The following is a 72089-nucleotide window of genomic DNA, read 5'->3' on the forward strand; positions in this document are numbered from 1 at the left end:
GAGGGGGGATTTAATAATCCAATCAACAAACTGTGCAGCAAAGGAGTTCGTCAGAAGTGGGACAAACACAGACGGGTAGCGTTCATGATAATGTTCCTGGGCCTTCTGGTATTTCCAAGGAAAGACGGAAACATTGATTTGAAGATATCCGGGGTCGTCAGTACTTTACTCACGCAAAGTGACAGTACTCTCGCGCCTATGGTGGTATCTGACATCTTTCGAGCTCTTACAATTTGTAAAGCTGGGGGAAATTTCTTCGAAGGTTGTAACTTGCTCCTACAGATATGGATGACCGAGCACCTCTGCCATCATTCCGAGATTTTGAGCCATGGTTCCCCGGCAAAGACCTGCATAGAAGAATCTTACACGAGAACCAAAGAGATCAGTTTGCCCAAAGGAGTCCTGGCATGGACCTCGTTCTTTCAAGCTCTTACTGCCAGCCAAATACAATGGACGTTAGGATGGTTGCCTGTTGATGAGATCCTATATATGTCTGCAGCTAAAACTCATTTCTTACTGATGGGGCTTAAGAACATTCAACCTTACGCACCCTTCCGAGTTTTGAGACAGTTCGGAAGATGCCAGACAATACCTCATGAGGAAGATCTTAGCACTCAAGCAGTTGAGATAAGTCCTAGCGGACAATTCCCAGAAGCGAAAATTCGCCAAATCTGGAGTGAGTGTCAATATTTGAAATCAGATACTTGCGTGCGGGATCAAGCCAAAGGAGAGACAGCGCCAGGTTACCTTGCATGGTATAGAAGGGAATTTGAGCATGAAAGGCCGGCTAAGAGACCCCACATCCGGAATTTCATCGAATCATCGCAAAGGCAGTGGGATTGGTTAGCAAAGGAAAGAGGCTATTGCGCCGAAATCAGCAAGTTAAAGCAACAAGTAGAAGGCTTGAAATATGAGCACAACGTGCAAGCTGCTACTAATCTGGGAGAGCGGAACAGGTTAATTCAGGAAAACGAAATGCTCAGAGCCCAGATCAAACAGATAAGGGTGGATGCAGATAAACAGCCAAGGCGTCGATCAGACGAGCAGCTGATAAAAAGGTTAAAAAGTGAAATTAGGGAATGGCAAGATGGTTTGGAGAAATCTGAAAACGTCATAGCCGAGCTTAGGGCACAGTGGGATACAAGAGTAGATAAGCATCGCCGATACCTGAATCAATTGGAAGGCGACCACGAGAAAACTGTTGCTAAAATAAAGAGAGAAATGGCTGCACTTGAGATCAAAGCAGTTAATTAGGCCAAGGATTTCCAAATTGAGGGCAGATACTGGTACGACTCAATAGCCCAGATGAAGTTGGAAGTACGGCGACTGAAGCATCAGCATGTACAGGATGCTCAAGTCTTCAAGATATGCAGCGATCAGATAAAACGCCTACTCGTAGAGAAGAAGCAAACCAGAGATAGGATCAAGGCCATTGCCCATGCCATCACCAGACGATGTCTACAATGTGAGAACATGTCCAGCGTTACCGTCCTCTCGGCAGTGATGGGTTATGTCAAGCAGACTATGCACGAGCTGGAGCAACTTGAGAGGGATCTCACGCCTAGGACCGCGGCGAGGCCGAACGATGCCCCGCAGACACCAATTTTCAAAACCATAATGCACTCATAAGTCAAGCCCGTATCTTAGCATCTTCTGCCTGTTTTTCCATCAGGGTGATTTTTAGTCTATTTTGAGTCTAGGTTTATTTTCAAAGTTTGCTCTTTCTTTTGCAAAATGTATTTTGTAATAGAACATTTCAACAACAAAGAGGTTGTTTCTTTTACGCTCATTTGTGTTTTTCGAACTACGTAATGATCTGATTCACGTAGGCATCGTGATACGTAGGCAATCCTCATCGGATCCGGTCGCATTTCTTTTACTGCAAAATAAAAAAATAAAAAAAAAAGGAAAAAATAATAAGAGGAAAAATGCCGGAATGACGCATGCTCTCGTAGCAAACATGTAGGAATAAATAATAATAAAAAAAAAGGGGAAAAACTAATAAGAAGAAAATGCCGGAATGACGCATGCTCTCGTAGCAAACATGTAGTAATCCACTTAACTGTATAGGTGCATCATGCCCAACGTGAGATTGACTATATGTTATTTGCTGCAAATTAACAGTGCGTTTGTCGTTGAGTATTCCCAGGGTTTTGAAAAGACGGTTGGTTTGGTGAAAGTCTGGCCTCGCACTCATACTTCATGAGGTCAAGGAGAAGTGTTCAACTACCTGTTGTTAGGACCAGAAGCAGTACTCACACTTACTTCACCAGGTCAAAAGGAAGTGTGGAAATGTCTTCAGAAATTCCATTGCAAACAATCCCTGTTTCTGAGGAGAGCTCAATCTCAGCCGTCCTCACACCTGAATCCGCAACTGCGGAGGAAAATAGAATCCTACGGCTCCGCATGTTGGAAATGTTGGACGACTGGAATAATGGGAAAGAACCGCCAAGTGTCGTCCCCGGATTCCCTGAATTATTCTCCAGGTCGAGTGGGATTTCTAATGTCCCCATAAATTATCCTGCTACCCCATTCGGGTACCCAGCCACCTCAGCCTTCTCTGCTGGATCGCCTTCTGAGCCTCATCCCCGAATGTCATCCACTGATGCAAGCATGAACATCTTTACTGCATCGCCTTGCCCGATTACGGCACAGCCTACCACGTACAAGCCAAGCTTTGACTCATCCTCTTTTACATTCCAAGCACCATCGTTCTCAATGGAACCAACTAGGTTCGCTACCAGCACTAATCCTCTACCGCCTCAGTGCGAGCTTGCACCCGGGCAGGATCAGAACCCCAGAATTGCAGAACAAAATGAGATTGCCAAGAGAATGAGAAGCCTTGAACAAAGTTTGAAGAATATGCAAGGATTGAGCGGACAGAAGAGCGTCTCTTACGCCGACCTGTGCATGTTCCCTCACGTGCACCTGCCAACGGGTTTCAAGACCCCAAAGTTCGAGAAATACGATGGGCACAGTGACCCCATTGCACATCTTAAGAAATACTGCAACCAATTGCGGGGAGCTGGTGGAAAAGAAGAACTGCTAATGGCATATTTTGGGGAAAGTCTAGTAGGGATAGCCTCGGAATGGTATATGGACCAGGAAATGCCCCGATGGCATATATGGGATGATCTCGCCAGAGATTTTGTGAAACAATTCCAGTATAACATCGACATTGCGCCAGACCGAAATTCTCTGTCGAATTTGAAGAAGAAACCTTCAGAAAGCTTCAGAGAATATGCTATTAAGTGGCGCGAACAGGCGTCAAGAGTAAAGTCTCCCATGGATGAAGTGGAAATGGTGACTACCTTTCTCCAGGCTCAAGAGTCTGACTATTTCCAAAACATGATGTCAGCCATGGGTAAGCCATTCGCGGAAGCGATTAAGATTGAAGAGATGGTAGAAAATGGTCTGAAAACAGGTAGGATTCTCAGTCAAGCAGCCATAAGGGCAACCTCCCAGGCCGTCCAAAGCGGGTTCGGAGGAATGACAAGAGGGAAAAAGAAAGAAGAGACGACTATGGCAGCCTCGGAAGCAAGGGAGTATCGTCATCCCAGGCCCCGTTTTCCGGAAAGAACCCCACAACACTACTACCCCCACTCCAATTTGGCATATGCTCATCAACCTTATATGGTCATGAATGCCCAACCTTATGCCCATCCACCACAACAAGCCAACCGAGGCCCAGCTCCATCTCCCAGAAATCAGCCTCCTTACCGCAACCACTATAACCCACAACCCCCGCAGAATAACTTCCGCCCTCAAGAGCCACCTCGACGGCGTACTTTCACGCCCATCGGTGAACAATACTCTACTTTGTTCCCGAAGCTAGTCCAATTGGGTTTCTTGCAACCAATCCCTCAAACAAGGCAAAACCCGACGTCACCTTCTTACAAAGCTGGAGTCAGATGCGCCTATCATTCAGGGGCCGAGGGACATGATACAAATGACTGCTGGTCGTTGAAAAGAGTGGTCGAGAATTTGATAGAGCAAGGGAAAATAGTGCTAAGGGATAAAGAGATCCCAAATGTGACTAACAATCCATTGCCTGGTCACAATAATGGGTCGCTGATCGGAATGATTTGCGAAGACAAAGAATTCGACCCTGCTTTGAAAGCCATAATTGCCATTGTTGACACGGGGAAGAGGCCCGAAACAGACCAGAAACCAGGAAAGGGGGAGGAGGCCAAGGCTATAAAGAAAGAGCTTGAAAAGAAGGTGGAGAAGAAAGTGGTACCGGTAGAGGATGGAGTTCTTTACATACCACGAGGTCGAACTGAGAAGACGTAGAACTTCGCAATCAAAAAGACAAAACCTATGTACGTGACGAAAGGGGCCTATGTGGTCCGGGGGACGATTCAACCACCTCGGCTGAATGAGCCAGTGGTTATCGGACGCGTGCCACAAAAGCCAATGACCAACCCATCCACAGTGCCGTGGAATTATCAAAAGACTTTGGTAATGTACAAAGGTAAAGAGGTCATGGGAGAACTTCCAGAAAATACTTTCATTGGAAGGTATTCAAATACCCAAGAACTGAACAACGCCACACAAAGGCGCTTCCCGCCAAAGAAGCCCGTAAGTGTTGAAGAAGCGGAAGTGTTCTTCCAACAAATGAAAATGCCGGATTACGAAGTGATAGATCAACTGCGCAAGTACCCCGAGCAAGTGTCCATGCTGTCATTGTTAATGAGGTCGACCGAGCATCAAAAGATCTTACTGAAGACTCTGAATGAAGCATATGTGCCAGTTGAAACCTCGGTAGAACAATTAGAGCGGATGACAGAAAGATTCTTCGCCGTCAACCAAATATCTTTCAGCAAGAACGATCTACCCCCGGAAGGAGTGGCACACAACAAGGCTTTGCATCTAATAGTTAAATGCGAAGACTATTATGTCAAGCGGGTAATGTTGGATGGGGGCTCAGGTGTTGACATTTGCCCGTTCTCCACACTACAAAGAATGGAAATTGGGACCGGAAGAATCCGACCCAACAATGTCTGCGTAAGGGCTTTCGATGGCATCAAGAGAGATACCATGGGAGAAATAGACCTGTTGTTGGTCATAGGACCAGTCGAATTTCAAGTAACCTTCCAGGTGCTCGACATGGATACATTCTACAATTTTCTCCTTGGCAGACCTTGGATCCATGCGGCAGGAGCCGTGCCTTCCACTCTTTACCAGATGGTGAAGTTCGAGTACGAAGACAGAGAGATCGTGGTCCATGGGGAAGATGAGCATGCTATTTATCGGGACCTATCCACCCCATATCTGGAACCGAGAGAAGGGAGCGAACATACGGTCTATCAAGCTTTTGAGATTGTACTGGCAGAGCAGCACGAAGAGGGAATACCCTGCCCCTAGCCTTTCTTGTCTAACGCCTCGGTTATGGTGGCCAAAGAGATGATCCGGCACGGATTTAGGCCAGGGAGGGGGCTTGGACGAACCCTTCAGGGAATAACAGAACCCATTACCTTGCCGGTCACCAAGAAACCTTTTGGACTAGGTTTCAAACCAACTCCAGCAGACGAAGAGTGGGCAAAGAAAAGGAAAAATGAGGGTTGGAAGTTACCTCGACCACTGCCGGATTTATATGCAACTTTCATCAGGCCAAGGTACGCTGAAGAAGAAGATGATGAGGTCTTCACAGCTGAGGAAATCGAGGAGATATGTGGGGCGATGAGAAAGATGCTCTACGAGGTCCACATGGTTCAACCAGGTGAAGGCACAAGCATTGCTGAGATGATGTACATGGGGCCGAACGCCAAACTTCAAAACTGGGAGGCTAAGCCATTCCCGACTAGACGGAAGTCCGGGTAGACCTGTCCTGCCACCTTTCCTGTGTCACAAGTTATCTCCAGGACATAACTTGAACGTTTTCTTCTTTTCAATTGTTGTTTTGAATTCCTAAGTTGTAAACATTGTTGTCTTCCAACTTTCCAAAGAAAAATAAAAAAAATCATCATTGCTTTCCCATTCTTTCTTTTGTTCTGATTTTTGTCATTTTTCCTTTTATCTTTCTTTTTAGTCATAATAATGCGGCTTTAAATATGACATGCTTGCGGACTTCACGCCCAGATCACAATGAGCTATTTAACTGCGAATTAATGAACCTAGAACCAGAATATGATGCGGAAGAAGCTTTTAGGGAGATAAACCGAGAGTTGGAATATTTCGAGAATAAATCTAAGCCAAATCTGAATGACACTGAACCGGTAAATTTAGGAACCCCGGAAGAAATTCGGGAGACCAAGATAAGCATTCACACGGACAAGAGAACGCGAGAGGTGATAATTCAACTTCTTTTTGAATTTAAAGACGTGTTTGCTTGGTCATATGATGACATGCCGGGACTAGGTGTTGATCTAGTGGTTCATAAATTGCCGATTCATCTTGATTGTCCTCCAGTTCAACAAAAGCAACGAAAGTTCAAAACTGAGGTCAGTGACAAGATTAAAGAGGAGATCACCAAACAACTGAAAACGGGAGTGATTCGGGTAGTCCAATATACAACATGGTTGGCGAATGTGGTTCCAGTACCAAAAAAGGACGGGAAAACTCGGGTATGTGTAGATTACCGAGATCTGAACAGAGCAAGTCCTAAAGATAATTTCCCGCTGCCCAACATCCACATCCTCGTTGATAATTGCGCCAAACACGAGATACAGTCTTTCGTAGATTGTTACGCTGGATATCATCAGTTATTGATGGATGAAGAGGACGCCGAGAAAACTGCCTTCACCACGCCTTGGGGCACCTACTGTTACCGGGTCATGCCATTTGGTTTGAAGAATGCTGGGGCTACTTACATGAGGGCCATGACTGCCATTTTCCATGACATGATGCATCAGGAAATAGAGGTGTACGTGGACGACATGATAGTCAAGTCCAAGACGCAGGATAATCACATCCAAAACTTGAGGAAATTCTTCGAGAGATTAAGGAAGTATGACTTGAAGCTGAACCCAGCCAAATGCGCTTTCGGAGTTCCGTCGGGCAAACTTTTGGGCTTTATCGTAAGCAGGAGAGGTATCGAGCTAGATCCAACTAAGATAAAATCCATCAGAGATCTGCCTCCCCCGAGAACAAAGAAAGACGTGATGAGTCTGTTGGGCAGGTTGAACTACATCAGTCGGTTTATTGCCCAGCTGACAAGCACGTATGAGCCCATATTCAAGCTGTTAAGGAAAGATGCGGCGATTAAATGGACAACTGAGTGTCAAGAAGCCTTTGATAAAGTCAAAGAATACCTTTCGAATCCCCCAGTCTTGGTCCCTCCAGAACTGGGGAGGCCACTTTTCTTGTATCTGACAGTCTTGGAGAACTCTTTCGCTTGCGTCCTCGGGCAACACGACGTAACCGGAAAGAAGGAGCAAGCAATCTACTACTTGAGAAAGAAATTCACCGGCTACGAGGCCAAATACACTCTGCTGGAAAGGACATGTTGCGCTCTCACGTGGGTTGCTCAAAAGCTGAGACATTATCTCCAAGACCACACTACGTTCCTCATAAGCAGGTTGGATCCTTTGAAGTATATATTTCAGAAACCAATGCCTACTGGGAGACTGGCTAAATGGCAAATCTTGCTTACGGAATTCGACATAGTCTATGTCACTCGCACGGCAATGAAAGCCCAGAGGCTAGCAGATCATTTGGCCGAAAATCCGGTCGATGAGGAATACCAACCATTGGATACCTACTTTCCAGATGAAGAAGTAAACACCGTAGAAGTGGTCTCGGAGGAAGCTCATGTTTGGAAGATGTTCTTTGATGGAGCCGTGAACGCCAAGGGTGTAGGGATTGGGGCAATTTTGATCTCGCCTTCTGGTCAGCATTATCCCGCCACAGCTAGACTTCGTTTCTTTTGCACAAATAATACAGCTGAGTATGAAGCCTGCATCATGGGCATGCATATGGCAATCGATCAGGATGTCAAAGACTTACTGATTATGGGAGATTCTGACCTGATTATCCGGCAAGCCCAAGGCGAATGGGAAACTCGGGATGTCAAACTTATCCCTTACCGACAGCATGTGGAGGACCTCGGCAAGCGCTTTACATCAATAGAGTTCAGGTATATCCCGAGGTGTCACAATGAACTGGCAGACGCACTCGCTACTCTGGCTTCAATGCTACCCTACCCGGGCAACGCCCACGTCGATCCTTTGGAAATCCAAATCAGGGAACGACACGGTTACTGCAATATAATCGAGGCGGGATCAAATACGCAGCCTTGGTACCATGACATCAAGAGGTTCTTGAAAACGCAAGAATACCCCGAGCATGCTACTGGAGATCAAAAGAGGACCATTAGGCGACATGCAAGTGGTTTCTTTCTGAGCGGTGAATTATTGTATAAGAGGACCCCGGACCTCAATCTTCTAAGATGTGTCGATATCGAGGAGGCAAGAAAGATCATGCACGAAGTACACGCAGGTGTGTGCGGACCTCACATGAACGGGTATGTTTTAACAAAGAAAATCCTTCGAGCAGGTTATTACTGGATGACCATGGAAAATGATTGCTTTAGCTTCGTTCGGAAGTGTCATCAGTGTCAGGTGCACGGTGATTTGATTCATGAACCTCCCACGGAGCTGCATCCCATGTCTGCACCTTGGCCATTTGTCTCCTGGGGCATGGACGTCATTGGACCAATCGAACCAAAAGCCTCAAATGGACACAGGTTTATATTGGTTGCCATCGATTACTTCACGAAATGGGTAGAGGCTGTCACTCTCAAGTCGGTCACTAAAAAAGCTGTAGTGGATTTTGTACACTCAAATCTTATCTGTCGTTTCGGTATTCCTGCGACTATCATTACAGATAACGCAGCAAACTTGAACAGTCACTTGATGGGAGATGTATGCGAGCAATTCAAGATAACGCATAGGAATTCTACTCCTTATCGGCCGAAAGCCAATGGTGCTGTGGAAGCGGCGAACAAAAACATCAAGAAGATTTTGAGGAAAACGATCCAAAGTTCCCGACAGTGGCATGAGCAGTTACCATTTGCATTGTTGGGGTATCGCACTACGGTACGCACATCAGTAGGAGCGACTCCTTATCTTTTGGTTTATGGGACCGAGGCTGTAATACCGGCAGAGGTAGAAATTCCTTCGCTTCGAATCATTGTCGAAGCAGAAATCGAAGACAGCGAGTGGGTCAAGACTCGGTTAGAGCAATTGACGTTGATTGATGAAAAGCGAATGGCCGCGGTTTGTCACGGACAGCTGTACCAACGAAGAATGGCCCGTGCTTACAACAAGAAAGTCCGACCCAGGAATTTCGAAGTAGGTCAGCTGGTACTGAGGCGTATTCTGCCGCATCATGAGGAAGCAAAAGGGAAGTTTGCTCCAAATTGGAAAGGCCCATACATCATAAGGAAGATATTGCCGAGATGAGCATTGTATTTAGGTGATATCGAAGGAAATGACCCCGACACAACAGTAAATGCGGATGCAGTCAAGAGATACTACATCTGAATTATACTCCAGTAGTCTTGACACATTTGAAATGATGAAGGTTTTATTCCCACTACTCCCCAAACACTGCCCAATTCTCTCTACAAACCTTTGAGCCGCTTATAAAAAAACAAAAAAAAACAAAACAAAGAAAACAAAAAAAAAATTGATTGAGGCCTGAACTACGTTTGACTTGATTTCGAAAGGATACGTAGGCAGCCTCTCCCTGAGGTTCAGTCACACCAACAATAAAATCCCATTCGCCCTGAAATGGAAACCGGGGCACGTCGAGCAGTTGAGAAGTTAGTATTATCTACCTCTCTTTACCAAGCACAAGCCTTCAAATCAATTACCAAAGATGGTGGGGAACCAATAAGCGTCACAAATGGAGACCGGCACACTCTGAATTGAGAGAGATAAAATGAGAGAGTCTCGTCGGTGAAAACCTTCGGGCACCACGAGGCGACGGGAGTAGAGAAACCAAAATGAGAGAGCTTGTTTAGTAAAAACTCACAAAGAGTGCTATCAAGCGATGACAGGAAGAGAAATGAGAGAGGTCAGCCGGCGAAAACCCGCAAAGGGCGCTGTTGGCCGAAAAGAATGACTCCACCCCAAAGAGGTCTCGGCAAAGTTCCACCGGTTTGGAATCATAGATCCGTTCTGGTTCAGGGAAACGCAAGTTCATGGAAGGTCAGGCGTCCAGTCCAAAGAGCATGTCATGTCATTTAAAGCCAGCGTTATCTTCCTCAGATAAGTCTTTCTCGTCCCAAAAGGGACACTCCCTTCCTGAAATTTGTTTTCTGCTTTCTTTGTTTCTTTTCGAATCCCTTTTATATTTTAACCCCAAGTTCAGGGTACACCAGAGAGGGCATGTGGCAGGTTTGTTTTCACGGAGTTCCGTTTCATGAAGGAAAACACCCCATTTCGTTGGTACGTCTGTCCAAACTTGATGAATCATGACGTTTGATGGCATTCGAAGTAAAGAGGAAAAAGAGAAATTCCCCCCAGCAAGTCCGCCTTCGGACGAATCCCCACAGAGTCTCTCCTTGTACAATCCTCCCACAGAGTCTCCCCAATATAAAATTAAAAAAAGAGAAAAAAAAAATCCTGTTGGAATTTCCCCAGCACATCCCCAGCGAGTCCCTTTGTAAAAATTCCCCAACAAACTTACCCCAACAAATCCTAGAAAGCCCGCTTTGAAACAAATACCCAGCATGCCCCATTGTACAAAATCCGCACAAAGAATCCACTTTGTAAATATTCCCCCTCAAAGCTTCCTTTTGTACAAATCCCCACCGAATACCTCCAATAAAACCCCCGTTGAGAACCTCCAAGCAAAACGGGACAAAAAAAAAAGAGAAAGAGAGAAAAGAAAAAGAGCCTTGTGAGGCGAATCATCACGAAATCTGGAAATACAAGCCTGAGCAGTCTAAAAGGTTCCGACATATGAATCAAATCAATGACGGGACTTCGCAACAGAAATGAAGACGCAACAAAGCAACCGGGAACGATCGAGGTCACCAAACCGACCGTCATTTCCGAACTAACAATTGTTCTTTGTCTGAAAAGTTCAAACAGGTTTAACCCAAGACAACCGTGCAAGAAGCAGGTGTCGCCCAAAGAAGAAGGGACACAGGTGAAAGAAACATTTTGGGCAATAAGGAATTCACTCGAAAGGTAAGTTTCCACGAAACTCCCTTTTATCTTTTACTAAAACAAGAAAATTCAAAAAAAAAAAAAAAGAAGTCAATTGTTGTCCTCGAATTTTGTTCCCAGCCATCAGCATTAGGGTTTTAAACCCTAAACTGAACTTTTTTCCTTTAGTCAGCATTAGGGTTTTAAACCTTAAACTGAACTTTTTCCATTCAGCCAGCATTAGGGTTTTAAAACCCTAAACTGAGCTTTTCCATGCAATCAGCATTAGGGTCTTAAACCCTAAACTGAATTTTTCCTTTAGTCAGCATTAGGGTTTTAAACCCTAAACTGAACTTTTTCCATTCAGCCAGCATTAGGGTTTTAAAACCCTAAACTGAGCTTTTCCATGCAATCAGCATTAGGATTTTAAACCCTAAACTGAATTTTTCCTTTAGTCAGCATTAGGGTTTTAAACCCTAAACTGAACTTTTTCCATTCAGCCAGCATTAGGGTTTTAAAACCCTAAACTGAGCTTTTCCATGCAATCAGCATTAGGGTTTTAAACCCTAAACTGAATTTTTCCATTAGTCAGCATTAGGTTTTTAAAACCCTAAACTGAGCTTTTCCATTCAGCCAGCATTAGGGTTTTAAACCCTAAACTGAGCTTTTCCATGCAATCAGCATTAGGGTTTTAAACCCTAAACTGAATTTTTCCTTTTAGTCAGCATTAGGGTTTTAAACCCTAAACTGAACTCTTTTCCCTTCAGCCAGCATTAGGGTTTTAAACCCTAAACTGAGCTTTTCCATGCAATCAGCATTAGGGTTTTAAACCCTAAACTGAACTTTTTTCCTTTAGCCAGCATTAGGGTTTTAAATCCTAAACTGAGCTTTTCCATGCAATCAGCATTAGGGTTTTAAACCCTAAACTGAACTTTTTTCCTTTAGTCAGCATTAGAGTTTTAAACCCTAAACTGAACTTTTTCCATTCAGCCAGCATTAGGGTTTTAAACCCTAAACTGAGCTTTTTCATGCAATCAACATTAGGGTTTTAAACCCTAAACTGAATTTTTCCTTTTAGTCAGCATTAGGGTTTTAAACCCTAAACTGAACTCTTTTCCCTTCAGCTAACATTAGGGTTTTAAACCCTAAACTGAGCTTTTCCATGCAATCAGCATTAGGGTTTTAAACCCTAAACTGAACTTTTTTCCTTCAGCCAGTATTAGGGTTTTAAACCCTAAACCAAACTCTTTCCTTTAGTCAGCATTAGGGTTTTAAACCCTAAACTGAACTTTTTCCATGTAGCCAGCATTAGGGTTTTAAACCCTAAACTGAACTTTTTCCATGTAGTCAGCATTAGGGTCTTAAACCCTAAACTGAACTTTTTCCTTTAGTCAGCATTAGGGTTTTAAACCCTAAACTGAACTTTTTCCATTCAGCCAGCATTAGGGTTTTAAACCCTAAACTGAGCTTTTCCATGCAATCAGCATTAGGGTTTTAAACCCTAAACTGAATTTTTCCTTTTAGTCAGCATTAGGGTTTTAAACCCTAAACTGAACTCTTTTCCCTTCAGCCAGCATTAGGGTTTTAAACCCTAAACTGAGCTTTTCCATGCAATCAGCATTAGGGTTTTAAACCCTAAACTGAACTTTTTTCCTTTAGCCAGCATTAGGGTTTTAAACCCTAAACTGAGCTTTTCCATGTAATTAGCATTAGGGTTTTAAACCCTAAACTGAATTTTTCCTTTTAATCAGCATTAGGGTTTTAAACCCTAAACTGAACTTTTTCATTTCAGCCAGCATTAGGGTTTTAAACCCTAAACTGAGTTTTTCCATGCAATCAGCATTAGGGTTTTAAACCCTAAAACTGAATTTTTCCTTTAGGCAGCATTAGGGTTTTAAACCCTAAACTGAACTTATCCCCAGCTAGTCGGTATTAGGGCTCCAACCCTGAACTGAGCATTTTTTATCTTCCTTCATCAATTTTATGAACTTCCTGGCGAATAATTCACGAAATTCTCCTAGTGAAACCGGGGCAGAAAATTTCGTTCGTTTGTTTTGTTTTCTCCCGCAGGTCTAACCTCGAGCCACACGGATCGAAATGACCCACGAGATGAGTCTCAACTCAGAATCAAAGAAGAAAAAGACAAAAAGAAGATGTCCCGAGATATCAGAGTAAATGGAAGGCGGATCGACTCCAACATTTGATTAAGGTCCTGAACTCTGCCAGTCGCGTTTCACTCAGTATCCCAAAGATTGAACAAGCCGCCGCAACTCGCAAGCATCAAGATTCGGATCAAAGTCTCCAAGCACAATCAGCTAAGACCCAAGATCAAGTCGCAAAAGAATCATAGATAGGAATCTTGTAACTCGCAGTTGACATGCATATAAGTAGTCAGTTCAGTCCAATTTTCCTTTGGTTGTAATAAGGCGGTCAGTGACGCAGCAATGACAACAGCAACGGCAGTAACAGCAAGCATTGCAATCCCATGGTAGTCCCAGCTACCAAAGCTTCCCGAACTACATTGACTTGATTCCTGTTTAGCCTAGGATATGTAGGAAATCTTTGAAGCAAGATTCGGTTAGATCTTTCAAAAACATGCTTCACACGGAGTAGTCCATAGGTAAAAATCGCTCATACACGCTCACTTTATCTTTGCACGAAAACTCTTCGTGTTTCCGAACAAAGAGGGGCAGCTGTGAGCACGTGATTTTTGTTTCGCGCGACAATCGCTCCAAAAGAAATAAAAAAATAACAATTGGTCCTGCTGTACAATTTTTGGATTTTTACATGGAACTTTGTTAATTATTTATGATTTTTGCCCATTTTTATTTTTATTAAAACAAAATACAAAAAATGTATGTGTCATGCATAATTTGAACCGTAACCCGGTTGCTAAATAGAAAATCATAAATAGGCATCTTTGTCCGTGATTTTGTTTTGTTTGATTTTACCTGTTTTAAAATATTTTTATGCGTGTGCAAATAATTGTATTAAGTGTTTATGAAATTTTATTTTTATTTACTTAGGTTTTGTTTTAAAAATAAAAAAAATAATAATAAAAAAAGGAGATGCAGAATTGGGTTTAAAAATCGGCTGGGTTTACTTTTATTGTTAATTCAAAGCCCAAAACAACCCAACCCAAAACCCCATGTAAACCCGGTCCAGACCAGCTGGCCTCAAGGGGGGTTCCAAACGACACCGTTCTGATCTGGTCTGATCCGGGCCGTTGATCTCAGATTGATCAACGGCCAAGATCTCTCACCCCGAACCCACTAACAGACCCGGCCCATCTCACCCGGACCGACCCCAACCCTTTAGCCTTGAAACGACGCCGTTCCCTATTAGTCGAAGGATCCTGGCCCTTCATCACATCTCATCCAATGGCCAGGATCCACCTACCCACTAACTATATAAACTCATAACCTTACCCTGCCCCCCCTATCCGAACCCCAGCCTTTATCGTCTTCACAAGAACCCCAAACCCTAGAGCCGCCTCTGTACACCTTCACCATGAAAGCTGGCGGCATGAACGCCGGTGGCCTTCACCTTAACACCATAGAACCCCCTCACCGCCCTGAACATTGATCTGTTGGCCGTTTAGTTCGAATCCCTTCCCACCTTCTCGAATCTTCATTTGAAGATTTGAGTTGGAACCCGATTTACACCAATCGACCTCAACTTCACACCAGACAGTCCCCAGACCCCCTCGTGACCAAACCATGCTTGGTTTGGTCCGAATCTAACCAGGGAAACACGAATCCCAGATCTAATTTTTTGAACCCTAGTTTTCTCCGTGCATGTTCCGTATCTGTTCAAGCCGAAGAGATTAAGGTCTAATGGACCTTAATCGAAGTGTTTCTCATTTGAGAAACACTTCGATTAAAGTCCGTTCAGCCTTAAGAAAGGTCTGTCCGAATCCAAATTAAGGCTTTTGATTTTTCGAGTTTTAAGGTGAGTTTTGCTTTTCTTTTCTTATTTCTGTTAGTCCATGTTCGTTTTCAAGATCTGTTCATATTTTGTGTAATTCATTTCGAATTTTATCAACTGTGTCCTATCCACTTTGCCGGAACCTCGGTGTTTTGAGTCCTTCTTCTGTTTTGTTCTGATAATGTGTATGTATGTATTTGTTGTGCAATTAACTGAATCTCAAATTTGAACCGATTAACTGACTCCTCAAGTACAATTCTGTTTGGTCAGTACAATTCAAATCATGTGTCGATACTATTAAATGTCTGATTTTTGGCTACGATTGTATGTGTTATAACTAATATAGTCGAGTCGACATGTGTCGTCAATTAGTTTCAGATGTTGAACAATAACAAATTGATCTGCTTCTGTTAAGCATTGTATGAATCAGTTAGGAATTGAATTTAGCTACTTATAGTTGTTAATCTGAATCAGAAATATAAAAAAGGATTGGTTTTGTTTAGTTGCAGTCAGAATTGGAGGGCATGTGCACTTGTGCACAACATGGGCATAAAGGCCTTTGTTACATTTAAAATAGTTTGACAGCATATGCTGTCAGATTATACCATGCTGCCCAATACCCTGCTTTAGTTTAAGAAGTATTAAACCTCTTTCAAAAGAGTAAGTCTGCCAGGGAATGTGATGGGGTTCTAATACTTAAAAGTTTGAGTGGAAACTGAAAAGGAGGGAGCACATGGGAGGGTGTTTTGAGATTGATGAACAGGCTGTTAAAGGGCTAAGTTTTAGGTTTATAAAAGGGGGGAAGAGGGAGACATACACAGACAGAAGAGAGAACTGGGAGGGAATTAAGAAGAGGGAGATAGAGATACAAACACAGAGGGAAATTGTTAACACATAGAGAGAGGGGATTGGGATTGAACATTTGAGAGCTGAAGTTCTGGGAAAGAGATACACACATACAGAAAGAGAGATACACATAAAACACTGAGATTGAATATTGAGAGTTTTGAGTTCTGAAAAACAGAAAACTGGAAAAGATTTCTTTTGATAACTCAAGTATAGTTTCAAAACTGAAGATTGACATTTGGATTTTGGAAAGAAAGGAGATAGGGAGAGGGATATACAGAAAGCAGAAACTGTTTTCTTCTTCCTGCTGTTTGTTCGATTCCCAGCTTGTTCAACCTGTTCAGTCAGTTCTGTTTTTCTTTCAAGTGTCAGCTGAGTTTATGGTTTGGTTTGCATTGGGTGATTCTCTTGGAATTGGTTTGTCTGAATTCTGATTCTACTCCCCTGGCTTTGTTGCTGTCATTTTGCTGCCTCTTTCTTCGTCTATAATTGCATCTTGCATTGGAATTTGTCCTGCTGTTGTTCATCTGTTACTGCTGGTGTTTCGTTTACATTGCTGCTCAACTGACTCCCCTGCTTATTTCATTGTGAGCATCTCCTCAGGTACACATTTCGAATTTGTCTGATGTAACTGATGTCGCAGTGAAAGATTGAATCGAAAGATCTGAAGGGATTATAATCATCTGTTGCTTCGCTTACAAATTTTATAACTACTGTCAAGCTGTGTAAATTTTAGTGTGTTAGTCTAGTAGAGAACACATTAGTAAGTTTGTACTTAATTAAAGTTTATGTTGATCTGAAACTGCGGTATTTGATTCGTTTAGTAGCATACAGGACGTAAATACAACTCATGGAATGTGAAACTATTTAGTACGATTGTTAAAATTAAACCCACCCTTTCAGCATGCTTTGAATAGATAGGGGCAAATGGCTGTTAAATCTAGCCAAATATAATACAGTTTTGAATCACCCAGTTTCTATTTCTTGAGGCAGTTTATAGGACTAGTTTTGAACATCATCGGTAACATCCTTTAATAAGGAATTCTATCAGTCCTGTTTAAATAAGTTAATTTAGATCCAACTTAAGGATGTTTGTTCGGATTAAGTGTTATATTTCGTTAGCTCATATGTGATTTTTGTCAAATTAAAGCATTCTTTCATGAAATATAATATTTACTCCACTTTGTAAGTAATTAATCAGAAATTGATAAGAGTCCAGTTTAGGCCAAAGCATATACTTTAATTAGCATACATTTTCTTTCTTCTATTTCTGGGAACAAACACATTAGAAATGTAGTCGCTTTAGGATATCCTGTAAAAAATAATGAGACGAGCCTCGCCAAATAAAAATGTAAATTGCGGGGCCCTCAACAACTAATCATAATATTTAGAATTCAGGCTAGGCCGTTTAGTGAATCTCATGGCCTTCTCAAAAAATAATAACGCGTTAGACTCTTTAGGCGCGGCTTAATTAAATCATATTCTTAAATTCGGGTGCACATTGATGTGACCCAAATCCAAATCTCAACAAAGTCAAAATGTGTTGACGATCACGGACGCATTGATTGTGACGTGGTTCGAGATGCATTTTCACGACGTTGCAATTCTACAAAAATAAGTGATAATGATAAAAGCGGTTTAAACTTAATAAAAGCACGTAAGTCATAACATGTATTTAAATCAGATATTTAGCCATTATAACAATTTAAGCGACCGTGCTAGAACCACGGGATTCGAGGGTGCCTAACACCTTCCCTCGGGTCAACAGAATTCCTTACTTAGAATTTCTGGTTCGCAGACTTCATTTGGATAGTCGAATATTTTTCCTCGATTTGGGATTCAAGATAAACCGGTGACTTGGGACACCAAAAGCCAAACCTTTCCCAAGTGGCGACTCTGAATTAAATAAATAATCCCATTTCGAATATTGTCACTTAAATTGGAAAAACTCCACCCGCGCATTTAACCCTTCGAGGCCGGGCGCGCAAAAAGGAGGTGTGACAATTAGTAGGAAGGTAATTTTTGTGATTAATATCCATTCCATATAAGGCTACTTAGAATACTATATATTCAGATTCTAATCCTGTAATATTATACGAACCTTCAGGTTAGTCTCTCAATTTTTCTTCTTTTTTTCTTCTCTACTCTGAATTATTTATGTAATTAAAATTATAATCTTTTCAAACTAATTCAATATTCGAAAAGCTTTTTTGGTTAGAATAACAAATTCTATATTTTTATAGTTTTGTGCTAGCAAATAGCACATGTAATATTTGTTTGTCAAGCCAGGTAATTTGTGATGACCTTACGTGCTCTGCCATTGCTAAGGGATGATATGAGACAACTTCGTTCTTTTGTTTTTCGTTTTGGTGTATCGTGTGTTCAATCTATTAGAATAGTTGTTGGTCTCCTACAAATTTCCCTACAAAGAGAAATAAAGTTGATTTCACTTTTCAGTTCTTCAGGAAAAAATATTTTCCTCTTGAATTGTGATCAGTCTAATGTTTGAGATCATGAAACAAGAAGGTATACTTAACACACACACACACACACACAATATATATATATATATATATATATATATATATATATGCATGCTCAGGATTTTTTCTTAATCTAGCATATGCTACTTACTCATAAGTTACATTAATAAATTTAAAAGAACTCCTTTCATCTTATCTACTTATATTAATTTTAATTTAAAGTCGTCACTTATTTTCCTCAAATTTTAACCTTATATCTACAAATTTGAAAATTCCATAGATATTATGTATAGAAATATTTCACAAATAAAAAATGAATTTATCAAAAATGAACAAGTATGGAGAATTTGAAAAACATAAAGAAGTTTTAATAGGTTATCAAGGTATATATTCATAATTGATTTAACTCATTATTATTATTATTACTTTATTACTATTATTTACAATTAATATTACATTTACTTTTTGTTACAACTGTAATTGAGGAATCTGAGGTTTTCACAAATACAATGTATATAAATATCTCAGAAATGCGAAATGAATATCTGAAGCATTAACAATTACGATGGAGAACCGAATATATAAAGGAGTTTTACCAAATCACCCGTTCAAGGAATGACCAAATATATTATGAATGTACAAGAGTTCTTTTTTTGGCATTATTCACAATCTCAATAGCACTATGCAAATTAAAGATATTTAGTGTTATATTTTGTTTGCATTTATTTTCTTTTTCTTTGGTGTTTTAATTATTTGAACTAATAGTTATAATATAAACTAATGATGAATAGCCACACAAAGAAAATAATAAAATAATATATCAAAACCACAAAAACATGTGAAATGTTTTGATTGCATGAAAAAGTTGTCATTATGAATGATAACGTATATCAAAATGATGATATTAGCAAATAGAAAGGTCATAAATTCATTTCCATTTTTGGCGCACTTCTTTAGACTATTATTTGTTGCAAGTAGAATTTAGTGTGAAAATAATAAATATTCTTCGCGCATCGTGCGGTATACTAGTAAGGAGTAAGGAGTAAATATTAATCCAAGATTCCAGGTACAAGTTTTTACAAAAATTATGCACGATTTTTCAAAATTAAAATTTATCAAGAATCTAATTCAAAACCACAATTACCTCTTTATGTTTATTACTATTAGATCAAATGATTTTTCAGAGTATTTTCGATCTATAGTCGACGGTCACCAATTGATAATGACTAATGACTACAGCCTATTTCACTTTTCTTTTTCTTTTACCTAGAATGTATTACTTTTCTATTAATTCCACCTTCAATATCTTTTTATGTCCAATATTTTTCAGATGAGGAAAAAGGAAAAGTTAGAAATGTTAAAAAAACTAGAGATATGATTATGTTGAAATTTGTAGAGAGGAATTTCTGAAGTGTTTATCTCGCTGTCCTCCCACTAAATTACCTTCCCTATGTAGTTCTTTTATTCTTGGTGACTACTAACACGGGCGAAGCTATCCCTTCACCTAAAAATTACAATATATACAAGATCAAAATTAATTTTTATGTATTTATAATAAATGTTGAATCCCTTTAATTTATTTGATTACTAATGCACAATAGACATACAACAACAACAACAACAACAACAACCCAGTATAATCCCACAAATGGGGTCTGGGGATGGTAATATGTACGCAGACCTTACCTCTACCCCGAGGGGCAGAGAGGTTGTTTCCAGGAGACCCTCGGCTCAAAGGGGCAACAAGAAACACTATATTAGTACTATCAATAGACTCATAATAAAACAACATAAAATACCATAAAATCCATAACATAACATAAATACCATAAAATAACAAAGTAACAGCAATATAAGAGATATAGGAAATACGAGAAAGATGTAAGGTATTAATACACAACAGATAAAGCTCATCATCAGTAGTTGATCAATAACATCCTAAGACTAATTCCTAACTGGCTAGTCTCATTCTAGTGCGCTGTAGAAAAGACATCACAATTTCCCTAACCTGCAACCTTAATGCTCGATCTCCACAATTCCCTGTTTAGGGCCATGTCCTCAGTAACCCTAAGTCGCGCCATATCCTGCCTGATCACCTCTCCCCAATACTTCTTAGGTCTCCCTCTACCTCTTCTCGTACCCACCACCGCCAGTCGTTCACACCTTCTCACCGGTGCATCAGTGTTCCTCCTCTGAATGTGCCCGAACCATCTGAGTCTTGCTTCCCGCATCTTGTCCTCCATGGGGGCCACGCCCACCTTCTCTCGAATATCTTCATTTCTAATCTTATCCTTCCTTGTATGCCCGCACATCCACCTCAACATCCTCATCTCTGCAACTTTCATCCTCTAGATGTGTGAGATCTTCACCGGCCAACACTCGGTCCCATACAACATAGCAGGCCTAACCACTGCCCTATAAAATTTACCTTTCAGTAACAATGACACTTTCTTGTCACACAGGACTCCCGTCGCTAACCTCCATTTCATCCACCCCACCCCTATACGGTGTGTGACATCCTCGTCGATCTCCCCGGACCCCTGAATAAACGACCCCAGGTACTTGAAACTACCCCTCTTAGGGATGACTTGAGAATCAAGCCTCACTTCCACTCCCGCTTCCGTCGGCTCTGCCCCAAATTTGCACTCAAGGTATTCCGTCTTCGTCCTGCTCAACCTGAAACCTTTGGACTCAAGGGTATGTCTCCAAACCTCTAACCTCTCGCTGACGCCGCGTCGTGTCTCGTCGATTAGGACTATGTCATCAGCAAATAGCATGCACCATGGCACCTCCCCTTGAATATGATGCGTTATAGCATCCATCACCAGGGCAAATAGGAAAGGGCTGAACGCAGACCCTTGGTGCAACCCCGTAATAACCGGAAAATAATCGGAATCGCCTCCTGCTGTCCTAACCCGAGTCTTAGCTCCATCATACATGTCCTTAATCGCCCTAATGTAGGCAACCGGGACCCCTTTAGCCTCTAAGCATCTCCATAAGACCTCCCTAGGAACTCTGTCGTACACTTTCTCTAGGTCGATAAACACCATGTGGAGATCCTTCTTCTTATCCCTGTATTGTTCCACCATCCTCCTAATAAGGTGGATAGCTTCTGTGGTAGATCGCCCCGGCATGAACCCGAACTGGTTGTCTGAAATAGACACCGTCCTTCACACTCTCATTTCTACCACTCTCTCCCAGACTTTCATGGTATGACTTAGTAATTTAATACCCCTATAGTTGTTACAGATCTGGATATTGCCTTTGTTCTTATACAACGGGACCATTGTACTCCACCTCCACTCTTCGGGCATCCTATTAGTCTTGGATATAACATTAAGCAACTTAGTAAGCCATTCCAAGCCTGCTCTCCCCACACACCTCCAAAGCTCAACCGGAATTTCATCTGGACCGGTAGCTCTGCCCCTTCTCATCTTACGCATTGCCTCCATGACCTCATCGACCTCAAAGTCCTGACAATCACTTAGTTCATGGGGGCTGTCGGCATTCCTCAATTCACCTAGTACAATATCCTGATCCCCTTTCTTATTTAGAAGTTTATGAAAGTAGGTCTGCCATTTCCTCTTAACCTGGTCATCCCCCAACAAAACTTTGCCGTCCTCATCTTTTATGCACCTCACTTGGTCCAAATCCCGAGTCGTCCTCTCTCTCACCTTAGCGAGTCAGAGTAACTTCTTCTCCCCGCCTTTGTTCCCTAGTTCCTCATACAAACGAGCAAAAGTTGTCGTCTTTGCCTCCAAGTTAAAAAAATAGATGGAATAAAGAAGAATAAGATGTATAACAATATACAAGAGATATCAAATTCTAATGTTTAGGCAATTCATATTTAGTTAGAGACAATGAAAATCATGACGTACTGTGATGTTCATCAATATGAATAAGTGGGAGATGACCTGATTGAATTGTATTGAAAGGAGGCTTCCTATTTTGTTTCCCAAGGGGAATGCTACATTGCATCTATAGGAAGGATTTAAATTATACACTGACAATATAAAGAATTTTTACAGTATCAGTGTAATTAGTGTAATTTGATGACCTGTATATGAGAAAATCTATGGACATTCATATCGACAACACTACATAAAATCAAAGAAACACTTAGACTAGAAGTGTTTGGTGACAGGAAAACGGTTTTAGAATCTTTCTCTAATACAATGAGCTTTATTACTTTGAATACGTTCAACATGACTTGTAATAGTTTGCAATGCAGGTGGGGATTTGAAAGTGTCTTCTGCTACAGCCTCCTCCTTCTCATGTTTCTTGATACTAGATATATACTCTAAAGCAGTCACTACATCGCTGATTAAAGGTCGCGTACTCGCGTCCTCTTGCAGGCACATTGATGCAACTGTTAGAGCTTGATACAGTGCCTTCGTCGGGTAGTTCTTTCCCAGCAATGGATCTGCCATTAAGTGAAACTTCTTCTTGTCATTGATCAACGGTCGTGCCTGTCCATCAATTTGTCAAATAAAGACAGGCTCCTAATTGCTAAATTATAGTATTCCCTCATTTCAATTTATATGACTGTGTTTGACTAGGTACAATAAAATGAACCAGATTGCTGTTTATTTAGCGACATTGCTTAAAACGTACCCACTTGACGAGGTTCTGTTCTTCGCTTGGTCTGGAGCTGTCAATGACTCGTCTTCCTGTGATTATTTCTAAGAAGACTACGCCAAAGCTATAAACATCAGACTTAACGGTCAATTTACCTGTGCAAGCATAGTCAGGTGCACAGTAACCATAGGTTCCCATGACCCTAGTGGAGACATGAGTCCTGCCACCAGTTGGACCTAGCTTGGCAAGTCCAAAATCAGAAAGTTTTGGATTAAAGTTGTCATCTAAAAGTATGTTGGAGGATTTAAAGTCTCGATAAATCACCGGAGGATTAGCTGTTTCATGCAAGTATGCAAGTCCTTTTGCTGCTCCTACTGCAATTTTCATCCTCATATCCCAATCAAGAGGCTTATTATCTGGACCAAGTTCTGCCAAACAATATAAAGGCAACTGTCAAACTCGACATCATATTGTCAATCACATTAACAAAGTGTTGCAATTAATGAAGGTTGCATACCAAGAAGGTGACCCTCTAACGAACCATTTGGCATGAATTCGTAGACTAATATTCGCTGATCACCATCTGAACAATATCCTATTAAATTGACGAGGTTGGAATGACGGAGAAGACTCAACAGCAGAACCTCCACAAGGAACTCTTTAGTTCCTTGGAAACCATTCCTGTCAAGTTGTTTCACAGCAACATCCTAAGCAACACGAAAACAACACAACAATAGTTAATCGGTTTTCTTATTTTTCTTTTAGAGTTGAAGAAATCTGAATCAATTTTTGAACAAATTAAAGAAATGTGGGGAGAGTACCATATTCTTGCTTTTAATATGGCCCTTGTACACTTTACCAAAACCACCAGAACCAAGCAAACACTCACAGTCAAAGTTTTGAGTTGCAAGACACAACTCGCGGAATGTGAAGGCCTGAGCTGCAATGTTCCCCTTTCCAAATTTTTCTATTTCTGAAGCTATGTATCTCCTTCTGCTGCTATCTGAATATTTAGCACAATCACAAAACAGACAATCACTCATGATTTGATTGAACTAACATTAATACTTAGTTTTCATTAGTCATTCCCAAAGTTTCAGCCAAAAAAACAATGAACATCAAATTGCAGGGAAACAAAAGTAGAAGGGGGCCATCAAATCGATGATATAAGGGAAAAAGGTTAAAGATACTCCTTTCCTATAAAGAATATCTACATTTAACCTTCATTATACTTTGCGACATTGATACTCTTGTCATTAGCAAATTGTCGTATTTGCTTCCCTGAGTATAGCATAAGCTAATTTTAAACCATAGTCAAAAATAGATGAACAAATTTGAACCTTCTTCCCGTTGTTGAATCTATCCAATCCATATTAGAGCTACGTTAAAGTCAAATAAGTTGCACGGATAACTTATAACAGAGAGTAAAATTAAGATATTTGGTATAGTAAAAGGTAAATTTGAACATTTTCCCATAATATAATAATGATGTCACTAATGTGTCAACTGAAAGGAACAAAAATATTTTTTTGACATGTGGGTTAGCTGGTTATTCATGTCAAATCCCATTTTAACTTACTGTGGTTCATTTTCATGTCAATTTTTTTAGGAATACAGAAAACAGAGGAAGTCCTTTCTAACGGGCACCCCGATGTACAAAGCTTCCGCAATGTGCGGGTCTAGAGGTGGGCCGGACCATAAGGGTCCCGCTCGAACCCATAATTTCCTTGCCGGGCAGCAAATTTACCAGTTACGTCAAGGCTTCTCTCTTGACCAGAAAATGCTATCATGGAAAATTGCAAGTGCTTGATATTAAGATAGAGGAGACAAAAAGGCAGAAGAATTACCAGTTTTAAGAGAAATGTTGGCAAATTGTGCTGGAGATTTGGTATCTTTGTATTGTTGAATAATGCTATTTTCCAAAGAGGAATTATGAATGCTGTCCTCCACCGGCATACAACATGAAAAACAATTCATCCATCCTCTTTTTGCTAATCTACCTAATATCATATCTTAGGCACAATTCCTCAAAATCATCAATAAAATTATGTAATTTTGTCTCAAAATATATATAAATAATATGACCTTATAACAGTTGTTTGATAATTTATTGATGATATTTTCAGAGACGATTCCGATACCAACAAACTCATAAAATCTATATATCAATTCAACAGGAAAATAGGAACATTTGGATGCCAAAAATAGTTCCTAATTATCCCGTCTAAGGTGAACCGTGCGGTGACGGTCACCGGAGAAAGAGACCTAAGAGAAAGACTATTGTCTCTTAAGTCTTTTTTTCTCGGTGCAATACAAGAATGTAACCCTTTTTCGCCATCGTATAACTTTACATATTTTTTCATTTATTTCTCTGTTCTTTCTTTATACCAAAACATTTGTTTTGCTTCCTCTCTTTTTAAACCCAACAATTTCGGGCACAAAATAAAATACATTTTAGGGGTGACCAAGGTCGAACGGCCAATAATAGGTCAAAGAATAAGCTGGTTATAATTTGCACTTCTTACAAATAATATTGCATAAAGTTATTAGAGAATTTATGTATTATTAATCCGCAAGGGTGACCAAGTTGATTGAGCATAAGATCCCCCAAATTGGAGGCCGCAAGTTCGAAACCCTTGCATTCTTTTTCGATCAAGCACGTCGCACGTTATTTACTTAGTGTAATTTATTTGTGATTTGCGAGCTATTGCACTTTAGCTAGGTTTATCCAGAGCGCACCCAAAGAGTAGCAGCTGCAGGTTCCCTAGCTTACAAAAAAAAAAAAAGAATTTACATTTTATTACGGGTTAAAATATGGAATAAGAATACTTGCATTAGCAAATATGGGGATTAGACTATTTAAAGAGAAAAATGCTTCTTAAAGTAAGTAGTAGTTCTTGTATGGCAAATTTAATAATTTTTTGATTATTAATCAGCGCATAACAATACCTTCATTACTAATCACCGCATAAACTACACATTACTTATCCATATATTACTAATCTATTGGGTCTAATTAGTAGTGTCTGTTTAAGATTGAAGTGGGATGGAAGATAGTCATATTATGGGGTCAAACATTTTGGTATACACTATGGTTCTTTGGGTAAGCCTGCCATCATTTTTGAAGTCTAATTAGCTTATAATTCCAGTTGTATTAAATGCTTCCATTACGCTTACTGGAAGTGAAGATGTCAAAAATGATTCATGGATGTGTCATAACACAGATTTGGAGAGCTAAGCATGGCTAATGGTGCACTTTTTAATATGTCCACGAAGTGTAGTGATCTAATTTTTAGCAAAAACATCCGACATTGGTGTTCAAGTGCTTGTGTACCATATTACGATCAGAAGTATCTAATTAAAGGGTGTTCATATACTATTACTTATGTTGATATCAGTGCATTCATGAAATAATGTCTGTTCAGAAAGGATCTGGATTCATTTTTATAAATTCTGATCTTACTTGAAGTGGTTAAGTTGATTTGTTGTGTATATCTTTGGCTACATTGTATCGCGAAGCTTGTATGTTGATTTCTTTTAGAGCAGTAATTGTTTCTGCCTTTCTTTCTTACAGATCAGGAATGCATTTAAGAAGGTATTAAAACTATAAGATGTCTCAGTCATCACCAGCCCATTGCTGGTCAAAACCAGCCAAGAGCAGCTAAATCACCACAGAAAGTAACAAAGCAAATATACCAGCATATATCAGCATCGACTGAGCAACACAAGATCACACCATATTGTGGAAAATGACGACATATTAATTGAGAACTCCACAGAGTATAAGTAGCAGGGATTTCAAAGCAAACCAAAATAAATGCATGAAGCTCTAACAGGCTTACTGTCAACTGTAACTATCATATGTTGAGTAAGTTTGTACACTTTCTCTAATAAGCTTGTATATATTTTCATATCTTGACTGAACTTCTCTACAAGTAGGGCTAATTAGACATATACTATTCTAGTAGTTCATACCTAAACTAATCAAACGAGGAGGTAAACCGAAAATGGGAAAGAGAAAAACTAAGAAAAGGAACCACACAAAAGGAAAAGAAATATGCATCTGAAATTATATTAAGTATATTGAATCTAGCTACTCGTGTGAAGCAACTAGTCGCTCAACCCGGCCAAGACGAACTTCTAATTCCGTTAAACTAAGCAAGTTAATATCAACACAGCTTGTTGGTAGTCAGAATTTGAGCTGCACTATTAGTCTTGTTCCTTTCATGTGCATAGTCAGGGAATGTGTTTTCTTTCTTCTGCAGTATTCCCATTGAAAGCCATTGTTTGTGAAATCCCCATAGAAATATTCTTTACTTCACCACATTTGGGAGGAAAACCAATGGGAACATATGGGAAATTCTCCACTTTTACTTTCTTTTCCATCACCGATATATGCTTCTTGTCATTTACCTCACCACATTTGGGTGGAAAACCAGGGGGAACATCAAGGAAATTCTCCACTTTTACTTTCTTTTCCATCATCGATATATGTTTCTTTTCATTTATCTCACCAAATTTGGGAGGAAAACCAATGGGAACATCAGGGCAATTCTCCACTTTTACTTTCTTTTCCATCATCGATATATGCTTCTTGTCGCTTACCTCACCACATTTAGGTGGAAAACCAGGGGGAACATCAGGGAAATTCTCCACTTTTACTTTCTTTTCCATCATCCATATATGCTTCTTGTCATTTATCTCATCACATTTGGGTGGACAACCAGGAGGAACATCAGGGTAATTCTCCACTTGTACTTTCTTTTCCATCATCGATATACGCTTCCTGTCATTTACCTCACCACATTTGGGTGGAAAACCAGGGGGAACATCAGGGTAACTCTCTACTTGTGCTTTTTTTAAGTTATAGTCAATTGCTACTTTCACATGTTTTAACTTAGGAGCAAAAGCAGGAGGAGCATAAAGGCTAGAAAGTCGTCTTGATCTTCTTTTACTCCTTAGTCCATGCAACACTCCTTTGAATGCAACAGCTAGAAATAATACTTCTTTTCTCCACCATCTCAAATACTGGGCAGTGACATCTGATTCAGACAACCTAGATGGATAATATAGCTTCAAATCAGAATCAATGGGTCTGCTATAGTTGTACCAAGCAACTTGAGGACATGAACACGAACGAGGAATCCATTTAGGGAAATCTTGGTCATATCCAAACTGCATTGCTACACGATGTGGTTGATAAGGCTCTTGACAATCCAACCCAACTAGCTCAGATAACCTCAAGCATCGAACGAAAGACTCCAGTTCTTGTTCCACATTTTGCCCTTCAATTATTGTCCACTCTTCTGATCTTTCCTTGTAAAACTTAGGAACTGACCAACCTCCCACAGAAGCCAAGGCATATGGCCTCCACAGAAATGTCTCTCCAGAAGAATCAATAATATTCCTCACATTAATCACATCCAATTGTTTCACATTATGCCATCGTCCTATTCTCACCCCACTAGCCATACTGCATTTGCGAGCCTGCTCTGGCTGCAAAGGTAGTAACCTCTCCCAAGCCCAAACTTGAACAAACAACAAAGGCGCCCAAAGAGTAAGCGCTAGAATGTCAACACTATCTCCAACATTTTCATTATTTCGCTCATTTGAAGACGAAGCAATTTCCATAGTCTGTTTCAACAAACTCAAGTCCCTATATATGCTTGCAAGAACAGCAGGAGCAAGTGCTAGTCGCGTACCTTTAGCAAGGTTGACAGCTATTGGAAAAACATGTATACCTATTTTACCATATTCATTTCCTGGAAACACAAATCTTGATAACCAAAGAGAAAGAAAAGCTTCATGTTCAAACCTGTGTCCACTATTCATGAAATGATTCAACCACCCATTATGATTATCAGTCTTCATTCTGATAAGTTTCTTTCGCGCTTTTTCAAGATTTTCTTGAATTTCAACCAACTCAGGGGATTGAAGAGGCTGCAATGAAACAGTGCCACCCAAAACAGAAAACCCTCCCAAAATCATCATATCTTCAAGAGTAATACTAGCTTCACCCCAAGGAAATATAAAAGTATTAGTCTCACAGCACCACCTTTCTGTCATTCCAAAAATCAAATCTTTGTAACTATGGATTTTGTATACTGAACCTATAATGGCTTCATGAATACCAGCAGCTTTCCATACAGAGTAATGAACAGATTTCATACTCTCAACCCATTTTTTCCATTTGTTTTGAGGAAGCCTCCAGCCATTGAAGGAGACTTTTAAAGGCCATTCAGATTCAGAGGAGAAAGGCAGTGAGGGTAGCTTTAATGGTGGACCATCAGGAGAAGAAACAATGGGTTTCAAGAAATGAGCTGTTCTGTGTTGTGGGATTCCACCTAATGGTGAAACCATTAACTCTTCTCTTACCTCAAAGATTGAGTCTGTCATTGGTTTTTCCAACATGGATTTGATCAAAATTAGAAATGGTGAGTACTAGTTGTTAATCTGTTTCTTTTGGGACAAGAAGGAGAGCATTTGTACGGCAAAAAAAAAAAAAAAAACTTTTAGAATGTCTGTTTATATTTTTTTTTGAGTGAAACGGATTTTGATATTCCTTCCTATCCAAATTATATGTCTTTTTTGAGATTAAAACTTTTAGAATGTTGCTGTTAATGATTTATGAGAATGCGCTGCAACAGTCGTCCTTTTATTCACTTTTTCAAATAGTACTAATTATGCTGTATAAGAGTCACTGAGTACCAGCTTAAAATTAACCTTTAAAATTGCTGGTCTTATAACAAAAAGTTTGAATTACTGACCAATTTAAAAAAAATTGTATACAATTGCCAGAATTGTGGGTGAAGACACTGAGTTTATTTATCACAGAAGCAAATTGAAAAAGAGTAGTAGCTTACAAAATTGTTTATTTCCATAAGGAAGCTTTTTCCAAGAAAATTGAAATTTTAAAAAATCAATGACTAAATAAAATTATAAGCATCATCTGTGTGAGCTTCCTCGCATCGTTGGTTCAAAGCTCGAGTAAATAAGGAAAGTTGCGGTTAAATTAGTTAATTTATGATCAAAATAATAAAATAAAAATATAACTTGTAAGTTTCCAATTTTATCAACCGGTATGTACTAACTTTTGGCATGTTTTAAAACGTGTAAAATATATAAAATAAATATGCACATATAAAGCATGTTCAAGAATCCTTTGATCATTATACGGGAAGCACTAGTTTTCTTGTGACATATATTCACTCAATAGTATTTCATAGTGTGATTTCAGAAATTATTCAGGAACATTCTACAAAAACCACTTAAAGTTCAGTTAGTAGCTCATATAAGCATTTCTGGCACGAAGAAGACAAGTAAAGGTCTTTATCTTTTCATTAGTCTAATATTTATGTATTTATTTAGACAATTATTTTGGATATTTTTTTTGGGTGGGGGTTGGGGGGGGGGTTGCTTAGACCAGATATTAGAAAAAAATTGTTTGTTTAGCTATACGAACAGTCTTCTTCGAATAAGGCTAGCAAATTCAACTATTTTGAGACATTATGCCTAAGCATGTTAACTCCAAGTGTTAGCCCCGAGATTTCATCTACTAATTTTGATGATAATTCATTTAATGATAAAGGTATAAGGGGAGATGGAAAGGGTTCTTGAGCAGAGTTCACGAGCGCAAAACACAACACGAAAATAATGTTCGCTAACCAAAGATAGTATAGTTATGATTATTATCTCCACAGGGATTGGATTTAAACAATGCTCTAGTAATTATTGGTTTAACTGCTATTCAGGATGATCAAAACTTGATTTGGATTGATTACAAACTACGATTAACTACTAAAGTAAAGCAATTGACAACTGACTGCAAAGAACTAGATATCAACAGAGTTAGTTTCTTATCAATGTGAGGAATAAGAGTTTGACTTGATAGGTGTAAGATAGCTATTTGAGATTTAACTCTAGTTTAATTCACTATAATATTCTAATGATTCTCACTAATTCACTCGATGTTTAGTTCAAACGTGTAGTCAAGATTCCTCTCTCGATTAAATCTTAACTGCACGAGGTGAACTAATATAAGCATTGTGAAAGTATGCATGCATGCGTTAATGGATTAGTCTTTAGGAAAACGTCTCTCGAATATTCTGCTAACTTGATTTAATCAACAATTCAACAATCTCTTTCAATTACTTAAGAGAATCAATGAATTAAATAAACTAAAATAATGCAAAGATAATCACCAAAATATTCCTCTTTCGATTAAATAAACCGGTGAATAAAGTTGCAACAATTCTAAGCTCCGCAAACGAATTCAAGCAAAGAAATAGAGTTAAAATCCACAAATATTTATCAAAACACTCAAACCCTAAGGGAAACTACTCCCCATAATCATGGAGGAAGTTATCACAAATATAATTAAAGAATAGGAAAACATCAATCTAACGTTACAATCCAAACTCTCGTATTGAAATTGATGGAAAGATGATAAAATCATGTGTCTTGTAGTCTCCAATGCTCTCCCAAAGCTTCCAAGGTCAAAAGTCTTCTAAAAATCATATTTTTGGTGTATTTATACTATGTAGAAACGGGCCCGGACGAAACTAACCTTTCCAAACCGAATTGGGATAATTGGACCGCAAAAATACACTGGCATGGCGCCCCATGCACCACATTAGTGAGGATTTTCAGAGAGTTAATGTTTTTCACTCTGCATGAATTTTGCACTAGCGCCTTGAGCCCCATGGCGCAGTAGCGCAATTTTCTCATAGTAATTTTTGTTTTCTCACTTTTTGACATCTACACTTGGTCCTCGCACCCCGAACGTGATCTCAACTTAATTTCTTGAGTTTTTACTCAGCTTCAAAGCTCCAACTTGTTCAAATTAGCTCCAAATTGTCTTAATAGCTCGGAATCATTTCGTGCAAGGCATAAAACACGTAATAAGTTCAAATTACCATTATTTAATTAGCTCAACCACAAGTAAAATGCAATAATCAGAGTGAAAACTATGACTAAAATACGGATTTCTAGCGTACCATCAAAAGTCAAAATAATTTTGAGAAGATTAAAAACTGATAGAGAAGGGATGAAAAATATGATGAGTTCTTTGAAACAAATACAATTAGAAGTATTTTTTTTTTTTTGCTTCTCCATTATAACCATGAAAGATCATGTAAATTTTTAATATTAAAATTTTAATTAGCTCCAAAATTGATACCATTAAGGAATGAATTTACAAATAGAGGAATAAAAACTTGAACCGAAAAAACAAATGATACACAAAATATGAAAACAAGTAGAACACAGAATAAGCATGAAAAATAAATAATCCAAAGAATAGAACTTCTTTTGCTCCTTTTAATTGTTTGAGATTAAAAAAATTCAATTGTTAATCTTTGTCACAAATATATTTGATAAGAATTAAAGAAAAATTCAGCATTCTAAAAACATTACACTTTTCTGTTATGAAAATGTGGCAGCTGCGTCCCTTTTTTTTTGGGGGCATGTTCTGCAGAGTGTTGCTAATGCAGCTACGTGATTGTTTGCCTAAAAATAGAATTTTGAGCTGATATTGCTTGTTTTTAATACCCAGACTGAAAGATCGTACAGACCAAAACAACCAAAAAAATTTCAGTGGCATTTATCCGATTATTTTCCACAATAAAAACAGAATTTGGCAGGACAGAATACAAAGATCAGTAAACCAGCTAGGTGTACAACTAATCTTTTTGTTGGTTATATATTTTGTGTTATAACATTTTTGAAACCCTGATATAAAAAAAACAAAGAGCTAAGAGGAAAGGAAAAAAACCTTAATACTCAAAAATGTTGGATTCATGCATTAATCATGGAAGAAAGAGAAGAACTCATGGTTTCACTTGTTGATGAACAAGTAATACCCATTTTTAGAGTTGCTCATTTTCTGAAACCAACACTACTCTCTGCCCAAAAGTTCCCATTTCTCCCTTCAAGACCCAATATTATTCAAGAACTGAGAAGTACTTGTTCAGTGAAGGTCCAGTTCAAGGGTGGTTTCAACACATGAAGGAATGGCCTACTTGGGTTGATCTGTTAAAGCCTTTATACCAAGATATATGGAAGAAAGATGGAATCTTTGAAGCTGTTATAGCTTCCACGTTCAAGATTCATAGGCACAATGATTTGATTATTGCTCTTGTTGAGAGATGGTGTTTGGAGACAAACACATTCATTTTACCTTGGGGAGAAGCAACTGTTACTTTGGAGGATATGGTAGTTTTGGGTGGTTACTCTGTTTTGGGCCACTGTGTCTTGAAACCTGTTAAGGCCAAAGATTCTGTTGCAGTTGAAAAAACTCTTTGCGAAGCTCATAAGACTGTTAGAGCAAGGAATGTTACTCACCATGCCTGGATGGAATATTTTGCAGGAAAAGGTGACCATTTGGAGCATGTTGCATTTTTGACCCTTTGGTTGTCAAGGTATGTGCTCCCTTCTAAAAGTTATCAAACTGTGGATAGAGCTCTTTTCCCTATTGCAATTTATCTTTCTCAAGGTATACCAATAGCACTTGCCCCTGCTGTTCTTTCTAGCATCTATAGGGATTTAAGGTTGCTTAAACAAATTATTATATCTTCATCTAGTTCTAGGTGTAACCAAGATGAGTCAGATCCTCTCTTTAGGGCTCCTCTTCAATTTGTTCAGTTATGGGCTTGGGAGAGATTTTCCAATTTGCAGCCTAAGCCTAGTTTCATCTGTTCCGGGGAGCCAAGATTGGCTAGATGGCATAATGTGAAAAAACTAAATTGTGTGGATCCTAGGAGTGCAATAGATTCTGCAGCAGAATTGTTTCTGTGGCGTCCTTATGCTATTGATACAGTGAAGAATTGGGACATCAACAAATTTTACAAGAAAAAGGAGGAATATCTGGTAGTTGGACCAAATGAGGGAAGAGAAATCTTGATGTTCGCTCGACTTATTCGAGCTTCTGAACTAGTTGGAATGAATTGTGTAGAACTGTATAACCCACATAGGGTATCAATGCAATTTGGATTTGATCAAGATGTGCCTGGTTGTGTGAATCATGCTTGGAGAAATTATTGTTGCGGAAGCCAAATGTATATAGTGTGAATAAGTCACAACTACTATACCAAAAATTATGACAGCCACCAAATAATAAATAAGACAATAAAACAACAATAAAGGGAACACCAGAATTTACGAGGTTCGGCTAATTTTGCCTACTCCTCGGACACAACCAATATTTTATTTCACTCCAAAAATACAAGTGAAATAATACTAAAAAGAGAAGATACAAATGCCTTAAACAGATGAGAAGGCAAATGAGAGGTGTGTTTCAATCCTAAACATTAGGCCTTCTTTTATAGGGGAAAAATCCCCTCCAAACTTAACTCCCAACCAATGTGGGACTTTGGCATTTTGCCAAACTTCAACAAATCTCCACCTTGGCAAAATTCCACATTTTCAATTCTCTCTCAATAACAAATTTTGGTTGTGTCTTCATCTTCAATCTTCAGTGTTCAACAATGTTGATCAAATCCAAACAATGTTGAAACTTGACCGCAGTCACCACCTTTGTCAGCATATCAGCAGGATTCTCTGTAGTATGAATTTTCTTCACCGTGACTCCACCTTCTTCTATGATTTCTCGTACGAAATGATACCGAACATCAATGTGCTTCGTCCTTGCATGATAAACTTGGTTCTTCGCTAATTGAATAGCACTTTGACTATCACAAAAAATTGTGATACCTTTTTGTTCAACACCAAGCTCCTTTAGCAATCCTTGAAGCCAAATTGCCTCTTTCACAGTATCTGTAATAACCATGTACTCTGCCTCTGTTGTAGACAAAGCAACTGTTGACTGCAAAGTAGACTTCCAACTAACTGGTGCCTTTGCAAAAGTAAACACATAACCAGTAGTTGATCTTCGTTTGTCCATATCACCCGCAAAATCTGAGTCACAATATCCAACTACAGACTGATTGTCTTCCTGCTCAAAAACTAACCCGACATCTACAGTATTATGAATATACCGTAGAATCCACTTCACAGCTTGCCAATGCTCCTTCCCTGGATTGTGCATATATCTGCTAATAACTCCAACAGCTTGTGAAATGTCAGGCCTTGTGCAAACCATTGCATACATCAAGCTACCAACAACATTTGCGTATGGTACCTTTGACATATACTCTCGTTCAGCTTCATCCATTGGCGACATAGTAGTACTTAGCTTAAAATGGGAAGCAAGTGGAGTACTAACTGGCTTAGTCTTGTCATCTATGCCAAAACGTTGAAGTACTCTCTTCAAATATTCCTTTTGAGATAAACAGAGTTTCTTTGAACGTCTATCTCTAATTATCTCCATGCCAAGAATTTTCTTTGCCTCGCCCAAATCCTTCATCTCGAACTCCTTCTTCAGTTGAATCTTCAACTTATCAATTTCTTCCAAATTCTTGGAAGCTATCAACATATCATCAACATATAGGAGAAGATATACAAAGGAACCATCTTTAAGCTTGTGCAAATACACACAATGATCGTATTTGCTTCTCTTGTACCCTTGCCGCAACATAAACTCGTCAAATCGCTTGTACCATTGTCTAGAAGATTGTTTCAATCCGTACAACGATTTTTCAAGTTTGCACACCATATTTTCTTTTCCAGCAACTTTGAATCCTTCTGGCTGAGTCATGTAGATTTCCTCTTCCAAGTTTCCATGTAAAAACGCAGTTTTTACATCCATCTGAACTAGTTCCAAATCCAATTGTGCTACCAAAGCCAACATAATTCTAATGGAGGAATGTTTTACAACTGGAGAAAACACTTCATTGTAATCAATTCCCTCCTTTTGAGCATATCCTTTGGCCACCAATCTTGCTTTGTAGCGAACATCTAATTGGTTAGGAAATCCTTCTTTCTTTGCAAATACCCATTTGCACCCAATTGCTTTCTTTCCCTTCGGGAGATTGGCCAATCTCCATGTATGATTCTGATGAAGGGACTGTATTTCATCATTCATGGAAATCCTCCACTTATCTTCTTCTGAACTTTGGACAGCGTCTTTATAAGTAGTAGGAACATCATCAGCTACAATTGAGGTTGCACAAGCAACCGTCTCTATGAGACGAACAGGTTTCGTTATTGTTCTTTTTGGCCTGCTGGTTGCTATTGATTCAAGTTGTTGTTGAGATTCCTGAGTTGGAATCTCCTCTACTGGCTCTCCTTCCAGAGGGTAATCTTCATTTGTTTCCTCCTCTGCTTCTTGTGTAGGAAAAATAAATTTTCCCTCAAACTCCACCTGCTTAGAAGCACCTTCATTTTGTTTGGTATCTTCTGTTACCTTATTTACCATAGCAAATTCATCAAAGGTAACATCTCTGCTGAATATTACTTTCTTTGTCATAGGACACCATAAGCGATATCCTTTGACTCCAGAAGTAATTCCCATAAAAATAGCCTTCTTTGCCCTTGGATCCAATTTTGACTCCGTCACATGATAATATGCAGTTGAGCCAAACACGTGCAAAGAGTTATAATCTACAGCAGGTTTTCCGTACCATTTTTCAAATGGTGTTTTGCCATCAATAGCAGCAGATGGTAGACGATTAATGAGGTGGCATGCATATGTAATTGCCTCAGCCCAAAATTCTTTGCCCAAGCCAGCATTGGACAACATACACCGTACCTTCTCCAGCAAGGTCCGGTTCATACGTTCTGCCACTCCATTCTGTTGTGGTGTATGTCTAACAGTGAAGTGTCGGATGATGCCATCATTTTCACAGACCTTATTGAAATGATCATTTTTGTATTCACCTCCATTGTCTGTGCGAATACACTTGATTCTCCTGCCTGTCTGATTTTCCACCATCGTCTTCCATTTGAGAAAAATTCCCAACACTTCATCTTTGCTCTTCATTGTATACACCCATACTCTTCGGGAAAAATCATCAACAAAGGTTACAAAATAGTGCTTCCCACCCAATGAAGGTGTTTTGGAAGGACCCCAAACATCAGAGTGTACATAATCCAAAATGCCTTTAGTATTATGGATCGCTGTACCAAATTTAACCCTTGTCTGTTTCCCTTTAACACAATGCTCACAAAACTCCAAGTTGCAAGCCTTTACTCCTTTTAACAATCCTTGATCTGATAGAGTTTTCAAGGATTTTCCTCCAGCATGTCCCAAGCGCATGTGCCATAGCTTGGTTGCTTCTGCCTCTTTGTCGTCACTGGATGTTACTGTCGCTGTCCCAATAACTGTACTGCCACGATAGCGGTACATATTATTATTCTTCCGATTAGCCTTCATTACCACTAGTGCACCGGAGCATACTCTCATCACTCCATTTTCTGCAATGATTTTGAACCCTTTTGATTCTAGGGCTCCCACAGAGATGAGATTCTTCTTCAAATCCGGTACATATCGAACATCTATCAATGTTCTGATCATTCCATCATGGTTCCTTAATCGTATTGAACCAATGCCATATGAGGTAAGAGGGCTGTTATCCGCTGTGTGGATGACTCCATATTCTCCTTCTTGAAATTCCATGAACCAGTCCCTGTTGGGACACATATGATAGCTACAAGCCGAGTCCATCAACCATATGTCTGATGATGTTGATGACTCTGTTGTAACTAATGAGAAGTCTGAATCATCACAATCAGCTACATTTGAATCCATAATGGCCTTTCCATTGTTATGTTTGGCCTTATTCTTCAACTTCGGACAGTCTTTCTTCCAGTGCCCTTTTTCTCGACAAAAGGCACATTCATCTTTGCTGGGTCTGGATCTTGACTTGGATCTTCCCTTCTTTGTCCTCGTTTGATTTTGAGGACGACCCCTCACAAATAGTGCTTCTCCTTCTCCGCCCTTCTGTTTTTCTCGCTTTCTTTGTTCATAGCTGTACAAAGCTGAACAAACTTCTCTGAGAGAAATTTCGTCATTTCCATGGAGTAGAGTAGTTTCAAGGTGCTCGTACTCATCAGGAAGTGACGCCAACAACATTAAGGCCAAGTCACCATCATCATAAGTTGTATCCATATTTTGCAAATCTGTGACCAACTTATTGAAACTGGTGATATGTTCATTCATCGTGGTACCAGGAACATAGGTGAAGTGAAACAGTCTCTTCTTCATGTACAATTTATTTTGACTGTTTTTCTTCAAAAATTTATCCTCCAGTGCTTTTCATAATTTACTTGCAGAAGTTTCCTTTGTGTATGGATATTTCTGCTCTCTAGCAAGGTAGGATCGAATGGTACCGCAAGCAACACGGTTGATAATTCTCCAATCTTCTTCTCCAATAACATCTGGTTTCTTTTCTTCAATGGCCAGATCTAACCCTTGTTGAAAAAGGACATCTAGAACCTCGCCTTGCCACATCCCAAAATGTCCGGACCCGTCAAAAATTTCTACCGCAAATTTCGCATTTGACACAATTCTTGTCATAAGCGAAGATGCCAATGATGACGTATTGTTGACACTTGATGTAGATTCTTCTTGTTTATTGTCCCCCATATTTGACACAAATATTATTTAATAGCTGACGACACAAATCAAGATTATTTCCTTTCTGATGTAGAAGATCAGACTAAGCTGCAACTACAGAGCATACTCAGACAGAACCTTGACTCAGTTACCAAGATAAATCTTTTCTGATGTGGAAGATCAGACTATGCTGCAACCACAGAGCATACTTAGACAGTACCTTGGCTCTGATACCAATTGTTGCGGAAGCCAAATGTATATAGTGTGAATAAGTCACAACTACTATACCAAAAATTATGACAGCCACCAAATAATAAATAAGACAATAAAACAACAATAAAGGGAACACCAGAATTTACGAGGTTCGACTAATTTTGCCTACTCCTCGGACACAACCAATATTTTATTTCACTCCAAAAATACAAGTGAAATAATACTAAAAAGAGAAGATACAAATGCCTTAAACAGATGAGAAGGCAAATGAGAGGTGTGTTTCAATCCTAAACATTAGGCCTTCTTTTATAGGGGAAAAATCCCCTCCAAACTTAACTCCCAACCAATGTGGGACTTTGGCATTTTGCCAAACTTCAACAATTATGTCAGACCAATTAAAGATGCCAAACTCTACATACCTTCCCGAGTCAGATGTCAGCAAGCGATACATAGAGTGGTGGAAGAACCAAAAGTTTACTCCTAAAGATGCAGTTGAGCATGTAATCAAGGGACAACAGTGTAAAACTCAAGGATACCAAGAGTGTCATGGGGACACAACGGAAAACTAAATGCCTTAGTAGGTTGTGAATTTGCATCGAAAAGTAATGAGGTTAGAACAGATGGCAATATTCAGGGATGTGATATGAGAGTTGTAGAATCATCATCAGATGATGACAATTTAACGATATCAGAATTTTCACGCAAGAGGAGGCTCCAAAAGAAAGGAATTACTGTACCTGGTAATCAAGAACTCCTACCTAGCATCCACAGCCAATATTCTTCACCTTTGAATGATGAAACTGCCAGAGAAAGGGAGACTCTAATTGAATCAAAACCAGAAAAACTTAAGACTACAAATGGAAAATCAGATGAAGATGGAAATGAGGCATATGTAGTTAAAGAAAGGATGCCACAAGAGAGCATGGACAAGAATGATAAAGGTGACTGTAAGCTCAACTTGCCTGATAGTATTGAACTTGGTAGTGAGGGTCTAATAAATGCAAATAGGAGTGATGGATATGCATAATGTTCGAGTACTAGTCTCGCTAAAGCTTCAGTGGAAGCACATAAGGGAACTGCAAGTGGTATCAACAAGACTGAAGGAAATATGCAGATTGAGAACATTGACAACCATGAGAAAGGGAGCAGTAGATATGAAAAGATTGATCTTCTGAAACTTGAGAAGAGGATTCGAAACATAGAAAATATCATTGCTGGAAAGGTTCCAAGGCACAGGACAAGGTGAAAACAAGATTAAGCCTAACTTTAGTGCTGATGCTTCTCTGACTTAGTTTTTTGTTTTGTGTAGTACTTTTCTACTGTCTACTGCCTAGTACTGAAAGACTATCTCATTCATGTCTTCTCTTGCTAAGACAATATTATTGATCTAGTGCTAATGTAGTGAAAATTTTACATGTATTATGTTTCAGGTCACTAGTTATTTAGTTCTTTCCCACTTTTCTGGTATGCATTTGACTGGCTTATAGCCTGTTTGGTCAAGCTTTTTTTTTTCCGGGCCAAAAGTGTTTTTTTTGGCCAAAAGCACTTTTAGCCAAAAATTGAGGTGTTTGGCCAAACTTTTGGAAGGAAAAAAATGCTTTTGAGGAGAAGCAGAAGCAGTTTTGGAGAAGCAGAAAAAAGTAGCTTCTCTCCAAAAGCACTTTTCTGATTAGCACTTTTGAGAAAAATACACTTAGAAGCAGTTTTCAAAAGCTTGGCCAAACACTAATTACTGCTCAAAAGTGCTTTTCTAATTAATTAGCCAAACACAAACTACTTCTCACCAAAAATACTTTTGAGAAAAACACTTCTCAAAACAAGTTGATTTTAGAAGCTTGGCCAAACAAGCTATTAGTATACATTAATGGATGAGCACCTTAAGGGAGAAAGTATCATGCCTACAGCTAAAATAAATAAGGCCAGAGGAAAAAAACTTAAATCTATGAATTTAAGTATTATTCAATAATGTAAAAATTCTTTATACTATCAGTATGATTTAACATGTGATACTAGGTTGATTATTATTTTTATCAAATTACAAATTAGTGATTATAGATTTATGTTATAACGTAAAAAATCTTTACACAAGAAGTATGATTTAACATGTTATAGCAAGTTACTTATCATTTAATTTATGTAACAAATTAATATTTCTTATATATAATTATCTGCTGTAGCCTATTAAATGATATATTACACTTCCAGTGCATGAAACTTCAGTTCAAAATTCACCTGCAATTACCTTATTATAGATCCAATTTTTTTCCAATAACTATTTTTTCTAAAAGTTGTTTAAATAAGAAAATTCTTTAAAATGAAAGTTCTTAAGTTTCATTGAAAATTTTATTTGTTTTGATGTTCGATTCGTAGTTCTAGGTTATATGTGGTGTTTTGGTCAAACGAGCGAGTTCGTATGAGGTTTTTGGACTTGTATGCATGTTTGGTTTGGAGCCCCGAGGGCTCGGGTGAGTTTTGGATAGGCTACAGACAATTTTAGACTTAGAATTTCTGGTTTTTGGGTTTCTGCTATCATTTGATGCTTTCTTCTTCGCGATCGTGAATATACTCCCGTGTTCGTGAAGAGCAACATGGGATGGGGAGGGATTCACCCTATGCGAATGCAGGGAATAGGTCGCGAACGCGAAGCCTTGGGGCGTTCAACCTTCGCGAACACGACCACCCACACGCGAACACGAAGGTTTGTGGGACTCTAGGAAGGCTGGGCTTATGTTCTTCGCGAACGCGGCCACTGGGTCATGAATGCGATGGTCAGGGGGGAGAACCATTGCAAACGCGAGGAACATATTGCAAATGCAAAGGCCATTTGGGCCGCTATGCATTGCGAATGCGACAGGGCAACTGTTAATGGTTTATTCAGAAAATGCTTTATTGGCCTGAAAGACAGAATGCAAATACACCTTTCGTCCCTTTTTCACTTTTCCAAATACCAATTGAGCCGTATAAAGCTCATTTATTACCAGCATAAAACTAACCTTTAAATTGCGTAAACATTGCACGGGGCATCCTATTTGGTCGTTTCCATTTAATCTATACCTATTTTTTTAAAACTTTTAACTTGTACTAACTTTTTAAACAATTTCAGCCTCCTTTCTCTTCCTCCTTAAAGTTATATCAATGGACGTTTTTGACGGAATCCAGAGGATGAATGGTTTGCAGAAGTAGCTCAAATTGCTATAGAGATGCTAACTGGGAAAACACACGTTGGGAGCGTGGAGAATGTGAGCGAGTCCTACAACATCATCGGTTCTTTCTCATGGAAGTAACTAGTACTGTCATTCCTGAAACAACATTTAGACAGTAATTTGAAAATACTCCATTTACTTGACTTGTTTTCTTAATTACACTCTGGTGTAGCTAAAATCAACTTAGGTTCCTGTCGTTGAACAAAGATGTATTTAGTTCTTGAACTTTATAGTAATACTTATATAATTGATCAATACGAATGAATATGTGTCAAGCGCATTCGTGTCTCTAAAATGAAAAAGGACACCAGTATGCGTTAAAGGTTATGACTTTCGTCAATAAGGTTTTGTTTCTGAAGGAGTAAATTAGGGCTGACGTTCAGCTGTCGCCACATACAAACAAAAACTTTGCCAGTTACAAAATAAAAACTTCAGCTCTAGAGCTGAAGTTTGCCAGCACACTTGGTTCAGCATACTTGCTACTTCATGCTCGTCTACTAGAATGCTGAAGTTTTGCGTGATTGCCTTTGCTACTTCAGCGTCGTATGCTGAAGTTATGCGAAAAAACGGGTACGCTTGTAATTTTTTTTGCAAAACAAGCACAAGTTAAAACGTGACACAAAAAGCGAATATAGATGCAAATGCCCCTTAAATTGCTGGTTTGATAACGGAAGTTTGAGTCACTGACCAATTAAAAACACGTATATTGTTGCCAGAAATGTGGCTAAAGAAACTAAGTTCACTAATTACAGATGCAAATATAGATACAGGATATGATCCCTGGGTTTAATTTTAGTTATTAGTATTCTAAAAATAAATTTTTATTTTTACTTATCACTTTTCGCATATTAAAAAAAATATATTTTATTTACTTGTTTTGCCATTAGCATTAATTACTCATTCTAAATTATTTTTCAAATTAATTAAGATTATATACCAATCAATATGGGTATTATAGTAAATTGTGCACATTATTTATTGTTTATTAAGGGGCGTGCAAAGTCCAAAGTAAAAGTGATCGGAAGGAGTATTAGTGTTGTAGAGAAATTGTTACTTTCATAATTAAGGAAGCTTTTCCAAGAAAATTGCAAATTCAAAAAATCGACAGTAAAATAAAATAGAACATGTGAGGCTTAAATTTTACTAACAGGTACATAGCAATAGATACATATAAAGCTTGTGTAAAAAACATTCTTCTAGTATAGTGGGGAGGACCCCGATTTGTCCTACGGCACATATCAAAAGTTATTAAATTTAAAATTTTTAACTTTTAAATTTTTTAGCATTGAACCTATTAAATTTTTAAAGTTATGGGTTCATATTTATTATTTTTGTAATTTTAATGAATTTTTACACATAAATTTGTACTCCATGTCGAAAGTTATGGGTTCAACTGAACCCGTTCCTAACTTACTACATCCGACTCTGACTGTACAGCCACCCTCAAAATAATAGTAAAAAAAAAATATTTTTTTGTATATTTATATACATTCTGTATGTTATATGCAAAAATTATACAAAATTTATACACTTTTTCGGCTACCAAAAGTAAATAGTTTTTGGAGCAGGCTAAAAGTGTTAATACCCTTTTTTCTTTGAGAGAGAATGGCCGCCAAACTGCAATATTTTCTCATCCACAAATTATTTTCATGGGACAGCAATCAAACAAATTATTTGAGCTTCATGATCGTAGAAATGGAAACAATAACATAGTATATAGTATATATATTCTTAACTTCAAATGGGGAAACAAAAGTGTGCCAGATTGGGGATTGCAGCTTACCAAAACTTACTCCTCTCTGACTCTCATACTGTTCTCAAATTCATACTGTCGATCAACTACTTGTTCTTGTATTTTCCTCGACGATCTCATTTCCGAAGAAAACTTATCCTTTTCATTTTTCAGTAGCCATTTTTAAATTGAGTAAATTTGAGGAAAATAGAGAAACTTCTGAAAAATGACTTGATTCCATGAGTAATGTAGGTCTAAAACCATTTTAATACAATAATATATAGTATGAGACTCAGCAATGGATATTATGCAATGCAGATATTCACATGGGTTATTATAATGATCGACAAAGTTGCTTCATCTTACTGTTACTAGCAATCAAAAATATTATTTGAGCTTCAAATGGGGAAACAAAATTGTGCCAGCTGAAGTCCAAGGTGTTGCGGAAGCCAAATGTATATAGTGTGAATAAGTCACAACTACTATACCAAAAATTATGACAACCACCAAATAATAAATAAGACAGTAAAGCAACAATAAAGGGAACACCAGAATTTACGAGGTTCGGCTAATTTTGCCTACTCCTCGGACACAACCAATATTTTATTCCACTCCAGAAATACAAGTGAAATAATACTAAAGAGAGAAGATACAAATGCCTTAAACAAATGAGAAGGCAAATGAGAGGTGTGTTTAAATCCTAAACATTAAGCCTTCTTTTATAAGGGGAAAATCCCCCCAACTATTCATTTCCCACCGATGTGGGACAAACAAACATTTCTGCCAACTACTTTAACAAATCTCCACCTTGGCAAAATTCCACATCTTCAATTTTCTCTCAATAACAAATTTTGATTGTGTCTTCATCTTCAATCTTCAGTTTTCAACAATGTTGATCAAATCCAAACAATGTTGAAACTTGACCGCAGTCACCACCTTTGTCAGCATATCAGCAGGATTCTCCGTAGTATGAATTTTCTTCACCGTGACTCCACCTTCTTCTATGATTTCTCGTACGAAATGATACCGAACATCAATGTGCTTCGTCATTGCATGATAAACTTGGTTCTTCGCTAATTGAATAGCACTTTGACTATCACAAAAAATTGTGATACCTTTTTGTTCAACACCAAGCTCCTTTAGCAATCCTTAAAGCAAAATTGCCTCTTTCACAGCCTCTGTAATAGCCATGTACTCTGCCTCTGTTGTAGACAAAGCAACTGTTGACTGCAAAGTAGACTTCCAACTAACTGATGCCTTTGCAAAAGTAAACACATAACCAGTAGTTGATCTTCGTTTGTCCATATCACCCGCAAAATCTGAGTCACAATATCCAACTACAGACTGATTGTCTTCCTGCTCAAAAACTAACCCGACATCTACAGTATTATGAATATACCGTAGAATCCACTTCACAGCTTGTCAATGCTCCTTCCCTGGATTGTGCATATATCTGCTAATAACTCCAACAGCTTGTGAAATGTCAGGCCTTGTGCAAACCATTGCATACATCAAGGTACCAACAGCATTTGCGTATGGTACCTTTGACATATACTCTCGTTCAACTTCATACATTAGCGACATAGTAGTACTTAGCTTAAAATGGGGAGCAAGTGGAGTACTAACTGGCTTAGTTTTGTCATCTATGCCAAAACGTTGCAGTACTCTCTTCAAATATTCTTTCTGAGATAAACAGAGTTTCTTTGAACGTCTATTAATTATCTCCATGCCAAGAATTTTCTTTGCCTCACCCAGATCCTTCATCTCGAACTCCTTCTTCAGTTGATTCTTCAATTTATCAATTTCTTCCGAATTCTTGGAAGCTATCAACATATCATCAACGTATAGGAGAAGATATACAAAGGAACCATCTTTAAGCTTGCGCAAATACACACAATGATCGTATTTGCTTCTCTTGTACCCTTGCCGCAACATAAACTCGTCAAATCGCTTGTACCATTGTCTAGAAGATTGTTTCAAACCATACAACGATTTTTCAAGTTTGCATACCATATTTTCTTTTCCAGCAACTTTGAATCCTTCTGGCTGAGTCATGTAGATTTCCTCCTCCAAGTTTCCATGTAAAAATGCAGTTTTTACATCCATCTAAACTAGTTCCAAATCCAATTGTGCTACCAAAGCCAACATAATTCTAATGGAGGAATGTTTTACAACTGGAGAAAACACTTCATTGTAATCAATTCCCTCCTTTTGAGCATATCCTTTGGCCACCAATCTTGCTTTGTAGCGAACATTTACTTGGTTAGGAAATCCTTCCTTCTTTGCAAATACCCATTTGCACCCAATTGCTTTCTTTCCCTTTGGGAGATTGGCCAATCTCCATGTATGATTCTGATGAAGGGACTGTATTTCATCATTCATGGCAATCCTCCACTTATATTCTTCTGAACTTTGGACAACGTCTTTATAAGTGGTAGGAACATCATCAGCTACAATTGAGGTTGCACAAGCAACCGTCTCTATGAGACGAACAAGTTTCGTTATTGTTCTTTTTGGCCTGCTGGTTGCTATTGATTCAAGTTGTTGTTGAGGTTCCTGAGTTGGAATCTCCTCTACTGGCTCTCTTTCCAGAGGGTAATCTTCATTTGTTTCCTCCTCTGCTTCTTGTGTAGGAAAAATAAATTTTCCCTCAAACTCCACCTGCTTAGAAGCACCTTTATTTTGTTTGGTGTCTTCTGTTACCTTATTTACCATAGCAGATTCATCAAAGGTAACATCTCTGCTGAATATTACTTTCTTTGTCATAGGACACCATAAACGATATCCTCTGACTCCAGAAGTAATTCCCATAAAAATAGTCTTCTTTGCCCTTGGATCCAATTTTGACTCCGTCACATGATAATATGCAGTTGAGCCAAACACGTGCAAAGAGTTATAATCTACAGCAGGTTTTCCATACCATTTTTCAAATGGTGTCTTGCCATCAATAGCAGCAGATGGTAGACGATTAATGAGGTGGCATGCATATGTAATTGCCTCAGCCCAAAAATTTTTGCCCAAGCCAGCATTGGACAACATACACCGTACCTTCTCCAGCAAGGTCCGGTTCATACGTTCTGCCACTCCATTTTGTTGTGGTGTATGTCTAACAGTGAAGTGTCGGACGATGCCATCATTTTCACAGACCTTATTGAAATGATCATTTTTGTATTCACCTCCATTGTCTGTGCGAATACACTTGATCCTCTTGCCTGTTTGATTCTCCACCATCGTCTTCCATTTGAGAAAAATTTCCAACACTTCATCTTTGCTCTTCATTGTATACACCCATACTCTTCGGGAAAAATCATCAACAAAGGTTACAAAATAGTGCTTCCCACCCAATGAAGGTGTTTTGGAAAGACCCCAAACATTAGAGTGTACATAATCCAAAATGCCTTTAGTATTATGGATCGCTGTACCAAATTTAACCCTTGTCTGTTTCCCTTTAACACAATGCTCACAAAACTCCAAGTTGCAAGCCTTTACTCCTTTTAACAATCCTTGATCTGATAGAGTTTTCAAGGATTTTCCTCCAGCATGTCCCAAACGCATGTGTCATAGCTTGGTTGCTTCTGCCTCTTTGTTGTCACTGGATGTCACTGTCGCTGTCCCAATAACTATACTGCCACGATAGCGGTACATATTATTATTCTTCCGATTAGCCTTCATTACCACTAGTGCACCGGAGCATACTCTCATCACTCCATTTTCTGCAATGATTTTGAACCCTTTTGATTCCAGGGCTCCCACAGAGATGAGATTCTTCTTCAAATCTGGTACATATCGAACATCTGTTAATGTTCTGATCATTCCATCATGGTTCCTTAATCGTATTGAACCAATACCATATGAGGTAAGAGGGCTGTTATCCGCTGTGTGGATGACTCCATATTCTCCTTCTTGAAATTCCACAAACCAGTCCCTGTTGGGACACATATGATGGCTACAAGCCGAGTCCATCAACCATATGTCTGATGATGTTGATGACTCTGTTGTAACTAATGAGAAGTCTGAATCATCACAATCAGCTACATTTGAATCCATAATGGCCTTTCCATTGTTATGTTTGGCCTTATTCTTCAACTTCGGACAGTCTTTCTTCCAGTGCCCTTTTTCTCGACAAAAGGCACATTCATCTTTGCTGGGTCTGGATCTTGACTTGGATCTTCCCTTCTTTGTCCTCGTTTGACTTTGAGGACGACCCCTCACAAATAGTGCTTCTCCTTCTCCGCCCTTCTATTTTTCTCGCTTTCTTTGTTCATAGCTGTACAAAACCGAACAAACTTCTCTGAGAGAAACTTCGTCATTTCCATGGAGTAGAGTAGTTTCAAGGTGCTCGTACTCATCAGGAAGTGACGCCAACAACATCAAGGCCAAGTCACCATCATCATAAGTTGTATTCATATTTTGCAAATCTGTGACCAACTTATTGAAACTGGTGATATGTTCATTCATCGTGGTACCAGGAACATAGGTGAAGTGAAACAATCTCTTCTTCATGTACAATTTATTTTGACTGTTTTTCTTCAAAAATTTATCCTCTAGTGCTTTTCATAATCTACTTGCAGAAGTTTCCTTTGTGTATGGATATTTCTGCTCTCTAGCAAGGTAGGATCGAATGGTACCGCAAGCAACACGGTTGAGAATCTTCCAATCTTCTTCTCCAATAATATCTGGTTTCTTTTCTTCAATGGCCAGATCTAGCCCTTGTTGAAAAAGGACATCTAGAACCTCGCCTTGCCACATCCCAAAATGCCCGGACCCGTAAAAAATTTCTACCGCAAATTTCGCATTTGACACAATTCTTGTCATAAGCGAAGATGCCAATGATGACGTATTGTTGACACTTGATGTAGATTCTTCTTGTTTATTGTCTCCCATATTTGACACAAATATTATTTAATAGCTGACGACACAAATCAAGATTATTTTCTTTCTGGTGTGGAAGATCAGACTAAGCTGCAACCACAGAGCATACTAAGACAGAATCTTGACACAGTTACCAAGATAAATCTTTTCTGATGTGGAAGATCAGACTATGCTGCAACCACAGAGCATACTTAGACAGTACCTTGGCTCTGATACCAATTGTTGCGGAAGCCAAATGTATATAGTGTGAATAAGTCACAACTACTATACCAAAAATTATGACAGCCACCAAATAATAAATAAGACAGTAAAGCAACAATAAAGGGAACACTAGAATTTACGAGGTTCGGCTAATTTTGCCTACTCCTCGGACACAACCAATATTTTATTCCACTCCAAAAATACAAGTGAAATAATACTAAAGAGAGAAGATACAAATGCCTTAAACAGATGAGAAGACAAATGAGAGGTGTGTTTAAATCCTAAACATTAAGCCTTCTTTTATAGGGGGAAATCCCCCCAACTATTCATTTCCCACCGATGTGGGACAAACAAACATTTCTGCCAACTACTTTAACACAAGGAACACAAAATTTTTAGTATAGGTGAAATTATCTATCTTCGCTTTTCTTTGGGAACTGTCAGAAACAGAAAAAATAAATGTTTTGTCAATGGCTTGATCATCAAGGGTGCATAATAGAGCTGGAAAACAAACAAGGAACTGAAACATAATCAAGGGTAAACTTTTCAGTATATAAGCTGATTACAAGAGAAGACCTCTAAGTTGAAGAATGAATGAGCTTTTAACACAGTCAGTATCATTGAGTATTCTACTTTTTGATCAAAGCAAAAAACTAAATCAGATCAGAAGCATCAGCACTATAGCTAGTTTGATCTTATTTTCACCTCTTCCCGAATCTTGGATAAAGTTTCCTCCTGCATAAAGATTCTGAAATCGGTAAGTTGTCATCATCTGATGATTCCACGACTATCAATTCGTAATCCTGAGTACAGCCATCTGTTTTAATCTCATTACACTTCTGCAAATATTCACAATGTACAGAGGCATTCATCCTTTCAAGAGCTTTAGACTGCTGCCCTTTGGTTACATGTTTCAGTGCATCTTCAGGTGCAAATTTTTGGTTCTTCCACCAATTCAAATATCGTCTGGTAACATCTGACTCGAAGAGCCTGGAAGGTATATAGAGCTTGTCATCTGTAATTGGTCTGTCATAATTGCACCATGCAATTTTTGGGGTATCACTGGTATGATTTGCACAGCCGGGCACATCTTGATCAAATCCAAATTGCATTGATACTCTATGTGGGAGATAATTCTCTACACAATCCATTCCAACTAGTTCAGAAGCTCGAATAAGTCGAGCAAAAATCAGGATTTCTCTTCCCACCTTTGGGCCAGCCACCACATATGCCTCCCTTTCCTTGTAAAACTTGTTAATATCCCAATTCTTCACAGTATCAATAGCGTAAGGACGCCACAGAAACAAGTCTGTTGCAGAATCTATTGCACTCCGAGGATCGACGCAGTTTATTTTTTTCACATTATGCCATCTAGCCAATCTAGGCTCCCCGGAACAGATGATACTAGGCTTGGGCTGCAAATTGGAAAATATCTCCCAAGCCCATAACTGAACAAATTGAAGAGGAGCCCTAAAGAGAGGATCTGACTCATCTTGGTTACACCTAGAACTAGCTGAAGATATAATAAACTGTTTAAGCAACCTTAAATCCCTATAAATGCTAGCAAGAACAGCAGGGGCAAGTGCCACTGGAATTCCTTGAGAAAGATGAATTGCAACAGGGAATAGAGCTCCTTGCACCTTAAAATAACTTCTAGAAGGAAGCACATACCTTGACAACCAAAGGGTCAAAAATGCAACATGCTCCAAATGATCACCTTTTCCTGTAAAATGTTCCATCCAGACAGGGTGAGTAACATTCTTTTTACGTGCTCTAATAACTTTATAAGCCTCGCGAATAGTTTTTTCCATTTCAACAGACTTTTTGGTCTTTATAGGGTTCAAGATACAGTGGCCCAAAACAGAGTAACCACCCAAAACTGCCATATCCTCCAAAGTAACAGTTACTTCTCCCCATGGTAAAATGAATGTGTTTGTCTCAACGCACCATCTCTCAGCAAGAGCAATAATCAAATCATTGTGCAAATAAATCTTGAATGTGGAAGCTATAATAGCTTCAAAGATTCCAGCTTTCTTCCATATTTCTTGATATAAAGGCTTTAGCTTATGGACCCACGTAGACCATTCCTTCAACTGTGAAACTGAAACACCACCCTTAAACTTGACCTTTAGTGAACAACTTCTCAGTTCTTGAACATTGGGTCTTGAAGGGAGAAATGGGAGCTTTTGGGCAGAGCGTATTGTTGGTTTCAGAAAATGGGCAACTCTAAAAATGGGTATTACTTGTTCATCATCAATGGGTGAAACCATGAACTCCTCTCTTTCTTCCATCATTAACGCATCTTCTGATAAATCCACCATTTTTGAGTATTAAGGTTTTTTCCTTTCCTCTTAGCTCTTTGTTTTTTTTTAATATCAGGGTTTCAAGAATGTTGTGGACAAAATAACCCAGAAACAAAAAAGATAGTTCTGCACCTTGCTCTTTGTACTGTATTCCTGCCAAAGTTGTTCATTTTTAGTCTAAAAAATAATGGGACAAATGTTTGTATTATATGCCACTGAAAAAGTTTCTGGTTGTTTTGGTCTGTACTATTTTTCCAGTCTGTGTATGAAAAAACAAGCAATATCAGCTCAAAATTCCATTTATAGCTGCATTTGCAACTTTTTGCTGAGCGTGGGAAAAGGGAGGCAGCTATTTTACAGAAAATTGTAAAGTTTTTAACACGTTGAATTTGTCTTTGACTTTTGGACTGTAACGTTTTTAAAATGCAATAGTAGGAGTTATATTAAAACTCAACTTATGATTCTTATCTTATCAAATATGTTAGTAACAAAAAGTTTAACTATTAAAGTTTCCTTTTTCTTTTCCTTCTCCTACTTTATTATCTCAAGCAATTGAAGGAGCAAAACAGATCCTACTCTTTGGTTGTGTAATATCATTTGTTCTTTTTGTTCAAGTAATTCATATTCCTCCTGTTTGAGTTTATAAAAAAAATTTGCATGATCTTTCATGGTTATTGTAGTGAGGTTAAAAAAGTACTAGTTCATATTTATTGTATCTAAATTTAGTAAAAATTGCACGGGGCGCTCTATTTGGTCGCCTCCGTTTAACCTATATCCATTTTTTTAAAAAAGTTTCAACTTGTACCCACTTTTTAAACAACTTCAGCCCCCTTTCTCCTCCTCCTTCTCCTCATTCGTTTCTTCTTCTTCTTCTTTCTTCTGCTGATGTTGGTGCTGCTATGAAACTTCAGTTCATGGGATGATTGTCATAAATATGTTTATCAGATTATTTAAAAATAAATTATAAATAATTACGTAAGTTAAGTAGACAATAATTTGTGAATATTTTCACGTACGTAAGTTAGTAGACAATGATAATTATGTTCTTTTCACGTTTATTGTTTCCAAAATTTATGATTTAGATATTGTTGGCAATCTGATTATTTATCTAATATGTTAGAAAGCTTTTTCAAAAACTTCAGCTTATACAGTGTTGAAGTTTTTACAAATGAACTAAATAACTTCAGCATCTTTTGCTGAAGTTTTTGAAAAAGCTTTATGACAAAACTAATGAACCTAGGACAAAAAACTTTCAGCTTTTAGTACTGAAGTTTTTACAAGTGAACTAAATAACTTCAACATCTTCTGCTGAAGTTTTGAAAAAGCTTAACGACAAAACTAATGAATCTAGGACAAAAAAACTTCAGCTTATTTAGTGCAATTACAAACAAAAACTTTAGCAAATAGAGAACAAAACTTCAGCTACTGTGCTTAAGTTCAGCAATTACAAACAAAAACTTCAGCAAATAGAGAACAAAACTTCAACTACTATGCTTAAGTTCAGTAATTACAAACAAAAACTTCAGCACACTTGGTTCAACACACTTGCTACTTCAGGCCCGTCTACTAGAATGCTGAAGTTTTGCGTGATTGCATTTGCTACTTCAGTGATTTTATGTTGACTTAAAACGTGACCCAAAAAGCGAGTATAGATGCAAATGGGTTAACTTGTGCCGCTTTGCAAAAAAAATTACAAGCGTACCCACTTTTTTGCGTAACTTCAACATACAGGGCTGAAGTAGCAAAGACAATCACGCAAAACTTCATCATTCTAGTAGACGAGACTGAAGTAGCAAGTGTGCTGAACCAAGAGTGCTGAATTTTTTGTTTGTAATTGTTGAACTTAAGCATAGTAGTTGAAGTTTTGTTCTCTATTTGCTGAAGTTTTTGTTTGTAATTGCTGAAGTTTTTGTTTTTGTAACTGGCAAACTTCAGCTTTAGAGGTGAAGTTTTTGTCTACTATGAGAGCTGAAGATTGTAACTGGCGAACTTCAGCTCTAGAGCTGAAGTCTTTGTTTTTGTAACTGGCGAAATTCAGCTTTAGAGCGAAGTTTTTGTTTTTGTAACTGGCGAACTTCAGCTCTAGAGAAGGAAAACAATTCAAAGTTGAATAGCATCACAAATAACTTCAAGTGTCTTTTTCTCCAAATCTTTTTCATCAATCCATATAGAATTTTGCCGTCGTAGAAGGTCGCGTTTTTCTTTCTTCTTTCTCTGAGAATTTCATTTCCCTCACAATTCCAAACGTCATTACTTTAATTAAAAAACTTTCTTCCGTAAGAGAACCCAATGGCCACATTTTAACCGACTCTATGGCAGTTCTATATGGAAACTAATTCCTTATCACAATGATGAAGATTTTCTGCATCATGTATGTTGAGAATGACAACTGAAAGAGTTTTTCATATTTGGTTTTTATTCGTTAAAGCTATTGTCGATCTCTATTTGAGTGGATGACTCTCCCATTCTTTAACGTTTTGTTTTCCTTCCTTTCTTGAAAGTTGAAATATATGCATTTTTGTTCTTGGACGGATATAACTTTGAGGAGAAGAATGAGGAGGATGAAGGAGGCTGAAGTTGTTTAAAAAGTGAGTAAAAATTAAAACCTTTTAAAAAAATAAGTATAGATTAAATGGGGGCGACCAAATAGGGTGTCCGTGCAATTTTTACATACAAATGCCCCCTAAATTTACGAGCAGGGGAATGCCGGTGCTAAGCACCAGCTCAAGCCCAACAGTAAGCTGCTACAGTTAATTAAAGGAAAAGGAAGTGTTGCAATTAATCAAGAGTCAACATTTGTTTTTTTTTTTTTAATCCTTGAAGTCTATGCTGCCTATATCCTTCAATAAATGGACGTAACTGCGGCAATTTATGGATGAATTATAGAATTAAGAGGAAAGAAGCAAGCAGGCACTAACAATAGGAGCTGGCAGAAGCAAACTAAACACGTAAGAGGTCTATTTGTTTTATCTGCATTCTGATTTTTAGGGCAAACCCCATGTTGGGTAACTGCTAAACTACTATTGGTGGCGTGGTGCCAGTGGCGGAGGCAGGATCTCCACGAAGGGGGTTTAATTTTTTTTATAGAGCTAGAGGAATTGAACCCATGATCTTTATGTACATTTTGAACCCCCTTAACCACTAAACTACACTTTTAGATTGTGTTAAGGGTGTTCAAAACTTAATATATAGAGATAAAAAATAGATTTTACCTTATATATACAGTGTATCTAAATCCGCCCCTACGTGGTGCGTTGCTGTCAAGATATCCTACTGCCTGAGGCAGTACTTCCATCAGGGATCTAATGGTTCTGCCTTTCTGGCATACAAAAAAAAAAATGTATATTTCAAAAGAAATCTGAATATCTATTCGGATGAAACAAGTGATGTATTGGTTTCAACTTCAATAACGTCAATATTAGCATCAAATCATATTTCCACGACAAAGTAGTCAAAAAAGAGAGTAAAAACAACAAAGAAATAAAATGCACTGCTTCTTAACTTCGCTATTTTATACTCGTGAAGCAGCATCCTTGAAATGGAATTTTATTCACATAATATATGAAGTTATTAATAAAATTTGAGTGTTAGGCTTCAAAGATGCACTGGTGATGATTCAGTACTTGCCAGAGTCATCTTTCTTCCAATAATAAAGCATCTAAAGTAATTTTGCACAAGAGCACAACAATATTTGCTATTGCATACTTTTATATATACCACATGTGATGTCACGACCCCAAACCGGACCTGGTCGTGATGACGCCTCTCGTGAAGACAAGGCCAGCCGACACAAGCCCTCGATTCAATTAACAGTTATAATAATTCATAATTAAGTCATTAATAAGTGATGAATTCCCAAAAAAAAGAAGTGAAATAGGCCAAATGCGGAAACAAACACAGCCCGACATCGGAGTGTCACCAGTCATGAGCATCTAAACATCTGTCTAAGAATGTGAAACAGGACTACACAATCTATTACAGAACTAATACAAGGAAAGTAAAATAAGAGGGAGAAGCACTGAGCTGCGAACGTCGGGCAACTACCTAGTGAACTCCGAACCGCCTACTGGAATCAATCACCACTCGCTAGCGGGACCCGAGGCTCCTAAATCTGCACACAGAGTGCAAGGAGTAATGTGAGTACTCCAACTCAGTGAGTAATAAAAGTAAAAACAGTTGAGAGATAAGAAAATACGTAAAACACAGCAAAATGCTACAAAAAAGGCAGTGTAAAACCAATACAATGCAACAAAACAGTGAAAAAATTATAAAACACCTTAGTTCAGTATAAGCTTCTTTAAAACATCTTTTAACAGTTAAACGAGTGAATGAAAAACAGTGAGAAAAGATAAACATATAAAACCACCCCCTCGGGCAAAGTATCAACAGAATCAGCCCCTCGGGCAATAACATGGAACAACATCAGCCCCTCGGGCTACATCACATATCACACTGGGTACCCGCACTCACTGGGGGTGTACAGACTCCAGGAGGGGCCCCTTACGACCCAAGCGCAATATCAAGCTATCTCGTGGCATAATGAAACAGGCTCTCGACCTTATAACAAGCCACATTGTGGCGTACAACTCAGGCCCTCGATCCTACTCAGTCAGAAATCTCTAAAAGCCACTCGGGCACAGTAAAATATGATGCTCAACTCAAAATATCATTTAAGATGTCAAAGCAGAGTAAACATGGCTGAGTTACGAAAACAGTAGGATATGACATGACTGAGTACAAGTATAAAGTCAAAGTAGTAGGTGTCACACCTCCTTTTTCCGCACCCGAGGGGGGGCAGGGGAGTTTTTTCCAATTAAAGGACAATCGAAACGGGATTTGTTTATTTATTTCAGAGTCGCCACTTGGGAGATTTAGGGTGTCCCAAGTCATCAATTTTAATCCCGAATCGAGGAAAAGAATGACTCCATGTTACAGTCTGCGTACCAGAAATCCGGATAAGGAATTCTGTTAACCCGGGAGAAGGTGTTAGGCATTTCCGAGTTCCGTGGTTCTAGCACGGTCGCTCAACTGTCATATTCGGCTTGATTATCTGATTTTATGCAAGTATGAACTTATGTGCAAATTTTAAATTTTAACCGCTTTATCAATTATTATTATTATTTTACGAGAATTGCAACGTCGTGGAAACATACCTCGAACCACGTTACATCAATGCACCCATGGTTGTTTGACATATCTCGACTTGGTTGAGATTTGGATTTGGGTCACATAAATGTGCACCCGAATTACGGAAGATAAATTATTAAAGACGTGCCTAACGCAACTAGCGTATTGTTATTTTGGGGAAGGCCGTAAAATTCGCTAAACGGCCTGTCCCGAATTCTAAGTGTTTTAATATATATACATTTAGAGGGCCCCGCAGCTTCTACATTTTTTGTTTGTCGAGGCTCGTCTCATTTTTTATTGTTTTTATTTACAACGTCATGGAAATGCATCTCATACCACGTCACAGTCAATGTACCCGTGATTAGAGACACATTTCAATTTCGTTGAGATTTGGATTTGGGTCCGAGTCTCCCAAGACCAAGACGTCTTGGACATCCATGTCAGCAGCCAAGCGCAGACCCAAAATGCAAGCCTCATACTCGGCCATATTGTTGGTGCAATAGAAGCGTAGTTGAGCCGTAACAGGATAATGCCGTCCTGTTTCAGAAATGAGTACTGCTCCTATTCCAACCCTTTCGCGTTTGCAGCTCCATCGAAGAAAAGCTTCCAACCCGGTTCCTCAGGCAATTCCAACTCATTTGTATGCATTACCTCTTCGTCAGGAAAATACGTTCTTAAGGGCTCGTATTTTTCATCAACGGGATTCTCTGCCAAATGGTCTGCCAGCGCCTGGGCTTTCATGGCCGTCCTCGTTACATAGACGATATCAAACTCTGTGAGCAGAATTTGCCATTTTGCCAACCTTCCCGTGGGCATAGGTTTCTGAAAGATATACTTCAATGGGTCCAAGCGGGATATGAGATAAGTAGTATACGAAGACAGGTAGTGTTTCAACTTCTGAGCTACCCAAGTTAGGGCGCAACATGTTTTCTCGAGTTGAGTGTACTTGACCTCATGTACTGTGAATTTCTTGCTAAGATAGTATTGGCTTGCTCCTTCCTTCCTGTGTCATCATGTTGCCCCAATACAAAACCAAATGAATTTTCCAAGACCGTCAGGTAAAGAATTAGGGGCTTCCCGGGCTTAGGCGGGACCAATACGGGTGGATTAGACAGATACCCTTTGATTTGGTCGAAAGCCTCCTGACACTCTGCCGTCCAACCTACCGCAGCATCCTTTCTCAGCAGCCGAAATATGGGCTCACAAGTTGCTGTGAGTTGAGCGATGAACCTGCTGATGTAATTGAGTCTACCCAGCAAACTCATTACCTCTGTTTTGTTCCTTGGCGGTGGAAAATCTCGGATGGATTCAATTTTGGATGGGTCTAACTCAATCCCCCGTCGACTGACGATGAATCCTAGCAACTTTCCTGATGGAACCCCGAATGCGCATTTGGCCGGGTTAAGCTTGATAACATACCTTCGGAGTCTTTGGAAAGATCTCCTTAGGTCTGCCACATGGTCCTCCTGACGCCAAGATTTGATGATCACATCATCGACGTACACCTCGATTTCTTTGTGTATCATGTCATGAAACACGGCAGTCATTGCTCGCATGTACGTTGCCCCGACGTTCTTTAACCCGAACGACATTACCCGATAGCAGTAGGTTCCCCATGGCGTAATAAACGCTATCTTCTCAGCATCCTCCTCGTCCATTAGGATCTGATGATAACCCACATAGCAATCCACAAAGGATCCGATCTCGCGCCCAACGCAATTATCGATCAGGATATGAATGTTGGGTAATGGAAAATTGTCCTTGGGACTTGCTTTGTTGAGGTTGCGGTAGTCGACGCACACCCTGATTTTTCCATCCTTCTTTGGGACTAGTACCACATTGGCCAACCACTCGGGATATCGAGTGACCCGAATGACCTTTGCCTGCAACTGCTTAATCACCTCTTCTTTGATTTTTACACTCATTTCTGTTTTAAATTTCCTTAGTTTTTGCTTGACCGGAGGGTATGCCGGGTCAGTGGGCAATTTGTGAACCACTAAATTTGTGCTTAATCCAGGCATATCGTCATAGGACCATGCAAAAACATCTTTGAATTCCATGAGGGTTCTGATCAATTCTTCCCTGACATTCGGCTCAATGTGGATGCTGATTTTGGTTTCTTGGACGTTATCAGCGTCTCCTAGGTTTACAGCCTCAGTGTCATTTAGGTTAGGCTTGGGTTTTTCTTCAAATTGGCATAATTCTCGGTTTATCTCTTCGAAGGCTTCACCTTCATCACATTCAGATTCATCATCACAAACGACCTCTTGCATCATTGAGTCAGATTCAGATTGATTTATTAGACTAGGTCGAAGATCCGCTGTGCATGTCATGTCATTAGAACCAGTAAAAAGAGAATTGTTCAGAAAGACAAAAGAACGAAACAAAATTAAAATGGGCAAAAGAAGAGAATTTTATTAAACTTGCGGGATAAAAGGGTTCACACTTTTACAAAAACGAAAGTAAAATTTGGATTACACCCTGGGATAATCCGAACAAAACAAAACACACAAAACATAAATCAAAGCCTACTACCAAGACTCCCCTCGGACAGGAAGAGGAGTAACTGTCCAATTGTTGGTCTTGGCCTCAGGTCCCACAAACTGTATCTCTGTTCTGCTGGAACCTTCCCCAGCTTCTACCACGCTGACATCAGCGAAGAGCCTCTCAAAACTCTGATTCAGGTCCTCATTTATACCGATCAATGGTCCTAGAATCTTCGGGACCGGTGACCCCCTGGCACTTGCTTTGACAAAACACCGTGAGAGACGCGGTACTGGTTTAGGCAAAACCCAAACCCTCTTCTTCATTTCTCGCGTTCGCTTCCTATCTGCTGCGGTTGGTTTGAACCCCAATCCAAAATTTTCCAGATTTTTAGGAAGGGAGACAGGTTGGACAATCCCTTGAAGCTCGACTCCCAGGCCTTTTCCTGGTACAAATCCATTACCCAGCATTTCTGAGACCATCATGACCATTGCGGCCGCTACCCTAGGGTTGGGATGATCTCTCCTTCAGAGATTTTGTTGGCCGACCCTGTATCGAAGATCTGGTAGACCCAAGGACCTTTGTCGTCAGTGGTCTCTATGAAAGGTACAATGGTTCCGCCCATGGTGCACGTTGTATCCTCGCCGTGTAACACGACCTCTTGTCTTTCCCACTCGAACTTCACCATCTGATGTAGGGTGGAAGGCACCGCTTTGGCTGCATGAATCCAGGGTCGTCCCAACAGCAGGTTATAAGATACTGTGGCGTCCAACACCTGGAATTCCATGGTAAACAGGACCGGACCAATGGTCAGTTCAAGTACAACATCCCCTACAGTAGCTGTTCCGTTTCCGTCAAACCCTCGGACACAGATACTGTTCTTGTGGATCCTTCCGTGGTCGATCTTTAACTGGTCCAGAGTGGATAATGGACAAATATTGGCGCTTGAGCCGTTATCCACCAATACTCGAGTTACCACCGAGTCTTCACATTTGACGGCTAGGTATAGAGCTTTATTGTGCTCCGTACCTTCCATCGGCAGGTCATCGTCTGAAAATGTTACCCTGTTCACCTCGAAAATCTTGTTGGCAATGGTTTCCAGGTGGTTTACAGAAATCTCACTGGGTACATGAGCTTCGTTCAATATCTTCAACGGGGCCCGACGATGCTCCTCAGAATGGATCAGTAATGACAATAGTGAGATCTGGGCCGGTGTTTTTCTCAGCTGTTCGACCACAGAATAGTCTTGTACTTTCATCTTCCTCAGGAACTCTTCAGCTTCTTCTTCGGACATAGGTTTCTTGGTTGCAACTGGGTTGGTTCAATATCGACCTGATCGAGTCAGCCCTTGCGCTTCACAACTGACTTCTTCCACCTGTTTTCCTTTGTACATCACCACTGCCTTTTCATATTTCCAAGGCACAGCCCTGCTGTCAATCATCGGCAGCTGGACCACAGGCTTTATGGTCACCAGTTCTCTACATACCCCTTTTAACACGACTGCCGGTGTGGGCGGGATTCCTGATATTACCAACTTGCTTGGCTCGGGTTTGCTTGTTATGGCGGACGGGCTCTTTCCCAATATCACTACCGGCTTGACGCCTTCTCCCTGCGACTGTACACTCGTCCCTCCACTGGTCGAGACTTCTTTAAGTTTGGGAATTGCAACGTCGTACATTCCCTCGAAGGCCTTCTCCCTGCCCTGCATACATTTATGCGGGAATACATTTTCCCAATATCACTACCGGTTTTTGCTAGGGTTTTCTCGGTCTCGGTGCCTGAGGCATGTCATTACCAATAGGAGACGCACTTCCTCAGTTTAGTTTCACCATAGGAGACACACTTCCTAAGTTTAATCTTACCAATAGGAGACCCGCCTGTAGAACGGAGTTTGTTGTATGTCGAAGAAAAAAAGAAATCAGGCGTCCACCTGGAGAATAAGGACAGAAGAGAAGAAGAAATCAGGCGTCCACCTGGAGAACAAGGACAAAGAAAAATAGAAATCAGGCGTCCACCTGGAGAATAAGGACAAAAGAAAAGAAGAAATCAGGCGTCCACCTGGAGAACAAGGACAAAGAAAAATAGAAATCAGGCGTCCGCCGGGAGAATAAGGACAAAAGAAAAGAAGAAATCAGGCATCCACCTGGAGAACAATGATAAAGAAAAATAGAAATCAGGCGTCCACCTGGAGAACGGTCAAACGTAGTTCCCACGGTTTTGTATTTCTTATGATTTTTATCTTCCTTTTTCTTTTTCCTTCTTTTCATTTTCTTTTTCTTTTCTTTTCTCCTTTTTTTTTTCCATTAGTGATTCCAAAAGAGGGGTATGAAAGAATAACTTAAGGCTCAAAGGGGGAAGCAAGGGTTAAAAGTGTGTGGATAGAAGAAAGAATTGCCTCCGTCATCTCATTATCCAATAAATGCCAAATACAAACAAACGAACCAATAATTGCTATAATTAAAAAAATTACGCATAATATCTCTTGACTGCATCAGAATTGATAGCCATGCCGATACATCTCCCCTTGACATCTGTCAAACACAAAGCACCGTTGGACAATACTCTGGTCACGATATAAGGCCCTTGCCAATTTGGGGCGAATTTGCCTTTTGCCTCGACCTGATGTGGGAGGATCTTCTTCAATACCTGCTGCCCTACTTCAAACTTCCTGGGGCGCACCTTCTTATTATATGTTCTTGCCATTCTCTTCTGGTACAGCTGACCATGGCACATTACTGCCAATCGTTTCTCATCTATCAGGCTCAACTGTTCCAATCGAGCTTTGACCCATTCATCATCATTAATCCCGGCTTCAGCGACAATTCGGAGGGACGGAATTTCGACTTCCGCTGGTATTACGGCCTCAGTTCCGTACACCAACAAATAAGGAGTTGTGCCTATGGAAGTTCGGACGGTAGTGCGGTAACCCAACAAAGCAAAGGGTAATCTCTCGTGCCATTGTCTGGACCCTTCCACCATTTTTCGCAGTATCTTCTTGATATTCTTATTGGCTGCTTCGACTGCTCCATTCGCCTTGGGACGATATGGGGTGGAATTGCGGTGTGTAATCTTGAATTGTTGGCATACCTCTCTCATCAAGCTGCTATTAAGATTCGCACCGTTATCCGTGATGATCACTTTTGGGATCCCAAATCTGCAGATGATATGGGAATGAACAAAGTCCACCACTGCCTTTTTGGTTACCGATTTGAAGGTTTTAGCCTCAACCCATTTGGTGAAGTAATCAATGGTCACTAGAATGAATCTATGGCCGTTGGATGCTGCTGGTTCGATAGGTCCAATGACATCTATGCCCCATGCTACAAACGGCCAGGGTGCTGACAACGTATGTAACTCTGTTGGCGGAGAATGAATCAGATCTCCATGTATCTGGCACTGATGGCATTTCCTCACGAAAGTGATACAGTCGTGTTCCATGGTGAGCCAATAACACCCTGTTCGAAGGATCTTTCTTGCTAATACATATCCGCTCATGTGTGGCCCACATATCCTTGGTTATATGTTTGCCAAATCTCATTAACTCTGGTATAGAACTCCTCTATGCAGGTCTTTTCAGCGGATCCATGGCTCAGAAACTGGGCTCGGTGACATAGGTGTTCGGTCATCCACATTTGCAACAACAAATTGCAACCCTCGAAAAAGCTTCCTCCGGCTTTGCAAGACGTGAGAGCCCGGAACATATCAGATACTATCATGGGCGCCAACGTACTATCTCTCTGTGTGAGCAACGTACTGACGACCCCTGCTATCTTTATGTCAATATTCCCGTCTTTTCTTGGGAATACTAGTAGTCCTAAGAAAGTTATCATGAAAGCAATCCGTCTATGTTCTTCCCACTTTTGACGATTACTTTTGCTGCACAACTGGTTTTCTGGCTTGTCGAATCCTCCTATGTGACCATATCTTTGATATATGAAACTCATGCTGCAAAAACCTTTTGCCAAGTCAGGGTTATGAATTGTTCTGACTATCTTTAAGGAGTCCAGAAACCGGTGTATTGCTACAGCTCTTGGAGCAATCAGATATTTGTGCCTTAAAGGAGTCTCAGCGCTGCCGATATACCCTGCTATTTCTTCTAAAGTTGGGGTAAGTTCAAAGTCCGAGAAATGGAAGACATTGTGCGCAGGATCCCAGTGGGGGACTAGTGCCCTTATGATATCTCCTCGTGGCCTGATATCCAACAAACTCGTGAGGCCTTTCAGATACTTCTTGATTTCGTCATGCCCTTCTTTGCCTAAATCATTCCACCAGAGCCGCAATTGGAGGGGGATTTTATTCATGATTGAAAAGGGTTCATTTGGAGTCGTGCTCATTCTGCACATTTATTAATAAGATTTTAACAAACGAAACTTATTCTGATAAAAAACAAAAATATATACGATTTTTCTCAAAAGGATTTCTGAACACGACCTCTCAGCACTTCATGAACGAAGATTTTTAAGGTTGTGTGAGAAAAAAAAACGAGGTGGCCGTCTGTACCAAGGCAGCCTTCCGGAGTTCCTTTCGGGAACATTTGGCCATTTTTGACATAAGCGGCATCACCCGGACTTGTTTATGACTCTTTTATCATTTTTCAAAAATAGAAAATTCAACATTGCAAACACGGCCTTTCAATGCCTCGGGGACGAAGATTTTTAAGGCTATGTGGGTCGACTGGACCAAGTCTTAAAATGACCCAAAGGTGGCTGATTATGCAAAGTCAGCCTTCCGGCGTCCCTTTCGGGAACATTCGGCTATGTCTTGATAAAACAGCGGCACCCGACTTCTTTATGACAATTAAAATTTGACATATTTGTTTTTGCTATTTTTTTTTGTAAAAAGGGGGAAGTTACATCGCTAGACTTATTTACGACAAAATTAAAAATCTTTGACATTTTTTTTTTTTTTTATTTGTTTTTGGTTTTTTAGCAAAAAGGTGGGGTTGGACCCGATGAGGGTTGCCTACGTATCTCACACCCGGTGAGAATCAAACCCGCGTAGTTCGGGTAATCAAGAATAAGTAGATGAACTAACTTTTTTTTTCTGAATTTGTGAAAGAACTACTTTAAAAGAAGAAAGGAAGTATATTTTTGATTTTTGATTGATTTTCTTTTTAAAAGAAACACTTCTAAGATATATTTTTTGAATTTTCATTTGCATTATTTTTTATTCTAAAGAAAAGAAGAATATATTTTTTTGGAGTTTTCCCTTTAATAAAAGAAATGCTTCTAAAATGTTTTTTTTTGAATTTTGCATTTTCTTTTCAATTTTGAAAGAAGAATCAAAATATTTTCGGATTTTTCTTCTTATTATACATTTTTTTTTAAAAAAAATAATAATTAAAAGACTTTCTAAAGAAGTTAATAATGGAAAATATTTTTGGATCTTTTTTTTTTGTTTTTGAAAATTGGGAGTCTAAAAACTTTTCTAAACTTTTGGCAAGACAAATATTTTTGCAACAAATAAAGACATATATATATTTTTTGGAAAAATATAATTTGGATATATATATATATATATATATATATATATATATATATATATATATATATATATACATGTATATATTTGTGACAAATAATGAAAGACTCTTTTTTATTATTATTATTTTTTGAATTTTCATAAAAAAACCATTTTAAAATAAGACTTTTTTTTTAAAAAAAAATTATTTTTATAACAAGACAAACTATATATTTCTATATTTTTTCTGAAAAACAAAACAAAACAACGATTTTTCTATTTTTCCTTTGCTTTTAATAAAACAAACTAATAAGACGTTTTTTTTCATTTTCTCAAAATTTCGGCAGAGTTTTGACAGTATTTGGGTATTGGTTTTTTTCAAAAATAAACAATCAATTCCTTAACCGTTATTTCTCTTTTTTTTTTCAATTTCACAAAATTCATAATATTCAAACACCGGTCAGCATGCGGGTACGAGACAAATAAATGCACGGAAAACAAATAGGATGCATCAGGATGGCCTTTTCATATCAGGTCGCTAGTCCTAGACGGACCCAACCCCTGTGTTGAGTCCCCTGAGTCAAATGCAACGTGATGCAAATAAGCGTTCCTACTAGGGATCCGGCATGAAGTCACGTTATTCTATGTTCAAAAACCTGGGTCGGTGTTCTAGACAGTGTACCCGAGCGGACAACTCGAGCTGAGGAAGGAGCTCCTTTCCGGGAACCAAAAGGCCAGCCGGCTTAGAAACTTTCCGAGCCTCTTTTATTCAGGGTATGACACTAACAGAATAGGGAGTCTCAACCAGTAAGCACATCCCCGGAGGTAAGAAGAGAAAGGTTTCGGCACAATTTATATACAGTTCAAATAATATCAAAGCGGTAAAAGCAACATTTAGCACATTAGGCTCAAACATGTAAAAATCAGATAATAAATAAAGCCAAATAATAAAAATTATTCTAAGCTCGAATTCTTAACCCTGAACCAGTGGTTCTGGGTGTTAGGTCCCCAGCAGAGTCGCCACATTGTCGCACCTCCTTTTTCCGCCCCGCGAGGGGGCAAGGGAGTTTTTTCCAATTAAAGGACAATCGAAACGGGATTTGTTTATTTATTTCAGAGTCGCCACTTGGGAGATTTAGGGTGTCCCAAGTCACCAATTTTAATCCCGAATCGAGGAAAAGAATGACTCCATGTTACAGTCTGCGTATCAGAAATCCGGATAAGGAATTCTGTTAACCCGAGAGAAGGTGTTAGGCATTCCCGAGTTCCGTGGTTCTAGCACGGTCGCTCAACTGTCATATTCGGCTTGATTATCTGATTTTTATGCAAGTATGAACTTATGTGCAAATTTTAACTTTTAACCGCTTTATCAATTATTGTTATTATTTTACGAGAATTGCAACGTCGTGGAAACATACCTCGAACCACGTTACATCAATGCACCCATGGTTGTTTGACATATCTCGACTTGGTTGAGATTTGGATTTGGGTCACATAAATGTGCACCCGAATTACGGAAGATAAATTATTAAAGACGTGCCTAACGCAACTAGCGTATTGTTATTTTGGGGAAGGCCGTAAAATTCGCTAAACGGCATGTCCCGAATTCTAAGTGTTTTAATATATATACATTTAGAGGGCCCCGCAACTTTGTATTTTTTGTTTGTCGAGGCTCGTCTCCTTCATTATTAAAAGGATTTACAACGTCATGGAAATGCATCTCATACCACGTCACAGTCAATGTACCCGTGATTAGAGACACATTTCGATTTCGTTGAGATTTGGATTTGGGTCACATAAATGTGCACCCGACTTTAGGGAGATAACATTATTAAAGGCGCGCCTAAAGCAACTAGCGCATTATTATTTTGGGGTAGGGCCGTTAAATTTGCTAAACGTCCCGTCCCGGAATCTAAGTATTTAAGTTCTAGGTCGCCCACCAGTATAATGCGGGAATACATTTAAGTTCTAGGTCGCCCACCAGTATAATGCCTACATATCAGATACCAGGACTCCTTCCGGCCACACGAAGATTCTTCAAGAGAGGATCTTCAAGCAAACACGAGATGCCCAAGCCGACAGAAGGCGATGTTACGATGCAATGATCAGAATGGAAAGACAAATGGAGATGTTCCAGGATCAGCTTGCCAACAATGCGCAAACACTAGGAATGAAGAACCGACAGATAAGGCAGTTGTTTGCATAAAGGGACAACATTCGAGGAAGGATCGACGAGATTGGGCATTACATCTACATGAGATGCCTGGCATGCGAGCAAATGCCTCGGAAGACCCTCCTTGTTTCCATCATGGGTTGCGTCCACCGAATCATGAATGAGTTGAAAAGCCTGCAGAGGGACCTTACACCAAGGGCCGCGGAAAGGTCGAATGATGCCTCGCGGGCCCCTAAGTTGGAAAATTAATCTTTGGTTGAAGTCTTATTTATTTGGCTTTGTTGTTTTTCCATATGTTGTTTTCTTTTCTTTTAGTCAAAACGGGTTAAGAACTGTGGAGTCTGTACTATTGCTATTCCTTGCTTGAAGTAATTTGTAATAGCAAAATTTTGAGAATGAATTTAACGATTTCACAAGAATTTTGTGTTTCTTTACTTTAAGGCAGAACTACGCCTGGTCTGATTCGCGCGGGGACGTGATACGTAGGCAATCCCCATAAGATTCGACCGCTTTTAATAAAGAAAGAAAAGAAAATATAAAAATAAAAAGAAAAATAATAAAAACAAGAAAAGGGGATAAATGAGCAAACCGGAATGACGCATGTTGTTTAAAGCAAAACATGTAGAAACGGTTAACTGCCTAGGAGCATTGCATCCTCTATGTGTTGAGATTAAATCCGTTAAACTCTAACGCTAACGAAGTTTGTTGTTGTCTGATCAAGACAGTTAGTTGTTAAAGAATTCTGGCAACACACCCTTACCAAACCAGATCCAAAGGACCGGTTGCAATAAGCATGACTACTTCAGAGAATAGTAACGAGGAAGAAAGGCCGATGAGCCAGTTGTTAAAAGAAGCGATGGAAAAGATTGAAAGGATGGGACTAGAGATGAATGCAATGCAGCTAGCTTTAGCCAAAGCACAAAAGAGACCGAGAAAACCCTAGCAAAAACCTACCCGAACCAGTCGCACTCCCCCACGTCCACCACCCGACCACCAGTCAAGCAGCAGCTACTGCTGCTGCATCGCCCAAACACCACCTGCCTCACCAGTAAAACCACCAGTCCCATCGACCACTGCCCAAACAACCATACTCCACCGTCGTCGTCAGCCCCACCAAGCCAACGTCTCCATTTCGACAAACAAAACAAAACGAAAACACTACCATCAAACGGGCTCGTTACCAGCTCTCTCCATCGCCCAAATAACCCACTGCCCGTCGAGGTCGTAGAGAGAGAAGGTGAGCGTCGAGGTCGTTGACAACCTTGGTTCGAGTTTTCGTTTCCGTTGAGGTCGCCGTTGTCCGTCGAGGTCCGTTACGTTGAGGACAAAGAAAAGTCCGGTTCGAGTTCCGTAGGAAGCACTGTTTGTCGTTCTAGGATTGTCGAGGTTCGAAGGTTGGTTTTCTTCGTCCTTTGTTTCATTTCATTCGTTTTGCATATTATGGTTCAAGGCAAAAAATGAGAATATTCAATATTTATGAATGTCAACCATGCAATGTTTTGTTGTTCTGTTAAAAAATGTTTATCCTATATTTAGTTACTGCATGCTTAAAGTAAAGGTGAGCATATGAACGAGGTTATTCTATTTTTCATTTTTACCATGGATATTATTACCTGTTAGAATCGTTGTTTTTTTTTTCTGTTTAACCTAGGATGATTTCATTGGTAGAAAATCGTAGTTGCCTTAAGTTTGCCCTCAAATAAATAAAAGAAAAAAACGAGACTAGCATCGCCAAATAAAAATGTACGGATTGCGAAGCCCTCACAAAATATATGTCTTAAATACTTAGATTCCGGGACGGGCCGTTTAACAAATTTCACGGCCCTACCCCAAAATAATAATGCGCTAGTTGCTTTAGGCGCGCCTTTAATAATGTTATCTCCCTATTAAGACATATATTTTGTGAGGGCAACACGAAGAAAACCGGGTAGTTTGAACCCGAATATTATCCTTTTGCCCGGACCCGAGAAATAGGAACACGTTGCTTAACTAGTCCTATGTAAGCAAAATAACTACCAAAAATAAGACTAGTATTTAAACAAAACTATATCTTTTTAAATATTTTTCAAGATTTAAAATAGCTACAAAATATTAATAAAACTATTTTTTGTAATTTTCGTTTTTTAGATATTAAGATAAAATATGAGGTAATATTTTTGTATTTTTCAAAGTTAAAATGACTATAAAACCTTAATAGAACTATATTTTTTGTAATTTTCGAATTTATATAAAATACCAAAATAAAGTACAATTTTTGTATTTTTCCAAATTTATGAGAAATACATAAACTAAAATTTATATATATATTTTTGTAATTTTCTTTTTGCAACGAAAAATAGTTAAAATAGCTATATTAGACCCAATTTCACATATTCATGCTAAAAAATGTGAAAATCCTCGGGGAGGGTCAAAAATCACGTGCTTACAGCTGCCCCTCTTTGACTGGAAACACGAAGAGTTTTCCGACAAAGAACGACTAGACGTGTTTTTGACACGACTATTATTTTGAAGGACTACACTAAGGAAAGGGAGGGAGACGGACTAAGTCACGATCCTCAATGGTGCACGACCCCACGCTCGTCATCTAGTGTGTGCGTCACCTTAAAATAGCACAACGATGTGAAATCCAGGGTTTCATACCCTCACGACAGCATTTACAATCATTACTCACCTCTATCTGGTCCAAAGTCTAGCCCGCGATGCCTTTTCCTCTCGAATCGGCCTCCGGATGCTCCAAATCTATCCAAAATCAGTACATAACCATCAAAATATGCTAAGGGAATAAAGCTCACTCGAAAGAAATCAAATTACAACACGAATCCCGAAATTAACCAAAACCCGACCCCCAGGCTCACGTCTCGGAATCTGACAAAATTTATATCAACGGAATCCTTATCACTCCACGAGTTCATTCATATCAAAAGTCTCAAAATTCGACAACAAATGACCCCTCAAACCCTTACTCAAAGGTCTCCAACACCAAGTCCTAATTCCCAATTTTAAACCCTTAATTTCCATTAATTTCAAGCCAAATCGAGGGTGAGTTCTTTACTGCTTTCTTCGTTTTACGTCTTCTACTCTTGCTAACTTTTCTCTGTCCTCTTTTCTTTCTTCAGACTTTCATTTTGGAGACTGAGAGTCTCCGTCGCGATGAGAGGCGGGCTGCCGTTTTCCAAAAGATGGTTTCAAAGTACTGCCGATACCGTGACAATTGCCGAGAGATTTATGCACGACTCAGAGCAGGCGGCGATCCTCAGTCCCTTAGGGAGGAGTTGGAGTAGAAGGACGAGGACTTGATGCGGTCTATGGGTAGATGCAGCGAACTTGAGGGGTTGCTTGGGGCTAAAGAAGAAGAGCTCAAGGTGGGCAAGGGTGTTGCGGCTGAGTGTGTTGATCTTCAGGCGAAGGTGGTCACCCTGCGGGCAGAGCTTGAGCAGAGTGACTCTAGGGTCGCCGGTCTAAGTGTTGAAATGGCAGAGAAGGTGATCGAATTGGAGAGGAAGGTGGCCAAGTTAGAGAGGGCTGAAGGAGCTCGAGTAGCGGCCTTGGCGAGACCTGCGGCACTGGAGGATTCTATCCGCGTTCTCGGGTCTGAGCGTGCAAATGAGATGGGAGCGGCCGCTCTGAGGGAGACGCGACTTGATGAGAGAATTGACGAGCTTGAGAGAGAAGTCTCGACCCTGGGTGATTAGATTGCTGCTCTCGAGGCTGAGAGGTCTCAATTGTTGGCTTCGACTCCTCCTGCATCTGCCTCTGTTGCTGTTGCTCACCCTTTGTATGAGATGTGGATTCACACTGAGGCTCAGTGGGATATATATAAGGGTTTGTTGGCAGCGGGGAGTGTTTTTGAAGTTGTTTTCGAATAGGCTCGGGTTAAAGCGCGTGAGGCCTGGCTTGCTTGTGGTTATGACCCCGCGACGCTAGAGGTCGGTGGAGTTGATGAGGACGAGGACGGGCTTGCCTTTGATGAGGAACATTCCGATGGAGAGGGTGATGGTGGAGGTGAAGCTGCCGAACCAAGCGGAGAGAGATGATGGCGTGGATGGGGATAATGCTGAATGAAGCTCTTGTACTTAATTTTTCCTTCTGTATTTAGTTTTTTTTCCCATTTAGTTGGTTGGGTGGGGTCCCCCTTTTTGCCCTTTGTAAGATGCTATCTTTTCTTTGAAGGAAATAGTTGATTCGTCCTTAATTGTATGCCTTTGGCCTTTCCTTCTTTTTTTCTTTTCAAATTTTTGGGTTATCATTAACATGATTCATACAAGTTGGTATATTTTGACCAAATTTAAATTGCATCGATACTCTATGTGAGACAGTGAGAGATATTGTTCTATACAATCTACTTTAAAAAGTCCACAAGTCGAGCAAAACTCAAGATTTCTCTTCCAATCTTTTTCTTCAACCACCAGATATTCCTCCTTTTCCTTGTAAACTTTGTTGATGTCCCAACTTTTCACAGTATCAATAGCATAAGGACGCTGCTAAAATAAGTATGATGTAGAATCTATCTAGTAACTTGCTAAGTTAGAGGGTCTAACTTACAGAAAGTGCTAAGTTTAAGGGACTATTTAGGTATTTGACCATTTAGAAACAACGAATATGAACTACTTATATATTTTTTAACCTCACTATAATAACTATGAAAGATCATTCAAATTTTTAGTTTTAAAATGCTAGCTAACTCCAACACGGAGGTTATTAATAAGGTCTTTCTAATTATTAATGCTCTTCATAGTAAAATAATCTTGCTAATTATTACTCCCTCCGTTCACTTTTACTTGGCATGTGTACTAAAAATAGATTTTCATTTTTACTTGTCACTTTAGACATATCAAGAGAAGACAATTTTTTTTTCTTGTTATACCCACATTATTTATTACTCATTTCAAATTATTTTCTCAAATCCAATAAAATATGCATCAATTAATATGGGTATCATGGTAAATTATGCACTTCATTTATTAATTTCTTAAGGGGCATGAAAACTCAAAACGTGCTAAGTAAAAGTGAACGGAGGGAGTAATAATTTATTCCTCCTCCCCTTACCAATCTCCACCTCCAATACAGTATACCACCCTCTCTTTCTCCTTGTTATCAATACAAAGATTTATTTTCGGAATCAATACAAAGATAGAAGAATAAATTATTATTCCCTTGGGTTCATTTTAATTAATTTTTTCGACGGTTTTCACATATATTAAGAAATTCATCTTTTAATATTAATTAATAATGAAATTGACTATATAAATCTTAATGTGCTCATAGGAAATATAAGAAATGCTTCTAGATTCTTTACTGCAATGACAACTTTAAAAAAAAAGTTAATTCCTTCTTAATATCTGAAAAAATCAAATATTATAAATCACAAAAAATAATAACCTAAAAATCAATTAAAGTGGACCAAAGAAAATACTGAAGAAGAAGAAGAAGATCGAAAGGGGAAGACTATGGGAGATAGTGATCGTCGGGGGAGGTTAATTACAACTTTTTTTTAATAATCACTTGTTAACTTGTTATCAAAATGGCAGGTGTCGCTAATTATTTTGCTCTTTTTACACATCAGCACATGGCGAAGCCACGAATTTACTCAAGGGTGTTCAAACTTGAAAGAAAGTGAAAAAATTCTCCGAGAAAGAGTATTCAATATATATTATATACCTCTAAAATATAATATTTTTTCTATATACGCAGTGTAGCTTTGTAACATATAGCTTCGCCCATTCAGCAGCGTGTGAGATTCATGCAAAAAATATCATGAATACAGGTGCTCAAAAGACTCACTTCTGCTTTCTTCTTTCTTCAGGGGTCAAATTAAGAATAACAAAAGTTGTGGGTAATATTAAAATTTTTAAAAACCATACTTTTTCGAATCATTTCAAATTTTCATTTCCCTCTTCTTTCTCCTTTCTTCTTTCTTCTTTCTCATTCTTTCGTTCT

The 72089-nt window shown here is 39.1% G+C and overlaps 4 protein-coding genes across 4 annotated transcripts; 1 reads left to right on the forward strand and 3 right to left on the reverse strand.

Moving 5' to 3' along the window:
• Nucleotides 1-22283: 22283 nt before the first annotated feature.
• Nucleotides 22284-25276, reverse strand: LOC107759821 (putative serine/threonine-protein kinase PBL23). The gene is made up of 5 exons (XM_016577835.2): nt 24781-25276; nt 23755-23936; nt 23451-23640; nt 22970-23361; nt 22284-22824 (listed from the first exon to the last, which is right to left on the reverse strand). The coding sequence occupies exons 1-5, from the start codon at nt 24941-24943 to the stop codon at nt 22510-22512; spliced, it is 1242 nt and encodes a 413-aa protein (XP_016433321.1). The 5' UTR covers nt 24944-25276; the 3' UTR covers nt 22284-22509.
• A 1548-nt stretch (nt 25277-26824) lies between these two features.
• Nucleotides 26825-29420, reverse strand: LOC107759820 (uncharacterized). Its single transcript, XM_016577834.2, has one exon. The coding sequence runs from the start codon at nt 29342-29344 to the stop codon at nt 27170-27172; it is 2175 nt and encodes a 724-aa protein (XP_016433320.2). The 5' UTR covers nt 29345-29420; the 3' UTR covers nt 26825-27169.
• A 2872-nt stretch (nt 29421-32292) lies between these two features.
• On the forward strand, nt 32293-42013 carry LOC107772385 (serine/threonine-protein phosphatase 7 long form homolog). Its single transcript, XM_075223142.1, has 2 exons — nt 32293-33351; nt 41701-42013. Exons 1-2 carry the CDS (start codon nt 32936-32938, stop codon nt 41720-41722), a joined length of 438 nt encoding a protein of 145 aa, XP_075079243.1. The 5' UTR covers nt 32293-32935; the 3' UTR covers nt 41723-42013.
• Nucleotides 42014-49306: 7293 nt separating this feature from the next.
• Nucleotides 49307-50926, reverse strand: LOC107759233 (protein MAINTENANCE OF MERISTEMS-like). Its single transcript, XM_016577118.2, has one exon. It carries the CDS (start codon nt 50924-50926, stop codon nt 49307-49309), a length of 1620 nt encoding a protein of 539 aa, XP_016432604.2.
• Nucleotides 50927-72089: the final 21163 nt, after the last annotated feature.

The sequence above is a fragment of the Nicotiana tabacum genome, chromosome 10, assembly GCF_000715075.1.
Source record: "Nicotiana tabacum cultivar K326 chromosome 10, ASM71507v2, whole genome shotgun sequence".
Taxonomy (NCBI): Eukaryota; Viridiplantae; Streptophyta; class Magnoliopsida; order Solanales; family Solanaceae; genus Nicotiana; species Nicotiana tabacum.

Bases quoted from the DNA above. Each gene is read 5' to 3' on its own strand.
- LOC107759821 (XM_016577835.2), bottom strand. From the start codon at position 24,943: ATGATATTAGGTAGATTAGCAAAAAGAGGATGGATGAATTGTTTTTCA. The intron at 23,362-23,450 runs GTATGCAACCTT...ATTGTTTGGCAG, and splicing joins GTTAGAGGGTCACCTTCTTG to AACTTGGTCCAGATAATAAG. The intron at 22,825-22,969 runs GTACGTTTTAAG...ATTGATGGACAG, and splicing joins AACAGAACCTCGTCAAGTGG to GCACGACCGTTGATCAATGA.
- LOC107759820 (XM_016577834.2), bottom strand. From the start codon at position 29,344: ATGTTGGAAAAACCAATGACAGACTCAATCTTTGAGGTAAGAGAAGAG.
- LOC107759233 (XM_016577118.2), bottom strand. From the start codon at position 50,926: ATGGTGGATTTATCAGAAGATGCGTTAATGATGGAAGAAAGAGAGGAG.
- LOC107772385 (XM_075223142.1), top strand. From the start codon at position 32,936: ATGAAGGAATGGCCTACTTGGGTTGATCTGTTAAAGCCTTTATACCAA. The intron at 33,352-41,700 runs GTATGTGCTCCC...AAACAATTTCAG, and splicing joins TTGACCCTTTGGTTGTCAAG to CCTCCTTTCTCTTCCTCCTT.